Source organism: Panthera tigris, chromosome A1, assembly GCF_018350195.1.
Source record: "Panthera tigris isolate Pti1 chromosome A1, P.tigris_Pti1_mat1.1, whole genome shotgun sequence".
In the NCBI taxonomy this organism is placed as follows: domain Eukaryota; kingdom Metazoa; phylum Chordata; class Mammalia; order Carnivora; family Felidae; genus Panthera; species Panthera tigris.
Genome location: NC_056660.1, coordinates 87,527,077 through 87,597,155, shown reverse-complemented (window position 1 = coordinate 87,597,155; position 70,079 = coordinate 87,527,077). Strand labels below are relative to the sequence as shown.

General features: G+C 58.2%; 1 protein-coding gene and 1 long non-coding RNA gene across 3 annotated transcripts; one reads left to right on the top strand and one right to left on the bottom strand.

Annotated features, from left to right (window-relative positions):
* Nucleotides 1–42,245: 42,245 nt before the first annotated feature.
* Nucleotides 42,246–50,375, top strand: LOC122237310. The gene is made up of 2 exons (XR_006215707.1): nt 42,246–42,428; nt 49,506–50,375. It is a non-coding gene; the product is annotated as an uncharacterized LOC122237310 (long non-coding RNA).
* WNT9A (Wnt family member 9A) lies at nt 46,548–69,875 on the bottom strand. Of its 2 annotated transcripts, none has more exons than XM_042981332.1 (4): nt 69,754–69,875; nt 52,561–52,817; nt 51,502–51,764; nt 46,548–49,616 (listed from the first exon to the last, which is right to left on the bottom strand). In XM_042981332.1, exons 1-4 carry the CDS (start codon nt 69,846–69,848, stop codon nt 49,134–49,136), a joined length of 1,098 nt encoding a protein of 365 aa, XP_042837266.1. In that variant the 5' UTR covers nt 69,849–69,875; the 3' UTR covers nt 46,548–49,133. The 2 variants fall into 2 exon arrangements, with proteins under 2 accessions (XP_042837266.1, XP_042837270.1); XM_042981336.1 differs by having other exon boundaries at nt 51,510–51,764.
* Nucleotides 69,876–70,079: the final 204 nt, after the last annotated feature.

Sequence of the window (70,079 nt, the reverse complement as noted above, 5' to 3'; positions counted from 1 at the left end):
TTTTGATCAGTTCATTAGCTGTTGTTATTTGCTGGAGATTCTGTTGAGGGGAATTCTTCCGTTTGGCCATTTTGGATAGTCCCTGGAGTGGTGTGGACCTGCAGGGCACTTCCCCTGTGCTGTGGTGTATAACTGGAGTTGGTGGGTGGGGCCGCAGTCAGACCCAATGTCTGCCCCCAGCCCACCGCTGGGGCCACAGTCAGACTGGTGTGTGCCTTCTCTTCCCCTCTCCTAGGGGCGGGATTCACTGTGGGGTGGCGTGGCCCATCTGGGCTACTTGCACACTGCCAGGCTTGTGGTGCTGGGGATCTGGTGTATTAGCTGGGGTGGGTAGGCAAGGTGCACGGGGGCAGGAGGGGCAGGCTTAGCTCGCTTCTCCTTAGGTGATCCACTTCAGGAGGGGCCCTGTGGCAGCTGGAGGGAGTCAGATCCGCTGCCAGAGGTTTGGCTCCGCAGAAGCACAGAGTTGGGTGTTTGTGCGGAGCAAGCAAGTTCCCTGGCGGGAACTGGTTCCCTTTGGGATTTTGGCTGGGGGATGGGCGGGGGAGATGGCGCTGGCGAGCGCCTTTGTTCCCCACCAAACTGAGCTCTGTCGTCTGGGGGCTCAGCAGCTCTCCCTCCCTTTGTCTTCCAGCCTTCCCGCTTTCCGAGCAGAGCTGTTAACTTATGACCTCCCAGACACTAAGTCGAGCTTGCTGTCCGAACACACTCCGTCTGGCCCCTCCGCTTTTGCAAGCCAGACTTGGGGCCTCTGCTTGGCCGGCGAGCCGCCCCTCCACCCCAGCTCCCTCCCGCCAGTCCGTGGAGTGCACACCGCCTCGCCGCCCTTCCTACCCTCTTCCGTGGGCCTCACGTCTGCGCTTGGCTCTGGAGACTCCTTCTGCTAATCCTCTGGCGGTTTTCTGGGTTATTTAGGCAGGTGTAGGTGGAATCTAAGTGATCAGCAGGACGCGCTGTGAGCCCAGCGTCCTCCTACGCCGCCATCTTCTTCAATCCCTGTTGTCTTTTTCTTATTGATTTGTAATTATTTGTATATTCTGGATAAAGATATATAAAGTTAAAAAAAGCATTTCAGAATATTGAATATCTATCATCTATCTATGTATCTATGTATCTATCTATCCATCTATCTATCTAACAATGTTCAATAAACTAAGAACAGAAGGGGCATTCTGAACATGATAAAGGGCCCATGTGAAAATCCACAGCCAACAGCCCACTCAGCAATTAAAGATTGATAAGTTTCCCCAAAGTTCAGGACAAGACAAGGATGCTTCCTTTCCCACTGTTATTCAATATTATATTGGAAGCCCTTGCCAGAGCAATTAGATAAGAAAAAGAAATAAAAGGCATCCAAATTGGAAAAAAAGAGTTAAAACTATCTCTGTTCTCAGATGACATGGTTTTATATATAGAAAGAAACCAAGATGACTCAAGTCGGTTAAGTATCCAACTCTTAATTTTGGCTCAGGTTTCTTACAGTTTGTGAGAGCCCCACATGAGCTCTGTGCTGACATCAAGGAGCCTGACTGGGATTCTCTCTCTGCTTCTCTCCCTCTCTCTCAAAATAAATAAATAAACTTAAAAACAGAAAATTTAAATAACCAACCAAAAATATTAGAGCTAATTTAAAAATTCATAAGACTTATAGGATGCAAAATCAATTCACAAAAATCAGTTGTACTTGTACACACTAGCAATGGACAATCTGAAAAGGAAATAAAAAAAAACAATTCAATTTACAATAGCATCAAAAAGAATAACACACTTACCAAGGAGGTACAAGACTTGTACACTGGAAACTCAAAACATTGCTAAGAAAAATTAGAGACCTAAATAAATGGAAAGACATCCAGTGTTCATGGATTGTAAAACTTAATTTGTTAGATTGGCAATATTCTCCAAAGATTTAATGCAATCCCTGTCAAAATCCCAGTGGCCTTTTTGCAGAAGTGGGCATGCCAGAATATGTGAGTTATGTGAGATCACAGACTAGTAACTGCCACATTCCACAGGAGGAACTCAGAAACACTGCACGTGTCAGGGGCATATGTTGTGCCCCAGAGAGCTGAGATGCCCTCTGTAGGTAGAGCTAAATGTGGGAGACACAGCTCCCAAACTGGGCTCCCTGGTCACCATGGAGAAGATGGAACGTGGAACAGTGGGGTCAGGGAAACTCACAATTATCAGCAGCAGGGTGGACATAATTACCATAAAGGGAAGCAGAGCCAGAATGACAGCCAAGGGATCTAACCCTCAGGGGTCTGTGGGGATGAACCCAGTGAAAACATGGTGTTTCTGGAGCAGGATAGAGAAACAGTTAATATACAAAATTGGAATGAGCAAAAGGCAGAGAGGCAGCCATCCCCATGCAAAGTGTAATCTCTCCCCTTGCTTTTGTGTGTGAGCCAGTTTTCAAACCCAGAACCTAAGAATCTCCTGGCAAGAGTGTATGGTGGGGACGATCTATGCCATTTACACAGTAATCATATCTGGGGAGAGGTGGTCCCCAGATCTTTCAAAGGCTGTAGAACACAGGGTCCAAGTCCACTCTGACAGCTGTGGACTCAAAGTGCCACATGGTTCTCCTAGTAGACAAAGCACATATGGGGTCTGAGAACAGGCAAGGTATTGGTCCAGGCCTGTTCCAGTGTCTCCACGTATAGTCAGTCTCCAAGTCCCCCAAAGCCAGACAAACTGGGTCCCTTGAAAAGATACTTGTACTCTGAGTGGTGTGTAGTAAGAGATTCAGAGACCTGCCCCATCGGTGTGAGATTTAGGATCCAGGGGCACCAGATACCTGTGGAGAGCAGACAATGTGTGGAGCATCTGACCACCTCCAGTGGAGGAGGTTTGCAGGCAGAGCGTCTTATTCACCATGTGTGCAGACCCTGGAATGCACCCGACCCTGGCAGGAAGCAAGCATCTGGGCATGGAATTTGAGCAACCCTGTGACCAGAGCTGCCTGCAGTGGGCTGAACCCAGGAGTAATAAGGTTATGTGGCCTTGCCACTCACCACCATGGTTCATTGGGATTGGGTCCACAGAAGTCCAAAGGGAACAATAGGCTGAAAAACAGGTGCGACCCCATATTGTTGTTTTGTGAACATCTTTCCTCATTCCCCCCCCCCCACCAGCTGGGGGCCCCATGACCAGCTGACAGAACAAGACAAAGCCAGATGTTTGGTTCAGAGAGCCAACTTCTACTGCATCCAGGGGTGGCCTTGAAAATAGTGGTGAGGGGCCTCCCAATGGGCAGAGCTCCTGGCAGGGCACCTGTGGCCCAGGATAAGGGTATGAAAGGTGCATGAGGGACCATCCAGCTAAAGATGAGCACCAAATGGTAAGGCTAGTTGGGCAGGGGCCTGGAGGGAGCAAACTGGGAGAGCAGGGAGGAGGTTAGGGGAAGAGGCATGTGAAGCCCACCTGAGAGCATCTACCAAGTGCTGTGCAGGGAGCTCTGGAGAGCTGTGATGGCAGACAGAGAGGCTGGACCTGCCTCTCACCCACAAGCATCCACTGTCAGCCAAAGAGGCCAAGGCTGGGGTCCTGTACAGCATGATCCCCTGAAGTTACCCAACAACTCAGGGCCATGCTGCCTGCCCTGGACAAAGTTCCATCTGGGTCAAGGCTGACCTATGTCCCAAGGACAGGCCTGCCTTTGCCACCCACAGTAATTCAGCCAGCACCCATCTCAGCACACCCAGGTTTCGTTGACTTACATGGGGTCCCACAGAACTCTACTATGGCCCCCTTTACAACATGACAATGGGATCCAGCCATCCCACCACCTGGAAGCTGCCTCTGATTGGCCTCTGGAAGGTTTAGTGAGGCACCGTCTTGGAGAAAGAGCCCTGCCATGATGGGGCATTACAATGGCCACTATGGTGCAGGGTCTCAGTCTCCAAAAAGGAGATACTTCCACCAGGGTGCATTGTAAGAGTCCTGTTGGACTCCAGGCTCTGACTGCCTGCTTGAGTCCGTGGGCTGGCAAGGTTGGTGAGCCTTGACCAAAAGAAGGACTCGGGCTAGGGCCCCACAGTGGATGCAGGGACAGAAAGGATATGGCCAGGACCCAGGCAACTGGGGCATCTTTGGCTCTTCCATGCCCAGTTGTGACCAGAAGGGGCAAGTATCAGACTCCTCAGGGATGAAGAGGCCAGGCTGGCGAAGGCAAGCAGGATGTGGAATGGGGGCTAGAAGAGGGGGTGGCGAGCGTCATGGGGCTCAGGGCCAACAGCAGCAGCAGCAGCAGCAGCAGCAGCAGCAGCAGCAGGGTTGTGGCTTATCCCACAGACTGTCCTCTTCAACACTCTCTCAGAATTGTGACCGTACAATCCCAAGGAAGTGGGCAGATAGAGTGGCTTTACTAAGAGAAGCCAGGATGTGGTGGATGCCCTTGGTTTCCCTGCCAGACCTTCCATAGCAGCCAAGGTGCCAACAGTCAGCGTCTGGGGTGCTGACCATAGAAGCTCACCACTGTTCCTTCTCAGTCGGAGTGCCTGAGAAGACAGCACCTGGAGGACAGCCCTCAGCCAAGGACCATGTACAGACTGAAGGGACAGCCAGCTCCTTGCCTCAATCAAGGTGGCAACAACTCTGCCACCAGCTCTTGGGCATCACCTTCCCCTGACTTCAGTGTGGACCACATCATAGCTTGGCTTCCTCTTCTGCCTGTGCTGCCAACCCACGCCCCATCTACTGAGAAAGTCAGCTGCAATAAATTCAATCAGTTCAACCTAGGACCAATTACCATGTGCCACAGAATAAAAAAAAAAAATATCTCCTGAAGGGGAAAAATCTAGCAAAATATGTGCAGGATCTCTACCCCTGAAATTATGGACAGTATTAAGAGAAATTAAAGAATCCCTAAATAAACAGAGAGCCATGTCATGGGCATGAGCGGGAACACCCAATATGTAAGGTGTCAATTCTTCCCCAACTGGACTATAAAGTCAATGCTATTGCAATAAAAATCCCATCATGTTGTGTAAATTGACAAGCTGATTCTAAAATTTATACAGAAGTGTAAAGGTACAAATAGCCAAGACACACTTGCTGCCACACAGTGGCAAGATTTGCTCCCTTGGATACAGTAAACCACAGTGATTAAGACAGAGAGGTGTTGGTGTTCAGATAAACTCATGAGCCAGGAATGGAATAGATAGTGGAGGAGCAGACACATGTCCACATGGACACCTGATGCAGGCGGTGGAGAAAGAGTGGTGGTGCTTTCCATAACCACCTGGACAGTGAGGAAACTCAACTCTCCCTCCCACCCTGCCAACTCCAGGTGCACTGACATCCAACTGCGAAAGACAAAACAAAGCCTCTAGCAGATAATGTAAAATATTTTCATAACCTGGTTATAGGCAAATAATTATTTTTAAATGTGTACGCACACATAAACAGCATTAGCTATGAGGGGAGAGTATGAAAATTTTGACATAATTAAATCTTTCTACTCATCAGAATACACTAAGATAGGGGGTGCCTGGGTGGCTCAATCAGTTGAGCATTGGTTGGTGGGTTCAAGCCCCATGTCGGGCTCTGTGCTGACAGCTCAGAGCCTGGAACCTGCTTTGGATTCTGTGTCTCCCTCTCTCGCTCTGCCCTTCCCCTGCTCACTCTCTGCTCTCTCTGTGTCTCTGTGAAAAGTAAATAAACATTATTTAAAAAAAAATAAGACATTAAATAGGAAAAAGCCATACAGTTTAAGAAATTTAAAACTGATAAATCTAAAGAATTCCAAAAAATTGAGGGGGGTGGAATTGATAACCCAACCAAAACATAAGAGACTTCAATGGACACTTTATAAAAAAGATTATCCCAATGGCCAACATCATTATACATCAGAGAAATGCAAATTAAAACTATACCCATTACAATACTAATATTTAAAAATAAAATAAAACCTGACCCTGTAGAACACCTAAAATTCTCACACACTGCTAGGGAAAGTTTAAATTGATTCAACTGGTTCGGCATTACCTACTAAAGTTAAATATGTTTCCATCCTTTGACCTAGCAATCCATGTTTAGGTGTACATGAAAAGGAGATACATGCACATGTGCACCAAGCAATATTAAGAAGGTATCCCATACCCTTATTATTCACAATTGTTCCAAACATAGGGAAAACCAAATATGCAGCAACAGAAGAAGGCCTTTAAAAAATAGTGGTATATTCATGCAATGGAATAATATACAGCAACAAAAAAGGCTACAGCAAGCAACAGTATGCAGCAACCTTGCAGTTCTACTGAGTAAAAAAAAACTGCTGAACACAATGGAACATATACTGTATAGCTCCGTGCAATACTAAACAGGAACACAGATTTAATGAAAGACAAGGAAATTGCTTTTATAAAGTCAGGATAGTGGTTGCCCTTAGGAGGTTTCAAGGAGGAGGGAAGAGGGAATTATTAGGAGGAGCACAGGTTGCTTCAGGTGTACCAGACACCTTTTATTGTTTTTTTTTTTAATTTTTTATTAACGTTTATTCATTTTTGAGAGACAGAGACAGAGTATGAGTGGGGGAGGGGCAGAGAGAGAGGGAGACACAGGATCCAAGGCAGGCTCCAGGCTCCGAGCTGTCAGCACAGAGCCCGATATGGGGCTCAAACTCACAAACCGTGAGATCGCGACCTAAGCCAAAGTTGGACACCCAACCGACTGAGCCACCCAGGCGCCCCACCTTATATTCTTAATCTGGGTGGAGTTCCCACCGTAAAAGAAATTCCTTCATGACAACTTTCAGCTGCACAATCTCCTTTTGTTAAAAATTCTGTATTGATGTTACTTTTCAAATGAAATATTGTTTGAAATTAGGAATGAAGGGTGCAATTACACAGCTAGCATATAAAAGCAAACCTTTAGGAATTAACGGACTTTTTTTTACATTGTTTTTATTTTAGAGAGAGAGAAAGCATATGAATGGGGAGAGGGACAGAGGAAGAGAGAGAGAGAAGGAGAGAGTGGGGGGAGAGAGATAATCTTAAGCAGATTCCACACTCATCATGGAGCCCAACATGGAGCTTGATCCACAACCCTGGGATCACAACCTGAGCCAAAATCAAGAATTAGACACTTAACCAACTGGGCCACCCAGGCACCCCAGGAATTAGCAGACTTTTTAAACATAATTTCTAAAATTGTGAAATATAATCACTGAGGGTCACCTGGGTGGCTCAGTTGGTTAAGCATCCAACTTCAGCTCATGTCATGATCTCACAGTTCGTGGATCCGAGCCCCATGTTGGGCTCTGTGCTGACATCTGAGAGCCTGGATCCTGCTTCTGATTCTGTGTCTCCCCTTCTCACTTCCCCTCCCATGCTCATGCTCTGTCTCTCCCTGTCTCTCAACAATAAATGTTTTTAAGTTAAAATGTTTTTATTTTATTAAAAAATGTTTTTAAGTTTTATATATATATATATATATATAACTATATATATATTTATATATATCTATATATATAACTATATATAGTTATATATATATATATAACTATATATATAGTTATATATATATATATATAGATATAGATATATACCTATAGATATATAGGTATATATCTATAGGTATATATCTATATCTATATATATAGATATAGATATAGATATAGATATAACTATATAGAGAGATATATATATAACTATATATATAAGTTATATATATAACTATATAACATATATATCTATATATATATAACTTAAAAACATATATATAGATAGATATAGATATAGATATAGATATAGATATAGATAGATATCACTGAAAAATTTTTGAAAGCACATAGTGGATGGGCTCAGCAGCAGATTAAATATAGTTGAAGAGAGAGGTAGTGAAGTGGAAAGCATGTCCAGTGAACTTATCCAAAGTGCAGCAGAGGTGAGAAGATGAAGAATATGAAAGAGACTGACAGATACAAGGGTTACAATAAGAGGACTGAGTCTGTGTCAGTCCAGAAACTCTGAAGAAGAAAATGGTGAGCAGTTATTTAGGAATGGGCATATATTTTAAGAGATTATGTATTAAGGGAATTTTCCAGAACTGATGAAAAATATAAATCCACAGAAATAAACCCACAACTATATGGTCAATTAATCTTTAACAAAACAAGAAACATGATCCAATGAAAAAAAGACAGTCTCCTCAACAAATGTTGGGAAAACTGAACAGCAACATGCAGAAGAATTGAAACTGGACTACTTTTTTACACCCATGTAAAAATAAATTCAAAATATATCAAGGAACTAAATGTGAGATGTGAAACCATAAAAATCCTAGAGGAGAACACAGGAAGTAACTTCTTTGATATTGACCATGGCAATTTCTTTCTAAATATGCTTCCTGAGGTAAAGGAAACAAAAGCAAAAATAAACTATTGGGACTACATCAAAACAAAAAGCTTAGGCACATGGAAGGAAACAATCAACAAAACTAAAAGGCAGCCTACGGAATGAGAGAAAATATTTTCAAATGACATATCCAATAAAGAGTTATTATCCAAAAAATACAAAGAATTTCTACAACTCAACACCCAAAAACACCAAATAATGCAACTGAAAAATGGGCAGAAGACATGAATAGACAGTTTTCCAAAGAAGACATCCAGATGGCTATAGGCACATGAAAAGATGCTCAACATCACGCATCATCAGGAAAATACAAATCAAAACCATAATGAGATATCACCTCACACCTATCAGAATGGCTAAAATTGAAAACACAAGAAACAACAGGTGTTGGCGAGGATGCAGAGAAAGGGGAACCACCTTACACTGTTGATGGGAATGCAAACTGGTGTAGCATCTGGGAAATAGTATGGAGGTTACTCAAAAACTTAAAATTAGAATTACCTTACTATCTAGTAATTGCACTACTAGGTATTTACCAAAAGGTTACAAAAATACAAATTCAAAGGGGTACATTCAACCTGGTGTTTATAGCAGCATTATCAACAATAGCCAAATTATAGAAACAGTGCATGTTCATTGATGAATGTATAATGCAGATGTGGTTTAAATACACAGTGGAATATTGCTCAGCCATCACAAAGAGTGAAATCTTGCCATTTACAATGATGTAGATGGAGCTACAAAGTATTGTGTTAAGAGAAATAAGTCAATCAGAGAAAGATGAATACCATATGTTTCACTTCCATGTGGAATTTAAGAAACAAAACAAATGAGCATGAGAAAAAAAAAAGAGAAGGAGGCAAACCAAGAAAGAGACTCTTAATTATAAAGAACAAACTGATCGGGACTGGAGGGAAGGTTGGCGGGGTGGGGGGGGGGGGGGCGCAGCAGTGGATTAAATAGGTGATGGGGATCACTTGTTGTGATGAGCACCGGGTGTTGTATGGAATTGTTGTACACCTGAAACTAACATAACACTGTATGTTAAGTATACTGGAAAACAACAGGAGAGAAAAATATAAATCCACAGATGCAGGCAGCACACCTATCCTACACCTAGAAGCACTACAGGGAAATTGAAGAATTTCACCAACAAAGAGAATATCTTTCAGGAACCCAGAGAGGGAAAGGAGAAATCTCCAGGAAAGGAAAGCAGTGCAGACCTCTAATCAACAGTGATGGGACTGTTGGGGTCACCTCCCAGATGCACCTCTCTTGTGCCTTTTTGTAGCGCCTACACTGAACAGGTGGGCCCTGTGTGACCAAGGGGCATTGGGGAAGTGGTGACATATGATTCTAAGGCTGGAAGCTGGGCAGCATTGACACTGCCACCTTGGTCTCCTGGGTGGCAGGTTCTGGAGAAACCACCATCATGGAGGGAAAGCATTCTGTCTCCTTGTGGAGAGACACTGAGGCCTCCAGCCAACAGCCACATGGTTAGGTCACCCTGGAGGCAGGTCTGCAGGCTGCTAAAGTCTTCAGACACTGAAGCCAGCCCACATCCAACTGCAACCTCATGATAGACCCCAAGGCGGAACAGACCAGGGCACCACTTCCATTTCCGACCCACAGAAACGGCAGGAAATAATTGTGTTAAGCCACTAAGTGTTCGTGTACTTTGTTGCACAGCAATAAATCATCAATGCATTGGAGTAGCTGCAAAGTTTTGAGGGAAAACAGATACCAGCCTACAACTGTGCATTTAACATACATGTTCCTCTAGGACAAAGTTAGAATAAAATAATTTCAAGAGGAACAGAGATGGAGGGAATGTAATGCTAGAGCCCACTCCCAAGTAAGTGCTTCGAGAAAAAAAATAATTCTGGAGGGACAGACCAGCATGTACGAAGGAACATGAACAACAAAACAACAATGTGTGCATGACTCCAAACATTGTCCACAGACAATAAACAGTGTCTGCCTCATAAGTTCAAGGCAGAACTAAAACCCACAACAACAGCAGGCTGGAATGGGATAATGGAAGCTAAAACTTTCTCATGTGCTTTTATTGCCTTGGAACTGGCCAGATGTTATCTAAGTCTTTATGAAACCAACAAGTAATAGCTCAAGGGGCAGCACTGAACAAATAGATTCCGCATGTATAAATTTCAAGCCTTTGGGGTATGGAATCAGTAGGGCAGGGAAGAATTTTAAAACAAAAATCTCCATTTAAAAAGCAAGGCCAGAAAGTGGGAAAGCAAAATTGATAAAAGTGGAATAAAAGTGTAAAATTATAGGAACAAATCCAAATATATCAATAATCACTGTAAACACATGGGCTGTTGTTACCACGTAAAAGACAGCATCAGAGTGGTTTTTTTAAAAAGCTACAACCCCAGCTGGATGCTGTTTTCAGGAAAGGCACTGAAATGATGGAATTCAGGAAAGCCCAGAGCAGGAACATGGGGAAAGATACATCAGGCAAGTACCAGCCAAAAGAAAGCCAGTGTGGTTACAGGAACATCTGACTGGGCGAACACATGGCAGAGAAGACTGATCCTGACCCAGGGAGAAAGGCCTCACCGGCTCACTCAGCCTGCACACTCCCCCAGGTGCCTGTAACCTCCAGAAAAATCCACCATCTCTGAAGCTATAAAACAATTTCCACACATTCCCAACATCAGGTACCATATAGAACAAGGTCTCTGACTGTAAAACAATGCATTAGAGGGTAATATCACTGGAAAATTTGTGAAAATCCCCATGTCTTTGGAAAGAGAGTTTCTAAAGGCTAGCAAGGTGGCTGAATATAAGACCAATATAAAAATGTCATTTGGATTTCATACTGCAGCAAACCATGAGAAAATACTTTTAAAAATAAAACATTTACAGGGGTGCCTAGGTGGTTCAGTTGGTTAAGCATCCAACTCTGGCCCAGGTCATGACCTCACAGTTTGTGGGTTTGATCCAGAGCCTGGAGCCTGCTTCATATTCTGTGCCTCCCTCTCTCTCTGCCTCTCCCCTGCTCATGATCTCTCTCTCTTGAAAATGAATAAACATTATTTTAAAAAATTTAGAAAATACAAAAATAAAAACATTTGCAATAGGAACAACCATCAGAGAAAAGGGTACATGGGAATCAATATAGAAAACGTGCAAAAAACCTACCCCAATGTTTATAGCAGCACTTTCAACAATAGCCAAATTATGGAAACAGCCTAAATGTCCATCAACTGACAAATGGATAAAGAAGATGTGGTTTATATATACAATGGAATACTACTTGGCAATGGGAAAGAATGAAATATGGCCATTTCTAGCAACATGGATGGAACTGGAGGGTATTATGCTAAGTGAAATAAGTCAGGCAGAGAAAGACAGATACCATATGTTTTTCCTCATATGTGGATCCTGAGAAACAACAGAAAACCAGGGGGGACGGGAAGGGGGTAGAGTTAAAGAGAGGGAAGGAGGCAAACCATAAGAGACTCATAAATACTGAGGACAATCTGAGGGTTGATGGGAGGTGGGAGGGAGGGGAAAGTGGGTGATGGGCACTGAGGAGGGCACCTGTTAGGATGAGCACTGGGTGTTGTATGGAAACCAGTTTGACAATAAATATATTTTTAAAAAGTGTGCAAAACCTGCATATCATGAAGATGTCAATAAAACTAAGCATGAGGCCAAGAGGATCTGGGTGGAGGGGCTGCCATGGTCTGCACACAAGGGGCGCTAACCATGATGCATTCAGGGTGCCCTCTCCGAGTGAGGCCACCCCCACCCAGGCCAGCAGCCCCTGAGGACCCCTCCCACGTGGCGGCCAGTGGCAGGATGGCTGTCCTGGGTATGAGCCCCTTGAGTCCGTGTTCCTGCGGCTGCTGCAGGGGAACCCAGTGTTTGGGGGGCCTTTGCCTGTCCATCCTCCCCTCATACACACAGCCTAGGACCTCCAGGGCAGGGGACGTCCTCCTGCCGGCTTCCCTGGCTCCACAAGGAAGCGTGGGAGAAGCAGGTGCAGCCTGTCCACCATAGCGGCCAGAACAGGAGCTCACAGCTTTCTGAAGACCTGCCAGGTGGCTGAGGTATTTTTATAAAGTGGACATTCATGAACGCTGCATGCTGGTGAGGACGCCTCCCCACCACCCCTCAGCATCAGACATGCGCCACAGAAGCAAGGCAAGGTCACCCAGGGCCAGGACGCACCTCTGGGCAGGTAGCCCTGGCAGGTCAGCCTGCAGTACCTGGGCCACCACACCTGCCACCTGCAGCATCATCCACACCCACGGCTGGAGCTCTCGCTACCCACTGCTGCTACAGAGCTAGGTTTGCTACAGAGCCACAGAGCTAGGAAATTCTCCGGGAGTGGGGGCGGGTCCAGGCCCTAGTCCAGCTAAACTTGTGTGGGGGTGTGGCCAGGCTGGGGCGGGGCTCACCTCCGGTGGTGGCGGAGTCTCACTCTGGGGGCGGGCCAAGCCGGGGAAGGGGTTCTCCCACAGTGAGGGCGGGGTTCACCCTGAGTGGGGGCGGGGTCTCATCTGGGAGAGGGCCGGCCAAGGATGGGGTTCTCCCACAGTGGGGGGACGGGGCTCACCCTGAGTGGGGGCGGGGTCTCACTCTGGGGACAGGCCAGGAGGCCCGCAGGAATCCGCAGGACGAGGCGAGCTGGCGGGCCGGTGTCCAGGGGTGAGGGCACAGGGCACCGCACGGGATTCAGATCCCGGGGCGGGTCCAGGATGGAGAGAAATAGAGGGTCGTGAAGCACAGCAATGTCACGTGGCATTTAAACCTTTTCCCGGACGTTTTCAATTAGCCAATGATTCTGAGAAGCGCCCAAGGCAGGGCCTTCGCCTTGATTTGTCCCCGGCTCTGAGGGACATGAGTGCCGGGAGGTGGGCCACCCTCCCGTGCCTGGGGGTTCTGGGATGTCTCCCAGTCTTGCAACAGCCATCTGGATTCCTCTTGTGTAATTTGTGCAGTGAGGACTAAGGTAGGTGGGGGCATTCCAGAGTGAGAGTGAGAGGCTAGGTCCCAGGCCATGCAAGTTCCCAAGAATACCCTGGGCTGGGGCTGGAGAGAGAAGGGTATGGGGGAAAGGGAGAGAAGGAGAAGGCGGGGGGGGGGGGGGGGGGGGGGGGGGGGGGGTAGGTGCAGGAGGAAAGAGGAGGGGGAGGAAGGGAAGGGGGGATGGGGCAGCTGGGAGGAGGGAGGGAGCAGAGGGAGGGCAGGGAGAGAAGGAGGAGTGGGGGAGAGGAGGAAGGGGAGATCGGACCCAGGTGTGGCCTGTCTTGAGGGGCCACAAGGGTGGGAAAGCCAGAGGCAGGGGACATCTCAGGGCTGGGAGCCCCAGGGCAGTGTGGGTGGGGGCTGGGCGGGGGGTGGGGGGGGTGGTGGAATGGCCCTGGCTCCTCCAGGCCTCTCTGGCCCTGACTGAGAAGCCACAGCACCCCTTCCCCTCAGACCCATCAAATCTAGGGTCTGAGTCCTCATGGGATGCAGCACCCTCAAAAGGCGAAGCTGGGCAAGCCAGAGGACCATATAAAGCCATTCGTCTGGCCAGGACTTACCCAGCAAGCCAAGGGTCCTGGTCACATCTCAGAGGAGCGCTTGTGCCCCCACCCCGCCCCACCTTCCAGACATGCTACTGGGGGAGTGCTGGCTGCCAGGCCAGGGGCACCACCAAGGGCAGGCAGGTGGGCTGCCTGGCTGTGGCAGCAGTGTGTCCAGTTCCAACTGGACACGTACTGAATGTTCTGTGAGCAAGCAGGAGGCAGGGACAGGGGGCTTCCCCCTGCGCAGATAGGGCTCTGCAAAGCTGCACTGGGCCGGCAGGGGTCACAGGGGGTGCTAGAGGCCCAAGTGCATGCCCAGCGCCCCACTGAGCAGAGGGTCACAAACTCTGGGAGGCCAGTGGCCCCACACCTCTGGCAGGAGTTTGCACTCCACAGGCTCTGTACCCAGGTGTGATACCCCACCCCAGACTTGCCACCTGGGGTCCCCGACAGGGTGGAGGCCTCAGCCCCAGGAGGGTCTCCGGGAGCAGGAACGGTGTCCACTATGCTAGGTCCTACCCCAGGCTTGCCACAGGCCATGGCTCTTCAGGAAAAAGCCGCCCCAGGCAGAGGAGGGTGGATGGCTGGATGCAGAAGGTGGGCTGACCATCTGGACAGAGCTGTGGTCCAGTGCTCTGCCTCTCCATCCATCCAGCTCTCCGATTCTCCATCCTCTGATGGATCAGGTCCCCTCCAGCCCTGCCTCCGCTGTGGCCTGGGCTGACTGTCCCACCTCTCCCAGCCTCAGCTGACCATGTGTTTGGTGGTGACACGTGGAGGGCACCTGGTTGTCCAGAGCACCTGCCAACCCCTTGGCTCCCCACAGGTTCTGCACCTCGCACGGTGGTGTCCACGGGGTGGGGATCAGGAAGACAGACTCCCACTCCTGAGAAGGTCTCGGAGCTCAAAGAAGGGATGCTCTCTGGCCCCCAAACGCCAAAGTCAGACAGCCCCCACCCCCCCGACCAAGACCCCGCTTGGCCCCTAGGCGTCCAAATTAAGTGAAGACAGGACCCTGCGTTCCAGCCGCACCCACACCTAGAGGGCTGTGTGCAGGACCAGGCAGTGGCCTCGTGGGGAGCAACCACCCCCTCCCTGCCTGCCCAGCGCCATCCAGGCCAGGTGCTGCTGCTGCCCCTGGAAGGGGGGTGGGGGCACAAGGGAACAGGAGCGCCACACAGCCCGCACCAGCCACCCCCAGACTCCAGCGTGTCCTTGGGTAGTGTCCCTTGGGTAGTCACCCGCCTGGGACCCCACCGTGGCCGTCTCTCCTGGAATCAGCCCTGAGACACATGTCCTTCGGGTCTTCTGCATGGTTTCTAAGTGGACCATCGTTTCTTGTGTTGGAACGAGAATGGAGTTCTCACTCCCCCACCCAGCCGGGACCAGGCAGGTGGGGATGACCTCCCTACTAGAAGGGCTCCGGGGCGCAGGAGCCCATTCTCCCTCCGCACAAGCAGGACAGTTGGGCGCTGGGGACCGGAGACCCAGCCCCTCCCCTCCCAGAGTCCCCAGGGCCCCTGGTCTGCCAGGCAAAAAGCTCAGGGCTGAACTGGCGGGTCGTGCTGGGCGTGCCCCCCCTTCACATCCCGTTCTTCACACACATTTCTCGAGGGGTCGCGGAGAACCTACCACCCCCGCGGCCGCCTAGGACCCCCGCCCCTGGCCCTGCTGCAGTGGCCACTGGGCGACTCTGAGGGGGAGCCTCCGCCCCTTCCCAGGCCCCCCCCCAGCCCCTCCCCCTCGCTCTACCCCTCCCGAGACCCCTCCCCCTTTAAAGCCCCTCCCCTCGTTCTACCCCTTCCGGGAGCCTCCCTCTCTGAAAGCCCCTGGCCTCTTCCTTCCAGGACCCCTCGCCTTGCCTAGCCTTTCCCGAGACCCCTCGCCTCTGAAAACCCCCCTCGCCCTGTCCCACCCCTTCGGAGACCCTTCCCCTCTGGAAGCCCCTCGCCCCGCCCCTCTCAGGCCCTTCCACCGGCTAGCGTCTGGCTCCCTGCTCCAGGGACGGTGGACGGGGAGAGAGCACGATTCTCTGAGCGGGGTGGGCCTGGAGTTCGTGTCACAGCGAGTAGCATGTTTAAATGTAATGTATGTTCTGTGTGCAAACCGCGGGCCGGGTGTCCTGCCAGCCCTCGGTCTGAGGGAGTGTGTGCCGGAAAGGCACCTGCGCACCTAAGGTAAATCCCCTCTCCCCGCTTGCAGGTGAGTAACCTGTGGGAATGCACACTGTCAGTGCTTAATAAGCGCTGGGACTGCCTGCTCCGCCTTCGGAAGGGCTGGAGCAAGGTTGTAAAGCCACCCCAGGGAAATAGGTAGGGGGCGGCAGGGTCCCCTCACCCATGCACTGGGGCCTGAATGCCCCTGCCACCTTGTGTGTGTGTCGGGGGCTCCTCAACCCCTGACTGCCCCGGAATCCCTCCAAGACAGAGGCTCCCCCCCTCTGTTAAATGCTGCACCCCCAGCTTGCATCCACCCAGGGGCCGCTCCCTAATCCTCAGCCCTAGGCCTCAGGACCTAAAGCGGGAGGGAGAGGGGATCAAAGGCCCCCTTCCTTGAAACCCCCCGCAGACCCCAGCCCCAGCCTCTGATGTCCTCTGGCTCCAGGCCAGGCCCACCAGCCAAAGGGGAGATGAGTGGGCGGGCACTGCTAGGGCCATGGGGAGATGGGCTGTTCCAGGCTCCCACCTGCCCACCCAAGACCCTCTCAGGTCCTTTTCCCCGGTGACCCAGGCCCCGCTGATCACAAAAACAGCTCTTCCTTCACCCACCCCACGCTCCAGCCCGCTGGGACTCTCCAGGTAACCTAATACCCAAAACAGACCCAGGCTGCCAGGACAGAACTTAAGAGCGGATCACACAGTGCTCCCTCCCTCCAGGTCCATCTCAGAGAGACATTGAGTGAGCTGCGGTGGCCCCTACAGGGGTGGGGGGCTGTTCTCATGCTCCCCCATCTCCCCAGCCCTGGTCAGAGCTAGCAAAAACACAGATTTCCGTGCATGCGATTTTTACTAAAGCATTTTTACTGGCCTCCCCCTCACCTCCAAGATCTCTGGGATGCTCTCCCAGGACAACCCGTCTCCCTCCAGAACAAGAGGGAACTGAGAACGGCCCACCTCTGTGGCAGGCCTGGGGGCCGGTAAAGGGGACTGGGAGGGGTTTGCAGCAAGGAGCATGGCAGGGTTACAGGTGGGCCAGTGGGGCTGTTGGTCTGAGGGTCCTGCCAGCAATGGCTTAGCCCTGAAGAAGAGTGGCTGCTCAGGTGGTTTCTGGAGCCCTTTCAGAATGCCCCTAGGACCTGTTCCCCCAGGACTCCCCTCTATAACAACCCTGTCTCCCAGCATCCCCCCAGGCTCCCTCTCCCAGGACCCCCTTCCAAGGGGACTCCCCTCCAAGGACTCCCCTTCCCCTCAGATCCCTTCCCAGGACTTCCCTCCTCCAAGACTCCCCTTTCTAGAACCATCTCCCAGGACCCCTGGGATTCCCCTTCCCCAGGACCCACCTCCCAGGACCCCCAGGACTCCCTTTCTCCGGGACCCCCTCTCCCAGGATCCCCCTTCCCAGGACCCCTCCCCAGGACCTCTCCCCAGGAGTCCTGCCCTAGCCTCTCTCTCTCCCTGGCCTGAGAGCCAGCCCAGCTCTCAGCTCCTAAGTGGGGCTTTCAGTTCTTTATGAGTCTCCCACCCCATAAAAGGATCACCGCTGTATGCTGTCCAGAACCTCTGGAAAGAGCTGGCCTCAGTCCTGCCGGCCCCCGACCCCAGCAGCCTGGAAGAGAGGGGCTGCTCTGAGTGTGGGAATCCAGGGTGGTTACTGGGTCTCGGTCACTCAGCAAGCTGGTCGCTGTGGCCTGGTCACCGCAGCAGGCCTGGCCCTGGACAGTGTGGGAGGGATGGCTGCAGCCCAGCCCTGCCACACGCCCTCCCGCTGACCCTGAAGCAGGGCCGACAGCCCCCTAGGCCCAGGCCCCTCCCAGGAAGGTCCAGAGCAGTCAGGCAGGGGGGAGGTTGACAACAAATGTCTCTGATTAATAAAAGTTTGATGGGAATTTCATATGTTGACACGGATCCTAAACATTTTCCAGGAACATCTGGCGGAGGTGGAGCCCTGTTTACACTCACAATGAGAGCGTTTTTTCCAGGTCCTCAGCCTGTCTCCTTCCCTGGGCCCCCGTGAGGGCTCTGAGCTGCCACGACCTCCCCCCTGCCTGGGCCCATCCCTCACCCAGGAGCAGACACGCCCTGGAACAGGGGCCAGAGGCCAGGCCCTCCAGCTTGTCCCACCCACCTCTGCCTGCCCCTCCCTCCCACCTGCCCCCCCCCCACCCCCAGGATCCCAAATCACCCGTCTTCTGGTGGTGGAAAGTCCTTCCTTCCTGGTGGCTGTCAGGCCCACAGGTGCACAGCCTGTTGGGCTGTGCCCTCCTTTGGCCCTCATTTCCTGTGGCTGCCTCCACCTGACCCAACCACCCTAGGCCTGGGGCTTCAGGGGTCCCTGCAGGGGGCTGGGGGCTTCAGCCCAGAAATGACAGAGTAAACCAAACCAGGGTCTGTATGAGGTGATGGCAAGACAGAGCTGAACTCTAGGAGCAGAGTGGGTCCAGGGCTGACCTGGAGATGGGACGTCCAGGATAGGTCCCTGCAGGGTCAGCGCCACCTGACATCGCTATTGTGACAGCCCCTGGGGCTGCAGACATCCTCAGCAAAGGTCTCATTTGGGGGCTCAGAGCAGACAAGAGGATACGGGCCAGGTGAAGCTCACTGCAAAGGGCCCCAGAACCCAGTTCCTAATCTGGGGAGCAGGTTGGCAGTGACAGTGGAGTCCTGGCCTCAACCCAGGGAGACCCATGAATTAGAATCCCACCCCTTGGCCACCCTGTGGGGGTCAGGAGCACACATCATTGGGAGACGCGTGCCAGCTGGGCGCAGCCTGCCCCCCGCCCCAACTGGTCCGTGCCACGTGTGTGGTCCTTGTGGGAACCGCTGTTTATTTGACTTTCTTTCCCCTACCTTTTAAATAAAATGCAGTGGAGCAGAGAGCAGAAGCCACCTCCTATGTCCTTATAAAACACATGTGTGTGCTGTGGGCGGGCGGCTCCCCAGCCAGGCCACCGGCCCAGCATACTGCACCCACCTTCTGTCCCGATAGACCTCAGGGCCGGCTTTGGAAACCCCCAGACACATGCACAAGCAGGGGCTGAGCCTGCCAGACAGCAGCCACCCAACCAGGAAGGGACGGGGGTGCCCCTCCTGCATCATCGCATTGTGCAGAGCTGAAGGACAGACAGCCTGGGACCCAGAGCAGATGGGGCCCACTGTCCCAGGATCCTGGGTGGGGCTTCTCCAGGGGCTGGGAGCACAGAGCCCCACCCTGGAAATGGCTTCAAGGAACAATCCAGCGTCCCTTTGGAGAGACTTGGTAAGGAGAAGGTCTGCACTCCAGGCCCTATCTCTGGGCCTGCAGTGTGGGTGATAGAGGTGTGTGAGGGCCTGTGTGAGGGTCCCCGGCTGCTGCAGGGCTGGTATGAGGCCCCCCTCAGAGTGGGGCTGCCCCCATCTGAATCTCAGCACCTGGACATTGCCTCTGAATTACAGCCAATGTGTTTCATAATGTCCCATGCTTTTCCTGTGGAGCTAATTTCCACTGCCTCTCCACACCCTCCACACAGACACCTTCCACCGCTCCTGTGTGAGAAGGCCATGCCCAGGCCCAGGAGAAATGCCACCACCAGCAAGCCAGGGTGGCACCTGAACTAGCGAGATGCCCATGAGACTGCCCCAGGCTGAGATATTCCAGGCCAAATGTGTCCATGACCCAGATGTCGACAATGCCCATTTCGTGGACAATGTCCACAGTCTGGTGTCCATAGCCCAGGTGTCTTCATGCCAGGTACCCACAGTCCAGACACTGGCTTCCAAGATGCCCACTTTCCAGGTGCCCACAGCCTAGATGCCCACTTTCCTGGGTATCCATGGCCCAGGTACCCTCATCCCAGGTACCCACAGTCCAGATGCTGGATTCTCAGATGCCCATTTCCCAGGTGCCCACAGTCCAGATGCCCACCTCCCAGGTGTCCATGGCCCAGATGCCCACCTCCCAGGTGTCCACAGTCTGGTGTCCATAGCCAAGGTGCCTTCATCCCAGGTACTGTGGTCCAGACACTGGCTTCCAAGATGTCCACTTCCCAGGTGCCCACAGACTAGATGCCCACTTTCCTAGGTGTCCACAGCCCAGGTACCCTCATCCCAGGTACCCACAGTCCAGATGCCTGATTGTCAGATGCCCACTTCCCAGGTGCCTACGGTCCAGATGCCCACCTCCCAGGTGTCCACAGCCCAGATGCCCACGTCCCAGGTGTCCACAGTCCAGATGCCTATTTTCCAGGTGCCCACAGCCTAGATGCCGACTTTCCCAGGTGTCCATGGCCCAGGTACCCTCATCCCAGGTACCCAAAGTACAGATGCTGGATTACTCACATGCCCACTTCCCAGGTGCCCACAGACCAGATGCCCACCTCCCAGGTTCCTATGTCCCAGATACTCATGGTCCAGATGCCCTCCTCCCAGTTGTCCACGGTCCAGATGCCCACCTCCCAGGTGTCCATGGCCCAGATGCCCACCTCTCACGTGCCCACAGTCCAGATGCTCACCTCCCACGTGCCTACAGCCCAGGCGTCCATGGTCCAGATGCCCATCTCCCAGTTGTCCATGGTCCAGATGCCCACCTCCCAGGTACCCACGGCACAGATGCCCACCTCCCAGGTACCTACTGCCCAGATGCCCACCTCCCAGGTGTCCACAGTCCAGATGCCCACCTCCCAGGTGCCCACGGTCCAGATGCCCACCTCCCAGGTGTCCACAGTCCAGATGCCCACCTCCCATGTGTCCATGGCCCAGATTCTCACCTCCCAGGTGTCCATGGCCCAGATGCCCACCTCCCACGTGCCCACAGTCCAGATGCCTGCCTCCCAGGTGCTCACGGTCCAGATGCCCACTTCCCAGGTGCCCACAGTCCAAATGTCCACCTCCCAGGTGTCCATGGCCCACATGTCCACCTCCCAGGTGCTCACAGTCCAGATGCCCACGTCCCATGTGCCCACGGTCCAGATGCCCACCTCCCATGTGCCTATGGCCTAGGTGTCCATGGCCCAGATGCCCACATCCCAGGTGCCTACAGTCCAGATGCCCACATCCCAGAGAACAGGAGGGCCCAGCAGGTGGAAGGTCAGGCCAGCTCTCCATCCCCAACCCCAGCCAGGCATGAGGACTTTTATCAGGTGTCACCTTCAGCTGCCTGCGTCTATCTCCTGAGGAGCCTGTCCTTCCGCCAGTACTGATAAGGCCTCCTCTCCAGCACTCGGCACAGATAGCTTATCTGTCAGTCCAGTGCCCTCCACTGCCTGGCTGCCTGGAATGGTGGGGGCCACGTCAGCACCTTACATGCCCACCCTTCCTCCCTGTGGCTCAGCAAGCTGCCCCTGAGGCCGGCTGTGTGTGTATATGTGTACGTCTGAGTATGTGTGTGTATGTGTGTGTGTGTATGTCCTGTGTGTGTATGTGTGCATGTGTGTGTCTATGTGTCTGTGTGTCTGTTGGTGTATGTATGTGTGTGTGTGTATCTATGTGTGTCTGTGTGTGTGAGTATGTATATGTGTATGCATGTGTCCTGTGTGTGTATGTGTGTCTATGTATGTGTGTCTGTGTGTGTCTGTGTGTATGTGTATGTGTGTGTATGTATGTATATGTGCGTGTGTGTGTGTGTGTGTGTAACTGCTTCTCTGCCCACTTCCCCCACAGCCACAGACCCTTAGGGCCAGCCTCTGCCAGATAGGCCCCTCCCAGGACCCCCACTCAGGGATGACTCCCACTCAGGAAGGACCCCTCCTGGCCACCTACCCCGTAGGTCTGAGTCTCCACCTCCACGCCCGCCTGCTCCAGCCTGCCTTTGCAAAGGCACTGGAGAGCCACACTTGCCACTGGCAAGCTCAGCCCCAGTGGGCTCCTGCCCCGCCCCAAGCTCCCCTCAACCACCCATCCTGACCCCTCTGCTGCCCCCAGATGGGGTCGAGGGGGTCAGCTGTTCCTGCTGTCCAGAGCAGGGAGGACCTGGGACCCTGCCTGACTCTGCAGGGGCAGGTAGTCAGGGGACAGAGCTATTTCCACCATCCTGCCTGGGGTCAGGGGCAGAACTGGGAAGAAATGACACCTTTGTCAGGAGCCTTCGTGCCTGGCAGTCACTCCAGAGCCTCCTCAGAGGACAGATAAGACAGATGCAGCCCAGGTCCCCATGGGAGGCCCAGAGCCAGAACTGCCAGTCAGACCCCAAAACAGGCCTTTCACCAATGTTGGCTATTATGTTGGACAGTTTGGGATTGTACCTTGTACAACCAGGACATCCTCTCCTAAAGCCTGCTCCTGGGCTCCATAGATGTGACCTGCCACCGGGAACCCGGCCTGCCAAGGCACACAGTACACGTGCGCACACAGACATTCTGGGGGCTGTGGGGATGTGTGTCCACATGTCTCCCAGCCAGGGTGTAAGGCAGGGGGCCCCCTCTCCCTGGAAGAGAGGATGGAGGGTGAAGATACACCCACCAGGGCAGGAGGCTCAGAACCACACAGGACCCTGTGGTCCCTCAGAGCCAGTTCCTGCCCCCAAGGAGCCCAGAGAAAGGGCTGGAAGCAGGCAGTGCTGTAGCACTCAGCAGCCCTGCCCTGGGGCCTCAGCCCAGAGCTGAAGGGCAGTGAGGAAGGAGCCCTGACCCAGCCATGCACACACCCATGAAGAAGGCTGGCTCATCCTCAGGGGCCATCCCCCGGTGAAGCTGCACATCCAGGATGTGCACCTCGCCAGGATGGCCCTCCAGATTCCTGGTCCAGAAAGAACGCATCATTTTCCTTGCAGCCCCTCACCTCGCCCACCCTACGCTGGAGCCAGCCCTGTATGCAGAGGAAGAGGCGGATGCCCAGAGGTCCAGTGAGGAGAGAGAGCCTGACTCCGTTTGGTCTCCTGGGACCAGAAGATGCCCCGGGGCTGCCATCGTCTGCCCAGGGGAACGCCTGTGGCCGTAACCAGGCACGGCCGGTTCATCCAGTCAGGAGGCTTTGGAGGCTGGCCTGGAGTGGACAGAGGAGCTGGGCCTCTGCGCAGCCACATCTGCACGCAGACACACAAATGCACGCGCATCCAGAGAATGCACACTGACACATGCGTGTGGACATTCCCTCAACTTCCGGCCTGGACCTGCTGAGAGCTGTCACTGTCCCCTGCACTCAAGGAAACTTTGTGGGAGGCCAGGGAGGCCAGCCAGCGGCTGGACCCCAGACCCAGGCTGCAGGATCTCAAGCTCCGGCCCCAAGGCCAGGCTCCCCAGAGCATACATGTGAGGCACGGGCAGCCTCCTGCGTGTGCGCCTGGTGAACCCAGGACCTGATTTATGACAAGGCTCCCGCACATGTGTCAAAGGCGCCGTGTTAAGCCCCGGCATAAAAATAATATATAGGTTACCGCAACGTTTTTACGACCTTCCCCAGCCCTGCTCTGGAACGCTGGGACCCAGCAGGTGAAATAACACACATGTCAGTGGCTGCTGGGCGAGTACACCAGGATTCGCATGTCTGTGCCCAAGTCCTCATGTGGCCTGTAGTTCGGGAAGCACAGTGCAGAGCACACTCTGGAGGGGCCACCTGATGGGCTGCCCTTCACCCCTGTGAAGAGGGCCACGCCTGGAGAACCTGTAGGGCTGCAGACAAGGCTGAGCTTCTGTCATGGGCAGCATGGCCCTTGCAGTGGTGACAACCTCAGGCTGCAGCAAGGAGGGGTGACACAGAGGTGGGGCAGCTGCAGACCTCCTGCCTGTGGGGACAGTGAAGATGTGTCCTCAGCTAACTTGACGACACACACATCTCTGTCACACAAGGGCTCCTCCCACACAGGCCAACCCCACAGGAGGATGTCCCCAGGGGGAGGGGACTGTCCCCACAGGGAGAGTGTCTCTGGGGGATACTGTCCCCACCGGGACGGTATTCCCACAGGAGGACTTTCTCACAGGGAGGAGCATCCCCACAGGAGGACTGTCCCTATAGGAAGGAATATCTCTACAGGGAGAAGCATCCCCACAGGAAGGACTGTGCCCAGGGAGGAGCGTCCCCACAGGAAGACTGTCCCCCAGGGAGGAGCGTCCCCACAGGAAGACTGTCCCCCAGGGAGGGGCATCCCGACAGGGAGGACTGTCCCCCATGGAGGAGGATCCCCACAGGGAGGACTGTACCCCAGGGAGGAACATCCCCACAGGGAGGACTATACCCCAGGGAGGAGAGTGTCCCCACAGGAGGACTGTCCGCCAGGGAGGAGCATCCCCATAGGAGGACTGTGCCCCAGGGAGGAGCATCCCACAGGAGGACTGTGTCCCAGGGAGGAGTGTCCCCATAGGAGGACTATCCCCCAGGGAGGAGCATCCCCACAGGAAAGACTGTCCCTCAGGGAAGAGCATCCCTACAGGAGAACTGTCCCCACAGGAGGACTGTACCCCAGGGAGGAGCGTCCCCACAGGAGGACTGTGCCCCAGGGAGGAGCATCCCCACAGGAGGACTGTCCCCCAGGGAAGAGCGTCCCCACAGGAGGATTGTCCCCCAGGGAGGAGCATCCCTACAGGGAAGACTGTCCCCCAGGGAGGAGCGTCCCCACAGGAGGACTGTGCCCAGGGAGGAGCGTTTCCACAGGAGGATTGTCCCCCAGGGAGGAATGTCCCCCAGGGAGGAGCATCCCCATAAGAGGATTGTACCCCAGGGAGGAGTGTTCTCACAGGGAGGATTGTCCCCCAGGGAGGAGTGCCCCACAGGAGGACTGTCCCCCAGGGAGGAGCGTCCCCACAGGAGGACTGTGCCCAGGGAGGAGCAGTTCCACAGTAGGACTGTCCCCCAAGGAGGAATGTCCCCCAGGGAGGAGCATCTTCACAGGAGGACTGTCCCCCAGGGAGGACTGACCCTCAGGGAGTAGCGTCCCTGTAGGGAAGGGAAGGGCATGGCCACAGGATGGTTTTCCCAGCTGAGCACAGCCTTGCCCTGAACCTGGCCTATGTTACAGCACTGTGTATCTTGGGGTCCTGACAGCCCAGGTCTGGGTTCAACAGCCCACAGGAGATGCCTTCCCTCCGGGGAGGGACAGCCTGCAGGCCTAGACTGGCTCCAGTGGTCCAGTGGTCCACTGGTCCACCCTCCACTTCCTCACTCTTCCAGGCTGGCCAGAGACAAGCCACGCTTCATCCTTGGCAGCCACCAGCAGAATCTCTGGTCAGCTCCTCTGGTCAGCCACCTGACCCCTGCTGGCCAGTATAACCTACACTTGGGGAGCTCTGAGAGCTCCTGCAAGTCAGGGACTTGGCCTTAATGGCACAGCTGCAGTGGTGGATCTGGTATTGTGGCTACACCTGCAGCCATGACCCTCTGGACCAGGTAGGGGCCAGCTCTAGAAAGAGAGCATGCCATGTGCCCCAGGGACACATCCAGGCAGAGGCACCTGTTCCCCAGGGGTGGGAAGTGGGCTGTGAGGTGTTGCCTGCCTCTGTGGCCGCTGCTGCAGGCCTCCCCAGGCGCTCACCCACCCTCCACCCACACCAGGCCTTTGGGGTCCTGGAATGCAGCTGACCAGAACTCCCAGCTGAGGTGGCGTGTCTAGCCCCCCACAAACACAAGGCAGCACAGGCGAGAATGCTTTTTCCAGCAGTGCTGAGGTAGTTCAGAACCTTGCACCCCCCTGCCAGAAACAGGGGCTCCCGTGGAAGTGGCTGGGAGTGACCTTCAAGGCCAGGTACTAAGAGGACAGGGCCAGGTCTTGGCCTGACTCCTGACTCCCCAGTGCCTGTGGCTGCACGGAGTGGGAACCAGCCGTCCACAACCCCTCTGCCAGCCAAGAATTGCCCCCCCCCAACACTGAGCGGGCTTTTGTAGCCCCCACCCTGGACCCTGGATCACAGGGACAGGCGCTCGCTTCCAAGCCTGGAGGCCACAGGGTAAGGACTCAAGAGAAGTGCCAGGCGCTGGATCACACCCAGGCGATTGAGAAGGAATTCCGGGAATTCACCGGCAGAAGGAAGGAGGAACACTGGGAGGGGGAGGAGGGGCAGGGTGGAGGGGCAGGGCGGGACTTTTCTTCCTTCTGCCTCTGGACCAGAAGAAACAACTGTTAACCCCTCACTTGGCACTCCAGGGCCCTGCCTCCCTCCTGCAGGAGCCCAAGTGGCCAGCAGGCTTTCCCTGCCATGGCCCTCCTCCCCCAGGTCCTTGGGGAGCATAGAGGCAGAACGGGCCTTCAAGTCCCAGGACAGGCCTGCAGGGCCAGAAGGGGCTCAGCAAGCGACCCCATGCAGGCCCAGGATGCTCAGTGAGGGTCTCAGGGCTATGTGCCTTGGCACCCACCAAGAAGGGTCTCTGCGATGCTAACTCCTGAGAGTTGGAGTGCATCCCAGCACCCTTGGGGCCCAGGAACCAGGGGCTGATGTCCAGCAGACAGAGCAGGGAGTGGCCGGGGCATTCTTGCAGGGCCCACGTGATTGCAGGGCTGTGACCTGGCTTGGCACACACTGCCTTCACAGAGGGCCTCGGCGTCTCTGGGGTTCCAGGCCAGGAGACGGACGTGGGGTGCAGGGCTTGCCAGGCCAAGAGGAAAGAAAAGGTGGCATCTCCCCCACTGCTCAGGCCTTGGGCTGCCTCCCAGGGGTCCCAGCCTCCCAGGCTGGTGTCCAGTGGTTTGGCTGCAGCCCTGAGGCTGCAGAAGGGAAGAGGCCCTTATACTGACCCCACTGCCTCCCACTAGGCACGTCCCCCAGAGTAAGTACGGGCTCAGTTTGCAAGCCCAATTCAGGGGCAGAGGTGAGCCCTGCCACAGGGTGCATGCTGGCCTCAGCACAGGACGGTCCACAGAGAGTAGGCTGTGCCACGGGCAAGGAGAGCTCATGGAGATAACGCAGAGGCTGGTGCTGAGTTCCTGGGTCTCCTTCCCCTTGGCCATGCTGACCTCCACAGACTCGCTGGGCATCATCCTGGCCCATGCACACCTCCTCCTGCAGGAACCTGTGGCTCACTTGCCCTCCTGAGTAGCCAACCAGCTGCCAGGAGACCAGTGGCAGTGTAGGGGAGCCTGCAATTTGGCGTCCCAGGGTGTAGGGCCATCAGCACTGGCCCCTCCAGCCTCTCCATCCACCCATCCCAGTTCTCAAACATTCAGCCTCTGGAAAGAGCAAGGATAAAGCACAAAAACAAATGGAAAGGATCAGCTTCCCTCCTGGAGCTCCTTGGACATGTTTCTCCTGAACCTTAGAAATATAAACCTAGCCCTTTGAAAGGCAGCTTGGTTGGTGGAAATCTGCCATGTATGAAATGCAGGGCAGCTACAGTCTGGGGTGCAGGACAAAGCTCAAAACCAGAGGTCCTGGGAGCACAAATGCCTGTCCCAGCACCCCGGACGCATCCAGGACCTACCCAGAGCGCTCACAATGCACCCAAGGATGTACGCAGAGCACACAGTGCCCACGATCCATTCAGGACACACAGAACCCATGATCCACCCAGAATGCACCCAGGGCACTCAGCACCCATCATGCACTCAGGATGTACCCAGAGCACTCAGTGCCCACGATCCACCTAGAACACACCCAGATGCTCAGTGCCCACGATCCACCTAGGATGCACCCAGGACACTCAGCACCCATCATGCACCCAGGACGCACCCAGGGCACTCAGCACCCATCATGTACCCAGGATGTACCCAGGATATACCCAGAGCACTCAGTGCCCGTGATCCACTCAGGACACACAGCACCCATGATCCACCCAGGACACACGAGGGCACTCAGCACCCATCATGCACCCAGGACACACCCAGGGCACTTAGCACCCATCATGCACCCAGGACATACCCAGGACACTCAGTTCCCACAATCCACCCAGGACGTACCCAGGGCACTCAGCACCCATCATGCACTCAGGATGCACCCAGGATGCATGGTGCCCACAATCCACCCAGGATACACCCAGGACACTCAGCTCCCACAATCCACTCAGGACACACCCAGAGCACTGAGCACTCAGGATGCTCAGTGCCCGGGATCCACCCAAGACGCACCCAGCGCACTCAGCACCCATCATGCACCCAGGATGCACCCAGGATGCACAGTGCCCACAACCCACCCAGGATGCACCCAGGCCACTTAGCACCCATCATTCACCCAGAATGCTCAGCTCCCACAATCCATCCAGGACACACAGCACCCACAAAGCACAGACTCACTACCATGGTTGCAGAGCCCACTTTTGTGTGAGCACACATGGGGGCCTCCTCTCTGCTCATGGACTGGGAAGGAGACACATTCCTGTGCTCACTGACACACAAGGGCACAGAGGTCCAGGTGCATGTGTACACCCACCCAGGAGCCCACAGCAGTGTCCTTGGTGAGGTGGAGGGTGTTCCATGGACCAGAGACCCAGAGACCGAGTGCTGACATGTGCTCAGGCATTTGCACGGCAACCCCGGTCAAACAACTCTCCCACACAGGGCCTCTGGGGCCCGGGCAGTCTCAGCTCCGGAGCACAGCCAGCCATGAAGGCATGGTCCAGCTGTGTCCCCAGGGCCTCATTTCTTACATTCTGTGCGAGGGCCAGATCCGATAGGCAGGACTCTCACTGAGTGTGCAGGGCCAGCAACCCACACCAGGCCCCACTCAGAGTCTCACCGGGCAAAGGCACCCGGCATCCAGCAGCCCCGGCAGCCCTGACCCCAGGAGCAGGGCCTGGGCTGCTGGCTAGCACAGGGAGGGGACAAGGGATGTCTGTCTGCGTGCTGAGAGGAGGGAGGGCCTGGGAGAGCTCCCTTCCTCTCCAGGCCTCAGTTTCCCCATCTGGCTGTCCTTCTGCCATTTATCTGCTGAGTCATTGGTTCATTTGCTAAATGGCTCATTCACCTGACCCCATGCCAGGCCCCAGGGGCTCGGAACCAAGCCCACCCTGGAGGGCCCACAGTCAGGCACACAAGCAAGTTGGGCCAGAGCAGTGTCAGCACCCAGGGGCAGTGTCCAGCTTCCCCTCTGGGGAGTGTAGTCAAAGCAGGTGGCCCAGGCAAGGAGGCATTTGAGATGGGCTTTGATGTGCAGATGGAAGTTCAAGAAGCAGGAAGGATGCTCTGGTCGGGGGAGGGAGAGGTGGGCACGAAGGAGGGTGTGCCAAGGGGCTGGGGATTCTGGGGTCCTGCAGCTGAAGCCGGAGCCCAGGATAGACCAGTGGGCAGTGAGACTCAGAGGAGCCCGGGCAGCTCCTGAAGGTGGCGAGAAGGGCAGGGCAGGCCCACGGAGGCTCGCTTGGAAAAACCACTTCCTCCCCCTGTCCCCTCCTCCTCTCCCTCCAAAGCCACAGCCCCCACCTGCCCACCCATACCCACCACAGATACCAGGTCTTACTACAGCCCCTGGGGGACAGAGAGACAAGGCCTAGTGTCTTGGCCCCAGGGTCCCAGCCCACTGTCCCCTCAAGAGGAGAGGACCCCTGCCTCAGGAGCAGGTCTTCTGAGGACCTTCCGGGTCCCAGCCGCTCGCAGAGACCCCACCACCTATCAGGGAAGCTGAGCAGAGTTCTGAGCTCACCTGCCCAGGCTCCCCAGGGGCCCTCTCAGCCTCTAGAGCTTCCGTGTCCTCGCAGTGTCCACACACCCCACTGCCCTCCCCTTTCCCCAGAGCTCACTGGGTCCAGGCCAGAGGAAACAGTCCTGAGCTCACATCTCCTCTCCACCTACCTCCTCTGGGTTCAGTTTCCCTCTTGGAACACAACTGCCTGTTCCCAAGCATTCAGGATTGCATTCATACCTTGTCCTTAGCAAATGGAAGATTTGGAAATCTTCATGCCATGAGGCTTGGAGGAAACAGAAAGGCTTGACTCCTGGGGACGGGGGATGCTTCCTGTGGATGTGGAACGAGCTGCTGGGGGGTTTCCAGCAGAGCACCCACCTCCTGGGCTGTGAACACTCCAACACAGAGCTCTCTACGACTCCCATGCTTGGCACCAGTGGCCACGGCAACACAGCCCAGGGAGGGACCAAGGGGCCAGCAAGGAGATGGTGGCCTTCTCCTCGCAGGACAGAAGGGCTGTGGCTGTCGCCCACGGAGTCTCACGTCTGTATCCCAGGCCAGAGGAAGAGAGGGAGGACACAGTCCCCACAGGCCACAGAGCCTTCTTTCTCTGGTGAAGGCTGACCCCAGGAAGGAGGGCCGGCCTCCTCCCAGCACCTGCCAGCATCTTTTGGCCAAGAAGACTATTGAGTCCCTCAGGGCCGGAGGAGAGGTGAATGGAACAGGGCCCAGGGCAGACTGGGGGCAGGACTCAGAATGAAGCCAGGGTTTGGGGAAACGACCTTGAAAAGGTACCGCCTGCGTGAGGGAACAGAGTCAGCACTGAGGGGTATCATCGGATAAACCCCATCCTGGCGGGGGGGTGGGGTGGTGCTTTGGGGCCACAGACCTGACAGAGCCCCCACAGAGCCCCAGGTGGGAGCTGTGGGAAGTACAGGGATTGGTGGGGGCTTCATTAAGTGGTTGAGAGAATGGGGCATCCAGGATGGGGGGGGGCAGGGCGGGGCGGGGGGGAAGGGTAGGCACCTGAACAGAGTTTGGCAGAGCCTCCCAGAAGGCACCCTCCACAGTGGCAGACACCACTAACAGAGGAAGCTGGCCCTGGCTCCACACCAAGGGGCACACGGCAGGAAGCAGGGCCCTATCCCAGTTCTGGGGACTCCTATGAGGTCCTGAGTGGCTGGAGCCAGAATCTGGGAGGAGCAAGGGGAGCCGGCCAGCCAGGCGGGGTCTGGGTTGCTGCCACAGGTGGGTGTGCATGATGCCAGTAGGGCCCTGGTCTACAGTCCGGGACCCCGCTCTGAGCACAGAGTCCTGGGGTTCTGGGAGGGAGCCCTGGCCACGAAGACACCCCACAGGCATCCCCCTGCCAGGCTCAGAGGCCACAGACAGTGCAGGACTGCCCTGACATGGTCCTGTGCTGGCACCCAGGGCTTGCCCATTGATGACAGGCTCCACACCGTGTGCTGTGCAGTGGGGAATCCCTTACTGCCCAGGCTGGGGTGTGAGGGGTCCTTAGGTGGGGAGCATGGATGGACTGGGCTGTGGAGCTCGGCCTGGGGCTCTATGTCTGCAGGATCCCCGGCCCAAGAGCAGACAGGGAACTGTCCCCCTCCCCTCATCTGCTCTGCCAAGAACAGGGACCACCAGGGTGGGTCTCAGGTGGGAACAGGGCCATGATCTCCCTCCAGGCTGGACAGCACCTGGCATGGCTGCTGTGAAGGGCACCTGGGTTCCGGCGGCTAACAGGAGGGCCCAGCAAGGAGCACCCTGGAACAGGTCTAGCCACCCAGCCCTCAAGACTCCCTATCCTGACCCCCGAATGCCCACAAGTCTCCTCCCATACCTGTCAATTCTGATCAGCTGGCAGGACATAATGGAGCCAAAGTGACCACCCCTGGGACCTCCCAGTGCCTCAGTTTTCCTGCCTGTGAAGTGGGTCTGAGGAACTGTGCTCCTCTGGGTGGCCGCGGGGCCTAAATGGGGTGGTGCATACCCACAGTGCACACGCATGCGCACACGGGCTCATGCGTCAGGTGCAGAGCTCATACACACACAGGTGTTCCAAGAGCCATCTCACACTAACCTCCCTGGCAGCTCTGCATGGCGACACCAGGGTCCCGTGGATGGGGGAGCCGGGAAGGGGGTACAAAGCCCCCCAGCCCACCTGAGCCGCTGATGTGGGGATGCGTGGGGCTGGTCCTAGGTGGGAGGCTCCCCTGGGCGGCGCTCGTGTGATGGGCAGACACTTGCCCCCTCTGCTCCAGCACACAGATGCCACCCTGCCCTGGGCTCCCCGCTGTGGTCTCTCCAGGCTCCTGCTCAGTGTTGAGGCCCCTCACCAATCCCCTGCCTTCTGGGAGGCCTGGGTCTCCACCCACTTGTGCAGTTATGGAGCGCCCATGGTGTATAGGCCCATGCCTCCAAGCTCAGGGAACAGCCCAGGTCACACAGGAGCCTGACTGGGCAAGCGGCAGGGCCCCAGCGCCCCGCAAGTGGCTGCTGGCTGTCAGGCCTTGGGGGAGGGGCAGGCAGAGACCCCTACCACCCGGATGCGCCTCCACAGCCTCCAGCTGGAGGGGGATGACTTCACCCCGGCAGAATCCAGAATCCAGCGGCACACGGTATTTACACAAATACTCCCGCGGTCCTGGAAGCGGAGCGGGGAAAGGCAGAAGGGCGGGCAGTCTTGTGGGGCTGCTCGGGGGGCCCCCCAGCCCCCCAGGCTCCAGGCAGCTGGCCCAGACCGCTGTCTGTCTCTGGGGCTGCTTTTCAGGCTGCAGACGCAGCCAATTAGGCCTCCCCGCCGTGTGCAAGCCCAGCTGCAGAGGTGCCCCAATAGGCAGAGTGCCAGGAGCCCATTCCCTGCTCCCCAGCCTTCCATGGCCAGCCCCCCTGACCCCAGCAAGACTCCCCCTCCCTCTGGGCTACCCCCCGGAGCAAGACAGACCCACCCCACCCAGAACAGAGATGGTCACACTCAGAGGTGCTGCTCCATTGGAAGCAGGCAATCTGGGATGGCTGCCTGCAGGAGGCAGCTGGGTTTTGCAGGCAGAGAGATTCAGAACAGGTCTGGCAGAATTCAGAGCCCTGGGAGGGGATGTGGGCCACAGGAGCGGAGAGGACATGTCCACTGGGGCCCGAGCATCAGGGCAGGGATGAAGTTCCAGCCGGCAGTGGGAGAAGGCTGGGTGGGCAGGAACTGTGAAGCCCAGCGAGGTTGGTGGTGTGGAAGGGGTGCCCAGGAGAGAGGCCCAATGGGGGCTGCCCCTGGGCCAGGCTGGCTGAGCCCTAGCTCCAGCACCCACAAGGAATGGAAGGAGTCAGGTGGGAGGAAGTTCCCACGGACGCCTCACCTCCAGCTTGGTCTTGGGGCCTGTCCCCATCTGTCTGAGGCTCCACTGCTCCCTCGTTGTCCGACATGTGGTGTGCATGCAGAGTAGTCAGCTGACACCCCACGCCATGGGGGCCGGGCGCCAGTCTGGGCCTCCTCTGTCTGAAGCCTGACCCCTGCACAAGGGTACAGGTCTCGTGTCTGCCCTAGGACCTCGGGCCTCAGTCTCCCCACCCAGGCATTGAGGAGGTTGAGTGGGACCCTCCTGCAAGTAGATGGACAGAAGGGTCTGTCCACTCTGGAGCCAACAGGACAGTCCCGAGACAGGGGTCTGGGCCCAACACAAAGGGTGGCCAACATCGCAGTCCCCACCACACCTACCCTAAGGGTCCAGGAGTCCCCGGGACCCACAAGGGCCAGGACAGCTGTGGCCACAGGATGCAGATGAGATGGAAGGGAGCACGAAGAGGAGCAAGGGGGCCCGGCTGGTGCTTGCTGCCAAGCTGGGTCCTGTGGGGAGAGGCTGTGGGCACAATGGGCCATCTGGAGCCCAGCCAGACCTCTCCGCTGCCTGGGCCAAGACAGGGTGTGGGCACACAGAGCGGCCCAGGGCTGCCCCAGGTGAGCCAGGAGGGGCCCACCACACCCCACAGCTGTAGGAGGCCGAGGCTGGGGGCCAGGAGACCAGAGACGCATTGTGGGCTGAGGGCACACCTCCCACTCTGTCCATCTTCCACCTCCTCAAAGCCTCACAGTCTTCAGGCTCTCCATGAGAGAGGTGCAAATTCACAAAAATCTACCCTCAGAGAAATCTGCAGCCTGCACTTAGGTTAGCTGGGGGGAGGTGGGGGGGGGGCTCTGGTCTGAGGTCATGGCCCTGCTCCGGGGTCTGGTCTTGGGATCACGGCCTTGACCAGGGTTTGGTCTGAGGGTCACAGACTCTTGGCTGGGGGTTCTGGTCTGAGGTCATGGCCCTGCCCTAGGGTCTGGTGTGGGGATCACAGCCTTGCCAGGGTTTGGTCGGAGGGTCACAGACCCTTGGCTGGGGGTTCTGGTCTGGGGTCATGGCCCTGCCCCGGGGTCTGGTGAGAGGTCACGGCCCTGCCCCAGGTTCTGGTGTGGGGATCACGGCCTTGCCAGGGTTTGGTCTGAGGGTCACAGATCTTTGGCTGGGAGTTCTGGTCTGAAGATCATGACTCTGCTCTGGGTCTCATCTGGGGGTCATGGCCCCGCCCTGGGTTTCTGGTCTGGGGACCACAGCCCTGCCTTGGGGCCTGGTCTGGGGGTCATGGCTCTGCCCTGGATCTGGTCTGGGGGTCATGACCCTGTCCTGGCCTCTGGTCGAAGGTCATGGCCCTGCTCTGGGATCTGGCCCCGAGTTCTGGCTGTGATCAGAGGGACTGGCTGGTAGAGATACTTCTCTGAGCCAGAAACCAAGCCCTTTCCAGGCTGTGACCTTGGTGTGGCCACCGGGCGGCTCCCACCCTCAGGGCCTGGAGAGGAGCAGGACTCAGCCAGCACACCAACAGGCAGGCTCTGCATTCCCAGCGCCCACTAGAGCATGTCCCCAATCCAGGCCAAGCCCCAGCTGTTCAAGAACCTTCCGCCCAAGGCTGGGAATGGCCCTCCTGAGGCCGTGGACCACAGCGGCTGCAAGGCTGGGCCCACAGCAGGAGATAGGGGGCTGCAGGGACAGTCCTGGCCAGTGCCCCCCCACACACAGAGCCAGCCCAGGAAGCATCATTGCCAATAGATGTAGGCTCTCCCCACCATGCCTCATGTCCAGAGTGGGCTGGGCCCTCAGGACCCCGTGGCGAGGCACCCCTCCTGAGGGCCCAGGGGACCCCACCTCCAGAAGGGCTGGCTTCCTCGGGGCCTGCCTGTCCCATCCAAGTCTACAACACACAGGAACATGCATTGAGCACCACTGTGTACCCCAGCAAATCAGCCACCTCTCCACCCCTGCAGAGCAGGGACCCGGGAATCCAGCCCAGCCCCAGCAGTGGAGACATTCCCCAGCATGACGAGTCACATACTTGGCAGAAATCAGACGTGGGCGGCAGCAGGGGGGAGGACCGCATGGGCCCAGACACCCCGTAATAAAACCTTTACAGCCCCCATGCCGTCCTCAAGTTCATATGTTCGTCATATGTGGCCCTGCTGAGCTATTCAGTGAGGAACCTGCCCCCGCCCCCCCCACAACACACACACCCGGGACAACGCAAACATCCCCGGCTGTCACCACTGACAGTGACACCACTGACAGTGACAGTGCCACCCAGGGCAGGATCTCGTCCCCTCCTGCCCACCTGCTGTGTGAGCTCTGGGGGGTTCTAGCCCTCTCCAAGTGGCCCCTAGACGAGCTCCACCAGCTCTCCAGGGGTTGGGGGAGCCAGTGCTGTAGGCTGAGTGCCTCAGAGCCCAAGGGTCCAAATGCAGCATCACAGCCACACAGAAAAACAGTCCTGGTGACACTGAGGCCCCCACCCCTGCTCCCCAGGACTGTCCCTCTCTTGCAAAAAGGCTTCAGGACCCTGTGTGGGGGTCCCTGAGTTCATGGGGCTGGGTGGGTCTCTCTGTCCCCCTCCCATGGTGGCCTGCACCATCCAGCCCTGGGTACCCCAAAGTGTATGGCCCTAAGTCCACCTTCCAGACCCTGCCCCAGCTGCCCAGAACACGCAGGTTTCCAGAACCACAATGATCCACTGGCCTAACCGCACCTCCAGCCCCGTCCTGTGTCCCTGTGTCCTTGTGTCCCCTTGTCCCATATGCTGGGTTCTTCCCAGCCCTGTGTCCATATGCCGCCATGTACTGTGTCCCTGTGTCCTATATCCCCATGTCCCATGTCCAGTGTCCCTGTGTCATGTCCCATGTCCCATTCCCAGCCCTGTATCCCTGTGACTTGTATACCCAAGTCTTGTGTCCTATGTCCCATGTCCTGTGTCCTGGTTCCTCCCAGCCCCATGTCCCTCTGTCTTCATGTCCCATTCCCAGACCTATGCCCCTGTGTCCCTATGTCCCTATATCCCCATGTCCTATGTCCCCGTGTCCTGTGCCTCCATGATCTGTGTCCCCATGTCCTGTGTCCCTGTATCTTGTGTTCCATGTCCCCATGTCCCATTCCCAGCCCTGTGTCCCATGTCTTGTGTCCCCATGTCCTATATCCCTATGTCCTGTGTCCCCATGTCCCTATGTCCCCATATCCTGTGTCCATGTCCTGTGTCACTGTTTTCTCATGTCCTGTGTCCCTGTGTCCTGTGTCCCCATGTCCTGTGTTCATGTTCTGTGTCCCCATGCCCCACATCTTGTGTCCCATGTCCTGTGTCCCTGTGTCCTATGTCCCTGTGTCCCCGTGTCCTGTGTCCCCATGTCCTGTGTCCCGTGTCCCTCTCCACAATCTTAGCTCCCTCAAACATACTCACATGTACACACTATCACACAGGCTTGCACACACTTAGACACACATGCCCCCCCCACCAGCTTCCCCCTGTGTGCCCCAGATGTCCCAATGCCCAGTTTGCCCTTCCATCCACCTCCCTACAGACAGCCTTTGACCCACCTAGACCAGCTCCCATATCACCAGGCAGGCCCATCCCGTGGCCAGTCACCAATGCCTCAGGCTGGCTGGGAGAATGCCTACTCCCCTTATTCCTAACATGGAGGGCAGAGGGTGGCCCCCATGGCATGGCTGTGGGTCCCCCTAGCCTCATGTCCAGGCTCAGAGGAGACCTTCCTGGTCACCTCGAGCCATCCAACGCAGGGTGACAGGGACACTGTGAGCTGTCTTCTCAAAGTGGGGGCCTCCAGCAGCACCCTCATTGACCATCCCCCTATCTGCCCCAGCTCTGGGGTGGGGGGCTGGGAGAAACAAGCAGTGTGACTGTCCCCCCTGCCTCGTCTGGCTCTCCCCTGGGTGTGGTGTGCAAGGGATGCCTCGAGGGAGACTTGCCTCAGAGAAGCACCATACTAGTGGGTGGGAAAGTGCTCCCCAAGGCCCACCTGTGGCTCCAGTGCTAGAAAAAATCCCCTCCCCAAACACTGGTCCCTGCCAGCCACCTCCACTTGGCCACTGAAGCTGCCCCTGTTCAGACCCCACACCCACTGCCTGGAGCCCTTTTCTCCATGCCCACCAGCCCCCACCCCCCGCCCCATCCCTTGCGGCTTCATGTCTGCCTGACGACCTCTCTGTGGACACCTTGCTGCCCTGCCCCCCTGTCAGGGCCTCTCTCCTGCTGTCTTGTCCCCAGCACTGTGCTGGTGGTGGGGGCGCCCTCTCCCCACGTTCCTCCTGCCTCCCCGGGACCCTTCTGTACTGATCACAGACTGCATGGTTCTCCTTGCCCGTTTGTGTGTATTTAAGTCACCTGAGCAGTGCTGCATTCACATATCATTCTGTACCTGGACAAGCCTGGGTTGCTGTCGTCCCCTCATCGGGGTCTCTCAGAGCATCAGAGTGCATAAGGCGGGCCCCCTGAGGACCTCTGCGGGAGGTGGGGGGGGGGATGCACAGAGCAGGGAGGGGGCTGCAGGCCACAGGCAAGTCTGCGCCCCCGTTGGGAATGCCCAGTACTCAGGTGTGCATCCCGTCCACTCTCTGCACCCAGGCTGCAAGCCCGGGTTCCTGTCCACAGGGCTGATTCTGGGCAGACGCTGCAGGCGGTCTGTCCACCCACTGTGACCGTGGTGGCCAGCAGAAACCCTTCCCTGATATAACTGGGTTGGCGGTCTGTTTCCTCCACATGGCTTCCGCTCTCATGGAGGGGTCATGGTGGTGCACAAATATATCTTCCTTCCTTATGTGGACAGTTTTCATTCTACGTGAGTGAATGGAGAACTCCTGAGGAAAAGGTCCTAGACTACACACCCTGTCCCCTCCTGCTCTCCCTCCGGGACATGCTATGTCCAGGCTGCTGACTTGCCTGGTCTCAGCCACCCACACCAACTTCACATTCAGAAAGACTTTTTAAACAGATGAAATGTATTTAAAATCAGTTGGGATCTATATGTTCAATAGAGCAAAACATTACCCCATATTCCTTCACTCAGAAGCAAGCCTGTGATTGGGAAGGGAGTTGAGCCCAGGCATGTTCGAGGCATCACACATCTAGGGATTAACATGTAGGCAGAACTATCTATCATCTAATTATAGAGCTGCTTTAAATCAATAGAAGGGATTTATGGCAGGGAGGGAGGAAGGGAAAGAGGAAGGGGAAAAAGGGGAAAGGGACAGAGGAGGGGAGCGGGGAGGGGAGGAGGAGGGGGACATGGGAGGGAGGAGGAGAGGAGGAAAGGGAAGGGAGAGAAGGGAAGAGAGGGGGATGGGAGAAGGGGGAAGAGGGAAGGAGAGGGAGAGGAGGAAAGAGAGGGGGAAAGAAGGGAGGAGGGAGGGGGAGCAGAGAAGGGGAGGGGGAGGAGGGGGATGGGAGAAGGGGGAAGAGGGAAGGAGAGGGAGAGGAGGAAAGAGAGGGGGAAAGAAGGGAGGAGGGAGGGGGAGCAGAGAAGGGGAGGGGGAGGAGGGGGAGGAGGGAAGGGAGAGGAGGGGAGGAAAGGGGAGGGGGAGAAGGAAAGGGGAGGGGGAGAAGGGAAGGGGAGGGGGAGAAGGGAAGGGGAGGGGGAGAAGGGAAGGGGAGGGGGAGAAGGGAAGAGAGGGAGAGGGGAGGAGGGGGAGGAGGGAAGGGGAAGGGGAGGAGAGAAGGGGAGGAGGAAGAAGGGAGGGGAGGAGGGGGAGGGGGAAGGGAGGGGGTTGGAGGGGAGGGAAGGGTGAGGAGGGAAGAAAGGAAGGAGAAGGGAAGGAGGGGGATGGGGGGAAGGGGAGGGGGAGAGGGGGAGGAGGAGGGCCAGGAGAAAGGGGAGGAGGAGAGGTGAAGCATAAGAGGGAGGGGAGTGGGAGGAGGAGGCTGGCAGGGAAGCCAAGGAAGGATTTACTTCCTGAACTTGGAACGGGGCTTCTAAGCAAACTTAGGTAAAAGCAAGCCTGAGACGTGGGGCGGTGGGGGTGGATCAGCCAGCAGGGATGTCAGGAGGAATCCCAGCTCCAGGCGTGGCCTCACTGGCTCTGGGTCTGACTCTGCACACCACACCTCCAGGGTTCAGCCTCAGTATGTTGGTAAATGGGCTCCAAGCTCTGGCCAGGCGGCCAGGCCAGCTGCCCCGTATGTCTCCACTCCAATCTTGTATTTGGATTCACCTTTCCAGGGGCTGGATCTACTCACCAGGAGGCATGTGTGGTTTTGCAGGAGGACCCACCCATGCTGAATATCATCAGTCCTGGGGTCCTCCACTTTGCCTTGGTCCTGTTACCTCCCCCCTCCCCATGCCTGGGGGGCCCCTGCCCCTGCCCCCAAATTGCTCTGTGCAGCACTTCAAATAATGTACCCCAAAAGGCATGCAATGGAGGTGAACTGGGAATCTGCCTGCCCCAAACGCTTCTCTTCTGGTGTGTTATGTAAGCCTGGCTAAGCGTGGACTCCCGGGTCAGATAGGACTGTCCTTGAAGCCTGGGACCCCCTCGCTGCTGACAGTGTGCAATGTCTGTCCAATCCTTGGGGCTCTACACGCCCACTGGTCAGGAATGATCTGGGTGACAGATAACAGAACTCGACCACCAGGAATTGAAACAGACACATGTTCATTTGCTTTAAATCACACGCACACGGAAGGAACGGAAGACGCAGTGTGGGGGTAGTTCCAGAGCCCTACAGGGTCCCTGGGGACCCCAGCCTTTTCCACTTCGGCTCTGTCACCCCTCACGTGTGGCTTCTGCCCTCTTGCTCCCTGATGGCTATTGCCGCAAGTTGTTCATCAACACTTCTGTTCCAGGCAGGAGCAGATGGAGGGCAGAGGTGCCGAGCACATGGCCTCCTCCTGGCAAGCTCTGGCTCTTTATCAGAGAAGGGTATTTATCGCCATACCCCTGGGGCCAGGTGACCACCAGGGCAGGGATGTGGCCGCGCTGAAGCTGGCCCAAATCTCCTACCCTACATTTCTGGGCTGCAGCTTTCCAATTTTTGTCAAAAAGGAGTTCTTACTTCACTAGCCATGGTTTCATCTCTGATAGCTCACTGTTGTTTTTAATCAATTCCTTTCCATAGATCCTATGCTTGCTTTGTGTAATTCCTTTACACACCTTTCTAATGACACTAGTGAGTTCATTTAAAACTCCCTCTGGAGCACTGCATTCTTTCTACTTCTTCCAGTGTCACCTTTCGCACACCTTCTGAGACGGATTCTGCGGGCACAGTCACTGCCGTCTAAACCCCCTGAGATCCAGAAAGCAGGGAACCCTGTTCAGACTGATCACAGGACAGCAGAACAAGCTTGGAGGGATCCTCCCAGACAGATTCAGAGAAGCCAGTGGAAGCCTCAAGGAATAGCAGCAGCACTGCCTTGTATTACTGCAGATTTACAAAGAACCCACACGGCCTTGCCAGTAGCGAAAAGGACACAAGAAGTTGGGGAGGGAATTGTCTTCACAGGACATGGCAGGTAATAAATGCGGCGGGTTACAGAATCAGGAGATCTACCTCACGCATCCATGGGTGCTGGGACCACGGGCTGAGGGGCGGATCACCAGTCACCAGGAGATGACGTGCCTACATAGCACGGAGTAAAGGCATTTAGTGTCTGCACCTGGGGCCAACAGGTGCATCCTTGACCCTGTCCCAGGTCAAAAAATGAAACCCAAAAATAGCTCCTTGGCAATGTTGAATCGTCACGTGGGTGAGCGCCTGTGCTATGGGAAGACCTGCTAGGTCCTGTGCAGGTGACTCATGGGATGTCCCTACCATAGTCTCAAGGGCAAAGATACATGCCTGTGTTCTCAGAGAGAGAAGATAAAACAAATATGACCAAGTTCCCACCAGGCGGAGCTGGTTGACCATGCAGGGCATGGGGGTGGGGTGCCCCTCTCCTCCTCCTCCTCCCCTCCCTCCCCCTCTTCCCTGCCCCCTCCTCCTTCCTCTGCCCAACCCTCCCTCTTCTCTTTCCCTCCTCCTCCTTCCCTCTCCTCTCCCCTCCCCTTCTTTCCCTCCCCTTCCTTCCCCCTTCTCTACACTCCCCTCCCCTCCCCTTCTTTCCCTCCCCCTCTTTCTCCCTCCTCTGCTCTCTCCTCCCCCCCTCTTCCCCTCCCCTCTTCCCCTCCACATCCTTCTCCTTCCTCTGCCCAACCTCCCTCTTCTCTTTCCCTCCCCCTCCTTCCCCCTCCTCTACCCTCTCCTCCCCTCCCCTCCCCTCCTTCTCCCTCCTCTGCCCTCCCCTCCCCCTCTCTTCCCCTCCCCCCTCTTCCACTCCCCCCCTTTCCCTCCGTCTCCTTCTCTGTACCCTGCCCACCCATTCCCCTTCTCCTCCTCCCCTTCTCCTCTTCTCCCTCTCCCTCTCCTCCCCATCTTCTGCCCGCCCCTTCCTCCTGCCTCCTTTTCCCTGCCCCCTCTTTTCCACTCCCCCCTCTTCCCCTCCCCCACCTTCTCCCTCCTCTGCCCTCCCCTCTTCCCTCTTTCCCTCCCCTTCCTTCTCCTTCCTCTGCCGTCCCCTCCCCTCTTTTGTTCCCCCTCCCTCTCCCTCCTCTACCTTCCCCTCCCCACACTCTTCCTTCTCCTCCCCCTCCTTCTCCCTCCTCTGCCTTCCCCTCCTCCCCTCTTTCCCTCCCCCTCCTTTTCTCCTCCCCACTCTCTTCCTTCCCCTCCTCCTCTTTCTCCCTTCTCTGCCTTCCCCTCCCCCTCTCTTTCCCTCCCCCTCCTTTTCCCCTCCCCACTCTCTTCCTTCCCCTCCTCCTCTTTCTCCCTTCTCTGCCTTCCCCTCCCCCTCTCTTTCCCTCCCCCTCCTTTTCCCCTCCCCACTCTCTTCCTTCCCCTCCTCCTCTTTCTCCCTTCTCTGCCTTCCCCTCCCCCTCTTTAATTCCCCTCTTCCCCTCCCTCTCCCTCCCTCTTTCACTCCCCACTCTTCCTTCCCCTCTTCCCCTCCCTCTCCCTCCTCTACCCTCCCCTGCCCCTCTCTTTCCCTTCCCCTCCTCCCTCCTCTTCCCTTCCCTGACCCCTCTCTTTCATTCCCCCCCTCCATTTCGCCCTCTCTTCCCCTCTCCTTCCTCTTCCCCTCCCCTCCTTCCTTTCCCTCCCTCTCCTCCTATCCCCTCCTGCCCTCCTCCTCCCCCTCCCCTCTCTGCCCAGCTAATAACCACAGCAGGAGCCTCTGGGCTCTGCACACCACCACCCCCCCCAAGTTCCAGCCGTTTCCATGGACAAGGGCCCAACACAAACATGGGATGCTGCAGCTCCCCTGCCAGCCCAGGACCCCCCACAGCACAGAGTTGGTGGGCAGATGAGGTCATTGCCACGGGGGCCCTGCAGGCCTGTTGTGGGGGGGGGGGGGTGGGGGGGAACTATTTGTTTGGTCTTGTTTCCATGGCAACTTGCTAGACCCCTCCTCCACTCTGTCCAAGGGGCAATGCTGGTCCAGGACATGAAGGTGACCCTGAGCCCACAGCTCCACCTCACACTTGGCCTCTGGACCTGGCCCAATGCAGAATCCCAGGCTGTCATGAAGCAGCCATGACCATCCGCCTCACCAGCCTCACCTCCAAGGTATGCGTAGGGAAACCAAGGCCCAGGTGCCAGGCAGAGCCAAGATCGTGCAGAACCAGAACACCTGTGCCCAGGCTGAGGTCTCCTTCTGCCTAGGAGCTCAGGCAGCAGAGGTCCCCAGGCACACTGTCCCATCCCTGCTCTGCCCAGTGTCTGTCCTGCCTGGGTGTCACCCCATGACCTGTGTGCTGTACAGTGGGCTGATGGGGTCCTATCCCAGGAGAGAAACCCCTGGGCAGTGAGTGGGGAGGGTCTCAGAGGACAGGGCTGCTTCCAGATGGAGCACAGCAGCCAGGCAGGGGGAGGGGCAGGGGCAGCCCAGGTGGGGTGGAGGCAGCAGATGGAGGAGGCCGAGCCGCAGGACGTCCAGGGCACTAGCACACCAGCCCATCATGCTGCAGGCCGTCTCAGGAGGGTGGAGTTCACTCAGGCCATGGACTCAGGGATCCCCCCCAGAACAGGGCCCTGCTGGGGCTGTGTGCCCCCTGGGATAGGGCCAGGGTGACCACTGCCTGCTCACCACCTCCAAGCTTCCAGTCCCTCTGTGCACTGGGCTCTCAGTCCTCCTGGTGCCTTCCTTCTCCCATTCCTCAGTGACTGCTCCCTGAGCACCTGCTTTGTGCAGCCTGGCCCGGCCCCACTGGCAGCACGCATTGCCTCCCATGGTCCCAGTGGTCCTGGGGCCCCCTCCCCAGGTCCCACAGTGAGGTGACCTGCGGCCCTGCTGTGGCCTGTCCAGGTACTAGCTTGCCTTTCCACCCTTCCTCTCCTCCCCTCTCCCTCCTCCCTCTCCTCCTCCTTCCTCTCTCCCCTTCCTCCTCTTCCTCCTCCTCCCCCTCCTGCTCCTCCCTCCTCCTCTGCCTCCTCCCTCCTTCCCCTCCCTCTGCTTCTTGTCTTCCTCACTCTTCCTTCTCCTCCATCCACTTTTCCACCTCATCCTGTCTCTGAAGTCAGCATGGAAAGCAGGCAGGATCCAGCTGGATACCTTTCCCGTCTGAGACATTACCTAACCGTGCCTTCTTACCTAATCCCGCAGCCATCTCCTGCCTCCCGCGCCTACCCCCGCCCCATAGGGCCAGGCTGGGCTGCCGCCCGACTTGCCTGTGGCCACCTGTATGTCCTGAGCTGTCTCCCCACCTGTGAATGGCACCAGGGCCAGTGGGCTGGGAGTGGCTTTGAGCAGCCTCCCAGCCGGAGCCCTGAGTCCTATGGGGTTCCTCTGCTTTGCCCTCCTCACCCCAGGTGGCCCTGCCAGCAAGCCACAGGGATGCCCTGAACTCTGGAAGTTCCCAGGCTTCCTGCCTGCCCCAGGAGGGCAGGAAGTACCTTGCAGCCCCTGCGGTGTCTCTACCCACCTGGCTGCCGCAGTCACACTGGGCAGGCCCTCTATCTCAGGCTCTAGGCAGGACCAGCAGGAGGTCATCAGCTGGAGGAGGCTAGAGATGGGGCGGGAAAGGCCCCAGTGGCCACTCAGCAGGCAAGGCGGGTGGCTGAAAAGGAGGAGAGTGACAGCCCAGCACTTCGTCTTCACGGTGCTCACACATGCCCACACACACACAACCCAGATACACACATACACACGTGTGGACACACACATGTGAACAGACACACAGGCACACATACACACCCATGCACAGACAGATGCATGGACACAGCCCATCCACACACACACACGTACACATGCAGACACAGGCCAGATGCACAGAGCATATCCACCGTACACAGAGCCCAGGACAGAGGGGAGACCCAGGTGTCCAGAGAGGGCTCCTGGCAGGTGGCTGTGCACCCCAGGCGAGAGGAGGGTAAGTCCTGGTGCAAGGCAGTGCACAGTGGCCTGTGAAGCCCATCCTGCCCCACGAGCCCTGTCCTCCCTCCTGCTCCCTGGCCTGGGCCACTTGCAGCCCCTGCCCGCCCAGGCCTGAGCCCCTGCCCGTACCTCAGTATCAGTGTTTGGGCAGGAGGCCCTAGTTTCCACCCTGTGCAGTGAGGAGGAACAGCTCCCATGGGCCCCCCAGGTTCCCTCCACCCTGTACCCTCCCCATCCCTCACCACAGAACCCAGTGGCCAGCTGAGGGGCCCCATCTTCAGCCTGGAGGAAGGTCTGGCACCAGGAGCTGCCCCTTACCTTCTTAGTGGCAGTGTCCATGGGACAGAGAGGAGGTGCCACAACCCTCTGCTCCAGCACCAGGCTTAGGCAGATAATCCCACATTGCTCTGTGCCAACCCCTCTCCTGGGGGGTCTGGGGTCACAGATAAAAACTGAGGCTGCAGGGAGGCAACCTTCCAGGAAAGGGGCCACAGGGTCCTACAAGGCATGTCACAGCTACGGGGTCACACAGGTTGGCCCCAGGGGTCCTGCAAGGCATGTCACAGCTACGGAGTCACACAGGTAGGCTCAAGAGAAGACAGGCCAGCAGAGGGGCAGGGGCCTGGGGACCACTTTGAGGGAGGATGTGCTATGCCTGGAAGTCCCCAGACCCAGCAGGTGGACATGCAGATAGAGGGGCCCATGTGAGAGACCCAGCAGCTGGGGCTCTCAGACACACTGGGTCACTACCCCACAGAGCAGGGAAAGGATGGCAGGGGCAGGGGCATGGAGGGGTGGGCCTGTCCCCCGGCAGCTCAAGGGCTCTCCTCACTGCCCCCCAAAGGTCGTGGGTCTTGGGTGAGGAGGGAAGAGTCACCCCAGAAGGAGAAGGGGTGTGCTCTGCCCTGCCCAGCCCAGCCCCACATGACGGACAGCTCACTCCTTCCCCCATCAGGGTCCCCGGTTTCTCAGGTGCCCCCCACCCACCCAACCCAGTTCACACCCACCTTAACCTCAGGCTATGACCTTATTTGGAGGTGGGGTCTTTGCAGCCTTGATTAGCAATCCCAAGACGAGAGCATCCTGCGTAGTCTGGTGGGTCTCACGTCCCACGTCCCATGACAGGTGTCCGAAAGGGAAAGAAGGGAAAGAGACAGAAGTGGAGATTGGGGTGCAGTGCCCAGAAGCCCAGGACTGCCTGGGGCACCAGCACCTGGGAGAGGCAAGAAGGACCCTCCCCAGAGTCTCTGAGGCCCACAGCTTGATCTTCTGGCTTCTAGATCTGGGAGACCCCCGTGTGGTCGTTTTTTGCTCCAGTGGGAAGTGGGATGGGACCTTGACCAGCCCACTGCTGCAGACTAGGGTCTCCAGGCTCACACGGCCCCCCACCACCACTGAGAGCCAGGCTAGAGGGCATGCTGGGAGCGGAGGCTGAGCTGGAAGGAGCAGGACACAAGCCCGTCAGCAGATCCCTGGGACCTCAGATGGGGCCCCTGCACAGTGTGGCTGGAGCCTCGCCACCATGAACAGGGAGACAGCGCCCTCCCCTCTGGAGCCAGCTGGGCCGTGCTGAGCCTTCCAGGCCTTCCTGCTCCCTAAAGCCTGTACCTCCTTGGGCCCCCCTCAGGTCCTCCTCCCCAAGGCCCCCCTCCATGCCACAGGCCCTCCTCCCCCTGGGGCCGACGCCCATGCCTTCCTCCTCCAGGCCCTCCTCCCCCAGGCCCCCCTGTTCCCCCAGGCCCTCCTCCCTCAAGTTTTCCTCCTCCTCCAGGCCCTCCACCTCCCCCAAGCCCTCCTCCCCCTCAGGCTCACCCCCAGGCCCCCATCCTCTCCCAAACCCTCCTCCCCCAGGCCCTCCTCCCCTCACCCTCCTCCCTCAGGCCCTCCTCCTCCCTCAGGCCCTCCTCCTGCCTCAGGTCCTCCTTCTCCCTCAGGCCCTCCTCCTCCCTCAGACTCTCCTCCTCCCTCAGGCCCTCCTCTTCCCTAAGGCCCTCCTCCCCCTCAGGCCCTTCTCCTCCCTCAGGTCCTCCTCCCCCCTCAGGCCCCCCTCCTCCCCCAGGCCCTCCTCCTCCCTCCTCCTCCTCCCCCCCCAGGCCCTCTTCCTCACTCAGGCCCTCCTCCTCCCTCAGGTCTTTCTCCTCACTCAGGCCCTCCTCCTCCCTCAGATCCTCCTCCCCCCTCAGACCCCCCTCCTCCCTCAGGTCTTCCTCCTCCTTCAGGCCCTCCTCCTCCCTCAGGTCCTCCTGCCTCAGGCCCTCCTCCTCCCTCCGGCCCTCCAGAACCCCTCTGAAGGCAGCAGACTCAGATGGGGCTATAATTTAAAATACATTTATTTAGTGTCCATTTCGTTTCTGTTCTGTTACACAAAGCCGTTAAATAAATACATTCTCCAAGTCACTCGAGTACACACCTACTCGCTATACAGATGAGGTAGAGAAATCGATAGGCTCGCACGAGGGTTCTCGTGTGTGAATGCCCCTCTCCCCCTAGCCTACCCGGACCTCCCAAACCGAGCCAGGAGTCCACATGTGTGTGGCTGGCAGGGAGCAGGTGGCCGGGACCCGCCTGGCCCTCAGCATGGCTGAGCCCTGTGGCCCGCCCCCTGCCCCGTCCCAGAGAGGCTGACCCCTGGGCACAGTTTCTTCTAGAGGCTCTCCTGCACGAAGAGCAGCACGCTGACCAGAGGATCAGTCAGGAGGAGTTTGCTTAGCAAGATATTCTGATATATGTTTATATATAAACAGACCAGCCAGCAGACGTTTTCAGTCTGCCTTGTTTAAAAAAATACTTCCCTTTATATTATGACATAGAGCTAAATGTGGTATCTGGTTAACAAAATATCCTTCCTCCGACTTGCTGCCTTTCCAGACCCAGAAGTGACTGAGCTCCAGTCTTGTCACGGGGGTGTGGCTGCACCCACTCTGGGCCCCTGGCCCCCACCCTCTCAGCATGCAGGCATTCACGGGATGTTCTCTGAACCACAGAATAGACTTCACTATTTACACTATAGAACAGGGACCAAGAGACCCACATCAACATAAATAGGTTTTCTTTTAAAAACACAGTCCCCAGGGTTCCTGGAGCCCACGGAACTCCAAGGAACCCCCTCACTCAGTAGTTCCTGTGTCTGCACCGCCACCCAGCTCTGTACCCACCCAGAGCACAGCCACAGAGCCTGAGCAGGGCAGGCCCAGAGCCAAAGGATCTAGGAGCCAAGGCTGCCATTCACACCAAAGTGGGAAGGACAGCCTCATGCTGAGGGAGGGCACTGAGCGGAGGCCACGCCCCAGCTGACCACTGACCATCAACACAGCCAGAACAGGCACACACACCACAGATACATGTGGCTACACATTCACCCACATGCATGCATGCATGCATGCACATCACACATGCACATGCACATCACATATATAGCATGCATGCGTAGCTACATGCACATGCTCACACACACACACACAGCACAGATGCATGTGTCATACAAGCCCCCTGTGCTCACATGCACACTTCTGCAGACACATACATATGCTGACACAGTCTCATGCATGCACACACTTCAGACTTGCTCACGCACGTGCTCACGCATAAACCTGCAAGCGTGTTCATGCATGCATGCACATAAATGCACACATACTTCACACACACGTGTGCTCGTGCACACGTATACACACAAAACCAAACACACTTATGCAAGCACACTACACATACGTACAGTCTTGCACATATGCACGCATGTGCACACACACTCAAACCAAGCCAGGTCAGTGTAGCCCATCCATTTTCCTTCCCTGCAAAGACAACAGAGTGGCCAGAGAGAACAGCCCGCCTTTTGCCAAATCCTAGTCCCAGATTCTCTCCATCCACATGCGTCCTCACGTCTGCCTCCTCCCGCAGTAACACAAAGCAAGCTAGGAAATGAACCCTTCAAGGGGCTGGCCCCTCCCCTCTGCTGTGCCCACCCCTGGGGGGAGGGCAGGCCACTGGCTGCCACCCCAGGCCTTAAAACCTACACCAAAGTGGCTGGGGTGCGTGCCAAAGTCTCCCAGAGTGGGGTCCACCCACTTCCCAGGACAGTCTCACTGGGGGCAGCTGGGTATAGGGGCCTGGCTTCCAGAAGCCCTGAGGGCAGTGTCCACACACAACCTGCTTTATTACTTTAAAAACAACAACAGCAACATCCCTCTTGATTTAGTGGTTTCAAACGACAAAGCAGATCAGGCAAAGAGGTTAGGAGGGGGCGTAGAGGGGAGGGACAAAGGGGACCCTCCAGACTGGGCACCACCAAGAGGAGGGGGAGCCACAAGCCTGAGGCAAGGCAGGGATGGAAATAATAATTATTATATATTAGTTAAATAAAAATAATTTAACAGTCACCAACATCACTCCCAAGAGAAGTGCTCCATGTCAGAGGGGACAGCAGTGACCCCCGCGGCTGGGTGGCCCGGCTATCTCTCTCCTAGTGGTTTGACTCTCTAAGCCAGTGCTGGAGCAGGACAGCCCACAGGCGGCCACACAGAGACCCTGTATGGCCGCGAAGGTGCACCCGGTGCTCCTCAGAGGGAGCCCAGAGCAGGGAAGGGTGCCGCTCGCAGGAACTGGCCTCTCAGGGACGGACACAGCTTGGAAAGCATGGTGCCACGCTCTCAGGTCATGGGGGTGGGGGTGGGGCGCGGACAGAGGGGATGCAGGGGCCAGACCAGGGCCACCTCCCGCCTCTGGGTCTTTGAGAGTACGGACAAAGAGGCAGGGACAGCAAACTCAGCCAATCCCCGGGCTCTCATCACCATGTGCCAAGTGTGCTGGGGGCCCCATCCCAGGGACTCAACCCTTGCAGTGTAGACCCCTCACACTGGGTGCACGGCCTCTTCCCCCTGCAGCAGCCTGGCCGGCCCCGGGGCTCAGCCTTTGCAGGTGTAGACCTCCTCACGCTGGGTGCACTGCCTGCACTCCACGTAGCAGCACCAGCGCACCTGGCACTGGCAGGGCCGTGTCACCACCCGGCTCTGGGTGTTGTGGCCACGCCCACAGCAGATGCTCTCGCAGTTCTTCTCCCGGTGGCACCTTCGGCCGGCGGTGCCTGGGGAGAAGCGGCTGGCCAAGCAGAAACTGGGCGAGTCGTCCAGGTGCACAAGCTCTGGCGTGCGGGGCAGCGGGTCGCTGCCTCCTGTCCCTGCAGCCCGGCCCCGAGGCGGCGAGATGGCACCGGCCTCCCCGGTGGCCTCGTTGGTGGTGCTGCCCACCTTGAGTGCTGTCTCGTACTTGTGTTTCAGGCGCTTGCCCACCTCGTGGAAGGGTGCCAGCTGCCGCCAGCACGTCCGCACAGTACAGGAGCCTGACACGCCGTGGCACTTGCATGTGGTCTCCACCCCGGCCTTGATTACCTGGTAGGGGAGGGGGCTGAGCATGAGGGCCACACTGAGAGGCTGGGCACAGCCCCTGCAGATGACCCCCAGAGGGGCTCGACCACACAGCTCCCCCGGATCCAAGCCCAGCCTGGGGGACCACCACTACCCATCACCCAGGCTTCCTGGCTCTTGCACCTGTCCCTCCACCTCCAAGCCACAGATGTCCCCAGACAGAAGCCCTACATCCAGTACCATGGCCTCCAGAGTGGCCATTGCAGCACTTGTGGCCCCGTGGAGACATTCCCTCCTTGCATCCAGGGCTCCCCTCTGAAGGGACTGAGCAAGCCTCCCCTCTAGCCCTGCTGTCAATGCCCCAACAGGACCCCCCAGTCTGGGCTCAGCAGCCTACTAGCCTACTTCCTGGAGAAGTGAGGAGAAACGAGTTAGCTGGTCCAGTTGGCAGAACTGGCCCCCGGATCTTCCAGGTCAGCCCCAGAGGGGAGGGACGGTACCCCCACTTCCACACACACGCACAGAGCTGCCCTAAGGGGCCTCCTGCCTGACCACCCACACTGGGGTCCCTGGCAGCAGAGAGCGGAGGAGGCCCTCTCTAGTGGGCCCCATCCCAGGATAGGCCTGAACTCCCATGCTGCCCTCAGGGAGGGCTGGCTGGCTTGAGGGGGATTAGGAAATGTGGCTGCCCTCTGGCCCGGCAATAGAAGAGTCACATTTAATGACACTCTGCTGAGAAACCTGGACAAATTTAATTAAAACGCTGCTTACCCAGGCCCGGCAGAGCTAATGGAGCACTTTCCATATTCTGACTTTTCATTAATAGCTTACAAAGGAGAGAATGCAAAAGAAAAGAAATAGCCTCGCCTTGGGGATTTAATCTGCCCGCACCCCTCTGCAGAGGGCAGAAGGAGGGACAAGGGCTCCGAATAAAAAGGGGGAAATTGATTCTTTAATAAGTGCAAGACTCAGAAGTCTGGTTTCTCAATAAAGAGGGGCTCAGATCAGGGCTGGCTCTAATTACCTGGCCCCCTCCCAGGCTGGAGCTCCACATCCTGGGGGCTGCCTGGCGAGCACGCAGAGCCCCTGACCATCCCCAGGCCGGGCAGAGCCTCGGGGGGCCCTTGGTGGTCCGCATTGTGTGAGGACTAAGGGGACGGGGTGCTCTGTCTGCAGTGAAGCTGACAGCACTCATGCCTCCTCCACTGGTGTGGGCCCAGGAGCTAAGGGGCTACAGGGAGGGTGAAGGATGGCCGGGAGCCAGGTACCCCCAGGTCCAGCCAGCCTGCAGCCAGCAGCCCCCAGAAGGGCCTAGCTAAAGACCTTACAAGTCTGTCCCCCGCCCCCTCCACAACAACCAGTATCTCCGTAAGAAAACAACACTCAAAGGTAAGGAGACTCCAGGGCCCCGGCTGGCACCACATGCCGGGAACACAGACCCGGAGGCGGCAATACTGCACCTCCTCCTAGCCCCCAGCCCTGTCCCCCAGTTTTGCGGGTCCTGAGCACTAGCGGCTGCTCCCATGCCCCGCCCCCATGCTCCACCCCACCCATATGCTCCACCCCTTGCCCCCACCAAGTCTGTGCCTGGTCCCATGCCCTGCCCATACCTATGCTCCACCCCATACCCCCTCGTCCCGCCCTGTACCCCGCCCATGCCCACACCCTACCCCGAGTCCAGGCCCCTGGCCCCGCCCAGGCCTGTGCCTGGCCCCATGCCCCACCCTCACCCCGCCCCATGTCCATGCCCCCCTCGCCCCGCCCATGCTTATGTCTGATTCCCATGCCCCGCCCACACCTATGCCACTCCCCACATCCATGCCACGCCCTGCACCCCGCCCATGCCCACTCCCCACCCCGAGTCCTCGCCCCTGGCCCCATGCCCTGCCCCGCGCCCCGCCCCGCTTGCCTTCACACCCACGAGGTTGTTGTGGAAGTCCACGCGGGCTCGCAGGTCCTTGCTTGAGCGGCGGCCCAGGAACTCCTTGACAAACTTGCTGCTGTACTTGAGGTTGTCCCCACAGCCGCCCCACTGCCAGGCCTCCCGGTTCTCCAGGTCGGGGGCCTCATCACACGTGCAGCGCTCCATGCGGCCTGCGCTGCACGCCTTGGCCAGCGCATGCGTCAGGCCGGCCGAGGAGATGGCGTAGAGGAAGGCGGTCTCCTTGAAGCCTGTGGGGGTGCAGGGAGGGCGGATGGGTGAGCAGGCAGGAGCAACCCCCACCTCACTCAGGTGCTGCTGGAGCCCCGAATGCTGACAGCATGCGGGGTCTGCAGTCAGGATCCTTGCGGGTGCGCACCGCGGGTGGGGGGCATCCCTGCCTGGACCGCCATGTGCCCCCGGGGGTACGAGGCGCTCCTATGTGCTCCAGGCACATGATGTGTCGGGGTAGAGAGAATTCCAAGTGCATGGAGATTTAGGCTCTGCCCAGGGATCAGAGACTGCGTCTCCGACCCACCAGATTCTCTCCGGGACTTGGCGAGCCCTGCCCTGCCCCTCAGGTCCTCAGTTTTTAAACAAGGCTGTTGAAAGTCTCAGATCAGAGCGCAAGGAGAGAGGAGAAGGCAGGCTCCCTGTTCGGAGCACCAGCTGGACCTCTGCCCCTCATGCCCAGCCGCTGGGCCTTGGTCACCACCATGTGGCAACAGCCATCAGAGCTGCCTTGCACCCTGTCAAAGCTGCCCAAATGCGCCCCGTGCTGCCAGCTACTGTTCCCCAGGAGGGGCGGGCAGGAGGGAGGGGCCTGGCTGTTAGGGCAGTGTGGGGAGGAAGGTGGAGCTACAGGCGGGTGCGGTAGTGGCGGACAAGGGACCAGTCAGCATGTAGGGGTGGATGGAGCGGAGGACGAGCCACACAGAGCAACCCCCCATCTCCGCACCCTACCCCCAGGTGCCCTGGGACCCAGCAAAGGGACGATGTCCTAGGGGTGCAGACCTGCTCAGAAGGTCCTACCTCTAGTGCACTCACCTCGCTTGAGCAGGCTGGCCCGGTAGCGGCCCTCCAAGGTACAGTTCCAGCGCTCGAAACGGAACTGGTACTGGCATTCAAGTGCGCTCATGCTCACCGCCTCCACCAGTGTCTCGGCCACCCCCGGGTCTCTGCGGCACATGCGCCTTTGCTTGCGTTCCAGCTTCAGCCGGTCGCAGGCCTTGTAGTGTGCCTGGGCGGCGGCCTCCGGCTCCAGGGTCAGCGGGAGAATGGTCAGGGGCTCACTGCCCGTTAGCCTGGTTACAGAGATGCCAGGGTGAGGGCCACGCCCGAGGTGAGAGACAGACAGACAGACACACACACACACACACACACACGCACCTTCAGGCCAGCCCAGCACAGGGGTGGGCCAAGGGCACAGATGGACAGGGCAGGGAGGGGTACAGGAGCCCAGGCCACAAGGGGACCACATCCAACACTCTGCCCCACCCACTCCTGTGTCTGCTTACCCAGCTGGAGCATGTACTGCTGCTCCAGGACCCCCACCCACTGCCGCCCAAAGCTGCAGTGACTCAACCCCACAATGGCCCTGTGGCCTCTGGGAGAGGGTCCTGGCTCATTCCCTGCTCTCCTGCAGCATGTACAGATGGCCCTGCAGGTCCCAGTAGGGTCTCCAGGAACTCCTGGGCCACTGAGGAGCTCCCGGTCGAACCCAGGGGAGGCCCAGAGCCGGCTCCTGGTTCCCCTGCAGCTCTGACCCTCTGATCTGAGCCAAGGCCCTGACCTTCAGAGTCAGTCACCTGTTCTCAGGTCCCCCCAACCCCCATTTCAGCTGTTCCACCCAGGGTCTGACTGGTCCTGACCTCCTGCCTGTTCTGTGCTCAGACACATCTCAATGTCCCCACACAGGTGATGCCACATCCGGGCTCTAGGCACACCCAGACCCTCAGCCCTCAGGAAGGAGAGGTGCCCAACTAGACACGGGTGGGGCTCCGGTCCTCTGACATGAGCATCACTAGAAACAAGCCTCTGCACCCCAGTGACCCACAGGAGCCAGGGGCTCCAGTATTCTCAGACACTTACACCCCACATCATGTCCCATCCCTCTTACTGCTGCCCTTCAAAAGCCCCCTCAAGGGCATGGTGGCCACTGGGCTGGCTCCTGGCAGCTTTCTGCAGGGTAAGGTGCTCAGGCAGGTGCTCCTAGAAGCTGGATGGACCCAGCAATGACACAGCAGGTCAGGCTCCTCTGGGGACAACCTAGGGTAATGACTTCCAAGGCCCCTCCCTTCCCCTGCCCTGCACACACCGCAGCATGGCCTCTCCTTGGCCCTGCCTGGGCTTGGGGGGCCAGAGTGTGCTGGGGGGATAGGCATGTACCCTGCCAAGGGCAGAGCCTGTACAGGGCAGAGTTGATCCTTGCCCTAAGGACCCCAGACCCACGTTCCTGACGGAGCAGCACCAGCCTTGCCCTTCCTGGTCAGCTCCCCAAGGGCAGGAGGCCAAGGTGCTGAGACTTGGGAACCAGGCCCAAAGGAGGCCCAGGCAGGAGCCCAGCAAGCCTGCAGGGATGCCAAAGCAGAGGGCATGGGGCACAGAGGGGAGTAGGCAGGCAGGTGGGAGAAACGTATCCCTGCAAAAGACCCTGGAGGGTAAAGCCATGAAGGACACAGAGCGGGAAGAACCATCCTCTTCACACTCAGGTGCAGTGGGCGCAAGGGGCTGGCCAGCACCCTGGGAGGACACCCCAGGGTGTTCTGGGCTAGCATGGCACCAATGGGCTGCTGGGGCTGAGCCCTGAGCTGCAGGAGAGCCAGGCTACAAGTGTCCCAGAAGCCCAGGGTGTCAGTGAGCAGAGCCCAAGGCGTGTTCCCACCAGATTGAGTCCATACACATGTTGCACAGCACATGCCTGGGGACACTGAGCCAGGAGGACCAACTGGTGTGCTGTGACCAGTGAGAGTATGGGCTGGAGGAACCACAAAGGTCCGCAAGGCACAGACAGGCTCCATGCGGGCAGCAAAGCCTCTGGGGAGAAGGCACCTGTGAGCTTCAGCGACCTGCACCCCCAGTTCCCATCCCGGGGTCAGGGCATCCTGCCTCAGAGCATGGGGACATGGCAGGGGTCACTTCGTGCACTTCTAGGTCTCATGCCTGAGCTCAAGCGGCCCTGAGCACAAGGACAGCTGAGCTGGGCCAGGGCAGGCAGGGGCCTGGGGACCCCACACTGCAGAGTGGAAGAGCCACACTCCCCACACAAAGGCAGCTCACACGACGGAGACGTGTCCCCAGACAGGAATGTCAACAGCTGTGCCCACAACGGCGTGCCGCCACACACCGGAAGGGCTGCAGCCTACAACCTGCACAGCCCCCAGACTGGATTCTCCGAGATTAACCCAGCTCTAGGCTGGTGCCAAAATATGCCTGTGTCCAACAGGACCAACCACAGCAAGGCTGGCCCAGGGGTACCTGGGGCTGTGCTGGTGACAGCAGCTGTGGGTGTGGGGAGGGGGAGGGATGGCAGGCGAGCCCACCTCCCAGCCTGCCTTGGGGCATCAGGGCCAGCCTACATCCTCACCGCACGTGGGGGCTGAGGATGGGGTCCCCACACACACCCAGGGCAAGCCTGCGTCCTCACTGCATGTGTGGGGCTGAGGGCAGGGGTCCCCACACACACCTGGGGCAAGCCTACATGCATCCTCAATGCATGTGGGGACTGAGTGTGGGGGTCCCCACAAACACCTGGGGCCCGCCTAAGTCCTCACTGCATGTGGGGGCTGAGGACAGGGTCCCCACACACACCCGGGGCCAGCCTGCGTCTTCACTGCACACGGGGCTGAGGGCGGGGGTACACACACACACCCAGGGCCAGTCTGTGTCCTCACTGCACGTGGGAGCTGAGGGCAGGGGTCCCCACATACACATCCGGGGCCAGGCTGCGTCCTCACTGCACATGGGGGGGTTGAGGGAGGGGGTCCCCACACGTACCCAGGGCCAGTCTGTGTCCTCACTGAGGCTGGCCTCTGCCTCAGGCCTCCTTAACTATTGGGGTGCACTCTGCTTGAGACCAGCCTGGGGCTGCAGTGGCAGGGGACAGACCCTCACAGAGGTGCCAGCAGGCAGACGGTACATGGGGTGCAGAGAACGGGGTGGGCATCAGTGAGCATGGACACCCAGGACAGAAACCCAAACACGGAGAGGAACCCTCAGAAGTGCCAGACAAAAGGCAAGAGGGTCATAAAACACTCCTGGAACACGGAAGGCTCTTTTCCATGTGACCCAGAATCCAGAGGCCCAGAAAAACGGTTAAGTGTGAGAGGGTCTACCGTGCACAGCAGCAGAGTCCCGCATCAGGGGAGATCCTGCGAGCTGGATCCCAGACCAAGAGCCAACTGCCTTTCTGTATGGAGGTGTGGGTGTGGACAGACCCCTTTCCTGCAGATCAGCAACCAAAGGAACCAGCTGCACATGGCCATGGGATGTGGCCACACAGTTCCAGGGTGGAGCGCATCTGTGAGAACTTGTACGTGGCTCCGCCCCACTCAGAAACACAGAGTAAAACCGCCCTGGTGTTATTTTCCAGTCATCAAAGGAGCACAGGTTGAGGGCTGTTGTGGACACGGGGAAGAGGTCTTCCCCCCGTGGCTGGATTTCTGAACTCATATGTCTATGAAATTCACCCCATTCTCTTTCCAAAGGTGTCTCGCTCACACGCTGCCCCGACACCCACTGTTGCATGAAAAGACCAGGGCCGGCTGAACAATGGGCCACCCATGCCATGGAGTCTGCAGGCATCAGCAAGCCACAGCCCACAGCCCGTGCCCCCAGAGGGCCTGCACCCATGGGGAGCCCAGAGCAGAGGAGCCCGGGGACATATGCAGCTCACTCCTCTCTCCGCAGCCCAAGAGCTTGGCACACACGCAAGGGACAACGTGTGGGCTATTCAAGACCACACGACTCCACACACAACCGTCAGCCCTATGTGCTGGCCTCTTCCCACACACCCGTCTCTGGAGTCTGTACCTTCCAGGCCACAGAGCATTCCAGGTCCCGGCCCCACTGCCCACCCCACAACAGTGTACCTGCCTCCAGGCTCAATGCAGCTGCCCCCTGCCAGTAGGCATCCAGCCTGGCAGAGGCTGCCGTGGAGGGGGTGAGGCTGGGCAGGCTGTCTGCAGGCAAGCGGCCTCCTGGGCAGGCAAGGAGCACCCCATCCCCGTCCCATCGGGCAAGCTCCTCCCAGTGCTGGGCTATCTCCCACCAGGAAATAAATCCTAAGGAGGTCTAAATGTCAGCACGGCACTTGGTGACATTCAGGCATTTTCAAAGACATGATAACGCATGGAAATGTTTCGCAGCCTCACACTGGGATCCCCCAAGTCCCTCCTGCCGAGTCAGAGGGGACCACGCTCTGATCCCCACGGTGACCTCGTCAGGCACTTTTTAGTGTCCTCCCAGACACTAACCCTCTTTACTGCACAACTTTCTTCTGTGTGTGCCATTTCTCCTATCTCATTTTGCAGGCCTGCCCCTCCTGTAATGTCCTGAACACCGTCTCCTAAACGCAGGCACACCAGTGCTCTGTCCAAGCCAGGCGGGGCCAGCGGCCTTCTGCAGGCTCCTTGTTCTGGGCTCTGCCCTGGCCGGTGGTCATTGGGCTGGTGTTTTACTGGGACTGTGTCGGGAGCTCCTTCCAGCAGGTCCAGCAGGCATGTGCTGGCTCTGTGTTTGCACGGGACACTTGAGAACCCACTCGGCAAGGCTGACACGTGAGATGGGCTTGCTGGGGCACCCACAGCCTCTCCCTGCTGCTGCAGTCTGGGGGCCTACAGGTACTCCCACCGAGGTCAGCCCTGTGCTGGCCAGTCCTGGATTCCAGCAGAGGCACAACTGATCTGACGTCCAACTGGCCTTCAGCACACAAGCCACGTGCGCTGATTCATCTCTGATGGTTTTCACCTCTGTGTATGGTCGTGCGGTCTGCAGAGAGACGAGGCTGCTGGCTTTCTTTTTCTATCCTCAGCCATCCTTCCTGCCTTCCGGCCACGGTGCAGAATCTGCCAACTGCCATGCAGGGCCCAGAGCCCCCCCAGCTCCGTGGCCACCCACCAGCATAGAGTCATTCAGGGCACCTGTGTGCAGGTGTGGCCCCAAGGTGAGAGAGACCCACGGGCACCAGTGCCAGGAAGCGGGAACCCTCCCCACTGCTCACCCCATCTACATGCCCAAATTCACATCTCTGCCACCTCAGTGCCAGGAAGTGGGGACCCTCCCCCCACTCACCCTGTCCACACACCCAAACTTGCATCTCTACCACCCAGACCTGGCTCTCCGGAGACGCGGACACCCTACAGGTGGTTAGAGCATCAGAGGCCAAAGCCGGGGAACCTACCTGTCTGCAGAGCCAGCACTCTATTGCGGCAGCACAGAAACGCTCCCTTCCCACCCAAGGGTCTGTGAGGACAGCGGGCCTCCCTGTCTGTGTCCTGGTTCTCAGAAGGAAGCCCTGGCCATTTCCGTGACCAGCATGGCAAGTTCGTCGGGTATCCCCTGGGCGCCCAGCTCAGGTTAAAGAAGACCCCTCGGCCGTTCATTTGCTACAAGCTGCTCAAAACTCATAAACGGATGTCAAGTGTCCTCAAATGTGGTCCCTGCATCTGTTGGCATGTGATTTTTCTGCTAAAACAGGAATGCCACTAACTGGATTTTCCAATGCTGGCTGTGCAGCACGCCTCGGATGAAAGGGGTTTTGTCCTTCCTCTGTGTTGTGAGCTGTACCTTGAGGATGTCGGGTCTAGGCCGTTTGCATCTGTGTTTGTAATTTTCTCTTCCATGCTCTTCCCATTGGGTCTCAGTGCCTTAGCAAAGCGCTCACTGTCTCAGTTTCCCAGAAGATGAGTCAGATCAAAATCACATCTTCTTAACTGTTTGGTAGGACTGGCCTTTTCTGGATGAAAAGATCTCCCTGCTGATCCAATTACTTTTCTTTTTTTTTCCTCTCCTCTTTTCCAGTTTTATTGAGATACAACTCGCATACCACAAAATTCACCCATTTAAGTCCACAATTCAGTGTTTTGCTGCATTTTCACAGATGCGCGCAAACACGGCCAATTTCAGGGCATTTCATTGGCTCAGAGACAAACCTATTCTTTTGCACCTGGCCACCACTAATGTACTTTGTGTCTATGGATCAGCCTGTCCTGGATGTTTCAGACAAATACGGTAGGTGGCCTTTGGTGACAGGGCTCCTGTGCTGACAGCATGTCCATGTTGCTGTGTGTCACCATATGGACAGACCGCATTGTGCTCACCTGTCCTTGGGCAGTGGACTTGAGTCATCCACCCTTTCGCCATCATGCGCAAGCCACCGCTGCCCCTCCCGTGCACATCTGTGTGTGGACGCTGGTGTCCACCAAGGAGCAGAAGTGCTAGTCACCATTGTTGAGGGAGCTGTCAGATCGTGACCGCTAACCCGCTTCCCTACTCACAACAGACTCAGTATTTCTCTGTCTCGAGTTTCTGTTACTCCTCTGGTTTTCTGCATTGCCTCAGATTTTGCAGCCTGGTTGGCAGGAAAGCGCTCAGCATCCCCTACTCTTGTCTGCAGAATCTGTAGCGATTTCCCAGCAGCAGGATGCAACCGCACTGAGCCCTCCCACCACACCAGACTCCTCAGCAATTCCCAGAGAGGGACCCTTCATCTCTAATGCACAGTTGGTACTTTGTTGGTTTTCGCATGGCTTCTGTTTTCTTCCTTCTGCCATGTTTGGCTTTAGCTTACTGTTCTTTTCCTCAAATCTGTGACCAACCGCTGCTGACTGCATCCAGGCTTCTCTCCACTTCTGCACCTCCTGCTTCAGAATCAGGTCACCATGCAGAGCCTGGTTCATAGCCCAAAGACCGTGTACAGCCCTAATCACAGCCCCAGATAGCCCAGGTCACCATGCAGAGCCTGGGTCATAGACCAGGTCACTGTGCAGAGCCTGGGTCACAGCCTGGAGACTATGCAGAGGCTGGGTCACAGCCAGGTCACTGTGCAGAGCCTGGATCACAGCCCAAAACACCATGCAGACCCTGGGTCACAGCCTGGAGACTATGCAGAGCCTGGGTCACAGCCCAGATCACTGTGCAGAGCCTGGAACACAGCCCAGATCACCATGCACACCCTGGTCACATCCTGGGAACTATGCAGAGCCTGGATCACAGTCAGGTCACTGTGCAGAACCTGGATCACAGCCCAGATCACTATGCAGACCCTGGGTCACAGCCTGAGACTATGCAGAGCCTGGGTCACAGCCCAGGTCACAGTGCATCAGCCTGGATCACAGCCTGGAGACTATGTGGAGCCTGGGTCACAGCCAAGGTCACTAGGCAGATCCTGAGCCACAGCCTAGAGACTATGCAGAGCCTGGATCACAGCCCTGGTCACTGTGCAGACCCTGGGTCACAGCCTGGAGACTATGCAGAGCCTGGATCACAACCCAGGTCACCATGCAGAGCCTGGGTCACAGTGAAACTCCCTCAAGGTCCACTGAGGTGGTGTGTTCTCTCCCTGACCTCCTACGTTGTCTATGCTTACATCCTGTCCTGTCGCAGAGCCAGTGATCCGACCAAGGCCCTGGCTAGGACCCCGGTCTCCTCAGCCACACGGCTGGTATTTCCTCCACAGGTCCGCCCCGTTTCACTTTGTCTCCTCTCCTGCCTCCTTTCCAGTTACTCCTTGATAACCCATCTCCCCCTGGTGATTTGAACCTTCATGTTGCATTGCCGCTATTTCACAGCCACCCTCACAACTGCACACGTCTGTGGCTTAGCCACGTCCAGTGGTGGGCAATACCAGGCCTGAGGATACAAGCCTGTGAACCCCACTCCCAAATTACAGGCCGTCGTGTATTTTAGTTCCACTGTGAGGACCCAACAGGATGCTGGACACTCCTCGGCTCCTGGACAGTGGCCTTCTGAGCATCTTGCAGCTTGTCTGTAAAGGTCTGTATTTCACTTCCCTGGGCAAGTCCCCAGCCTGCCATGCACTGTGTGCATTTCTGCTCTGAGGTTCACCACCAGGCTGACCAGCCTCCCACAGTATCTGCATCTGCTGGCCCAGGCTGCTTTTATGGTTCCTTGTCTTGGGTGTTTTATGCTTCTAGTTCATGTTCTGGAAGTATTTTTGTTTTCTCTGTTTAGGACGACTCGGCGCCTCCTGAATCCTGCACGTGACCCTGACAAATTCTGAGACTTTTGGAAAATGCTCTGCCATTCTCTGCAAACAGGACCCCTGGCCACCCAGTCCCTGAATCTGGCCTCTGGCCTCTGGTTCTCCGCATTTCTGCCAACACAGGCCACACTCCACATGAGTCTCCTGCCCCATCATCTGCCTTACTGGCTCTCTTCAGCTATTTCAAATCCGCTTTCAACGACGTACACCTTCCCCCCAGTCCCATTTGGTTTCTCCAAACCTGCTGGGTCAGTTTTTGCGGTTTCTTACTCCTTGTGGATACTCCAAGGTTATCTCCTCCCTGGAAGCATGCTGAGAGCTCCCATTCGGCCTGTGACACTCCACTCTGGGTCCTCTGACAGAGCTGGGGAGGCCCACAGAGAAAGGCACCTCCACACATGCCTGCCCCGCTACCCCTGGCCTGTGCTGCTCACCATACGTGACAGACAGAGGGCACATGTCCCCAAGTTCACATCCGCTGGGACCTTGACATGTGCTTTTTTTGGAATAAGCGCCTTAGTAGATGTAATGAAGGTTAGGGTCTCGAGACAAGGCCTCCCTACACTGGGTTTTGTGCTGTTGAGGGCCCCTCCTCCTGATCAGCCTGCAGTGACACCAAGGAGACCCCACCCTAGTCCCAGCAGGCCTGGAAAGAACCCAGGACAGACACAGCCAAGTCTAGGAGCCTGTCCCCTTCCGAGGAGGGGCCTGAGACTGGCATGCTGGCGGCCTGGGGATGGGGCCACCCCTCTGAGCACCTAGTTGGTCACACACTCCCAAACCTGCCCCCTCGGACAGCCAGGGGGCAGGGCGGCACTGCCAGCAAGGAATGGGGGATGTCCCTGTCCTCAGCAGGAGCCGGCAGCTGGCCGGTCCCCAGAGTGCTTGCTTCCTCCAGCTCTGAGGCCAGGCGGATTCCAATGTCCCTTCCTCCTGCCAGCAGGCCCGGCCACCCCAAGGGCCACCCTGCCCACAAACCCAGCTCCCAGGGCTGGGCGGAGGGAGAAGAGGCCGGAGTTCCAGAAGCCACAGCGCGCTGCCAAGGAACCTCAGCCCCACCAGACAGCGTTTAATTTCTGTGCGAATCGAATTCAAAACAAATTCCAATGCGGAGAAACTGGTTCTGAGATTAACCCTCCATCCTCCCGGGGCCTGCAGCCTGACTCAGCCTTGCTCGGGGGATGTGGGGGTGCGTTGGGGTGGGTGCAGACACCAACAGAGCCGGGGGCTCCCTGCAGCCTGACTCGGCCCTGCGCAGGGGACATGGGGATATGGTGGGGTGGGTGCAGACACCACCAGAGCCAGGGGGCTCCCTGCAGCTTGATTCGCCCATCTGATGCCCAGGCCCACCAAGAAGGAGGCAGGGGCCACAGGCCATGGTAACCAGAGCAGGAGCGTGGCGAGCACCCTTGTGTTTATGACAGCTGTCACTTCTATAAGAGCTGCCGACACTCTACTTCCCCACATTCCAGGGCACCCCCTCTCCACTCCCTTGTCAACAGGCTGTGTCCACACAGGGGTGGTGAGAATGCATAGTGGATGCTCCCAGGCCAGGGGGACACAGGACTCAGCAAACTCCACTGCACAAGGCCTGGGGTCCCCGAGCCCAACAGAAATGTCCCTGTCCACCCTTAGCAACCGCCAGGACAAGCAGAGCCCCTGGGACCCCAGGCCCTGAAGGCCACCAGTCAGCTGGCCTCTTTGGCCACCGGCCAGCAGGGCAGGCTATGGGCACCCAGGAGAGCGACTGAGGCCGTCCAGGACCCGAGTCACAGGCAGGCGAGGGGAGACGAGGGAGCAGCCAGGCTGTGCCATGGCCCTGAGCCTCCCAGATAGCTAGAGTCCGAAGGAGCTCACAAGCAGGGCCAGGCAGGACGTGGGGCAGGCCCCTGGCGCCCACCTTCCTGCCCGGAGCTGGCCTCCTACATGCCCAGCACAGCCGGGGACACGGGGAGGGCCCCGGGGCGGCTGCGGCGGCTCTGTCTGTCCACGAGGGAGCCGGCTCTGACGTGCTCTGGTCTGGGAGCCCCTGGCAGCCTCTCTCCCGGGCCAGACCACTTCCCTGGCCGCATCTACCTCAGGTATCGCTAAGAAAAACAAACGCAGCTTGAGGCTTGCCGTTTTCCATTCCCTCGTCCGGCCGCCAGTCTCGAGGTGCACGGCCTGCCAGCTGGGCGGCTGGGTTTCCTCCTGCGGCCAGAGGCGCCAGGCCAGCCAGGAACCGCGCTGGGAGGGGCAGGGGAGGACGGCAGGCCGGGCCCGAGGGTCACGGAGCCGGGCGGCCAGCACGCCACCCAGGTCGGCGCTGCCCTCCTGTGGAGGCCCCTGCACGGCCACCTGCCGCCTGCTAGCCCACAGAGGCCCCTTAACGATGAGCCACCCCGCAATCCGCCCCGGCCTCAGGCCCCCAGCTTCCCCACCCATACCAGGGGGTGCTCCCAGCCCTCCAGCCACACCCCTGCCCTGGGAGCTCCAGAGGCACGCCCTGCCCCTCAGCACACAGCCCACTGAACGGCCATCAGACAGGTCTCAGGCTGAGCCCACCGTTCGTGTAGCTGGGGACGTCAGGGCCAGCGGGGGCGGAGAGGGGGACTGGGAAGCCTGATGCAGCAGCCCCTCAGACCCCAGGCCAGGCTTCTGAGTGCAGAGCGAGGGAGCAGAGCCTCGGACACACCTGCCCAGTGCACTTTGGAGCACTCGGGGCTCCCTAGAGGCACTGCAGGTACGGAGGGGCCCGCTAGGCCATGCTGGTTTCCTGACACAGACCCCAAGCAGGGCAGAGGCCCACAGCCCTGCTCACCACCCTCCAGAGGCATACTTGCCAGCAGGGGCCTGGCCTCGCCCACCTCCCAGACAACTGTGCTTCCACTGATACCCCTCTGGGCCTGCCGAGCTGGGACAGGCACTGCCCACCAGGACAATACACAAAGGGGCCAGTGCCCCTCCAGGCCCGGATTAAGAGGGCCGGGTGCTGGCCCTGCTGACTGGTGTCATTTTTCTGCAACCAGGAAAACCAAGCCAGGCCCCTTATCAGCTCATCGCTCGTCCTGCGTCCAGGTCCCATAGCCCCCCGGGAGAAATTGTGTGTGTGCATTCTTTTCCAGGAGAAAAGCTACCCACACACTTTTGCTATTGTCCTGGACATGGTGGGGCCCCCAGGGACGGGCCGCGGGTGGCGCCCTGGGCCAGGGCCACCCTGGAAGCCCCAGCAGGGTCCCACCAGTGCCCTCATCTGCAGAGTTGGGTCCCAGCCACAGTGGAGAGGATGGGGGCGAGATTAGGCCAGCTGTCCCCCCGTCCAGACGGCCGCCGGCTGTGGCAGGACATCTGCTCCCACAGCTGAGGGGGGCCAGGTGGCAGTGGCTTCCTCCTCACCTCAGGCTTCACCACGAGGCCTCAGGAGGCCCCCAGCCCAGAGGCCTGGGCTGGGCTGGCACTTAGCACCTGCTTCTACTGGTCTCTGTGCTGGGGGGCCACAGGCCCCACAGAGGAGACTGGTCAGGATGGCAGGGAGGAGGGACAGAGTCTGGAGAGCAGAGATGCAGGGGCGTATCCCTACCCTTGTCCACCTGCCTCCCCACACCTGCCCCAACCCCTCCACACAGTGCCCTCCAGTCTGTCCAGCCCACCCCACGTGCCCCCTTGCCCACAGGGCCACTTCCAAGGGGCCGCACAGTCTCCCTGCTGGCCACTCGGCTGCCTGGACACTGCAGAGAAGGCCTGGGCCTGCCCTCCTGCTCAGCTCTGACTGCAGAGCTGAGCCCACTCCATGGCCTCCCTTCCAAAGGCTGGAGCTGGGGCCTTGCAGGGCTACTGTGGGCACGTCCGTCCTGAGGTGGGTCTGTGGACACCATGGGCCCAGCCTGCTTCTCACTCAGCTCTAGCTCCACACCCCTGGCCCCCAGCCGGGGAAACACAGGGGACACCTCCCTCTCTGCCAGCCCCACCCCGGCCCCCCTGGGCTCTGGGTCACCCTGGCCTCACCATGAGAGGCTGACTTCCCCCACAGGCGAGCCTGAGCCCCCACCCCCAGTACACAGCCCTCTGGGAGCCCTTCCTCTGAGCAGCCAATAGGCACATAGCCACACAGAACCCCCAGCTGGGCTCCAGGCTCATACAGAGGGGCACCGCCACCTCCTGACACTGACCTTGCACACACAGTCAGCCACTCCCACCATGACAACAGCCCCGAAGGCAGGGCAGGCTCCCATACAAGTCCCCAGAACCCCTGACCAGGCCCGTAGACAAGCCTCTAGTAAACAGAGGACCACCTTCACCACACAGTCATGCTGGGGGTGGGGGGGGGAGACCCATTGTGAAGGCCCAGGCACAGCTGAGAGACAGCGTGCCGGCTCACACTCCACGTTCTCCTCCATCTAGGAATAAACCTCTGCATATATAAAAAGCTCTGACAAATCAACAACAAAGACCCACAACCCAGCCAAGAGCTGGGCGAAGAAACTGAGTAGACATTTCTCCAAAGAAAACATATGGATGACTAACATGCCCATGAAGGATGCTCAACGTCGCCCATCATCAGGGAAATGCAAGTCAGAGCACAGTGAAATACCACTCCACACCCACTGGGATGGCTAGAAGAAAAGGCAGAGCTGATCAACAAGAACCAGCAAGGATGTGGAGACACTGGACATTTCTGTATTGCTGGTGGGAGGGTAGCATGGTGATTACCATACGATCTAGCAATTCCACCTCTCAGTATACATACCCGGGGAACTGAAAACCTACATCCACAGAAGAACTTGTACACTGATGCCCACGGCGGCATCACAAGAGCCAAATGGTGGAAGCCAGCCAGGTGTCGGTCAGCAGGGGAGTGCACGTAACAGACTGCTGTGCATCCACACAATCGAACACAACATGGTCACTGAGGGAATGAAGCACGGATGCATGCCACAACGTGGATGAGTCTTGAAAACGCTATGCTCAGTGAAATAAGCCAGACACCAAGGCCACGTGCTGTATGATTCCACTTATGTAAAACATCCAGAGCAGGCAAATCCACAGAGACAGAAAGTGGGTTAGCAGTTGCCAAGGGCTGGGGTTGGAGGGGGGGAGGCAGGATATGAGGTTTCTGGGGTGATGGAACGCTCTGGAATTAGATAGTGGTGCTGGCTGCACAGCCTTGTAGATGTACCAGAAACCACTGCACCGCAGGCTCCAACAGGGTGACTCTATGGGATAGGAGTTCCATTTCAATCACGGAAAGGCAGTGGGCCCTAAACGCCCTCAGGCCCCATTCACTGCAGCCCAGAGCACCTTAGCTGCCTTTGACATTGCCTCGAGCACCCCACGCACCAATGCCTGGCCTGGCTGGGGGAGCCTCCTCCATACAGGCCTCCAGGCTGCCTGGACCAGACAGACCTCCCAGCAGGGCCCTGCTCCCCCAAGCCAGCCTGCAAGTGTCACCCACAGAATGCAGATTGCTGGGGCCAACCCCAAGAAAGGGCCTCAGGGCTCATGACAGCCCTTCCTAGCTCTCTGAAGATGACCCACATGGGAAGCCTGAGGCCTCCACTCCCCCAGCAGCCCCCGGATGTAAGTCTACGGTCAGCCACAGGGGCTTCTGCTGGGGCTGGCTTGGCACATGCAGGATCTCTAAGAAAAGGGCAGCAAGGTACCAGGGAGCCCAGGCCCCGCTCTGCTGGACCCAGCCCTTGGCTCCATGCTTGGGGGAGCACCAGGGCTCCTCGCCCTGGGTTTGGGGGCATCCCTTCCTGAACAGATTTTCAGCACACACAGATCACTCCTCAACTCCATGTTCTCACCTATAACACCAGAAGCAGGGGCAGGCAAAGCTTTCAGCCCACCCAGGTCCACAGGGCATGGGGGGGTAAGGGTCTGAGTCTGTTTCCCAAACTCGCCAGGAGACCTCAGGCCAGCCCCATTCTGCTGGGAGCCAGGCCACCCCTCCTTCCAGGAGGGCATCAGGCCAAGCCGTCTAGGCCCCTGGAGAACCAGATGGAAACGCCACCTGCTAATCACACCGCCAAGAAGCAGGGCCAGGCCACTGAGGAAGAGGGAAGAGCCCCTTCCCCGAGGCCAGGCAGCAGCCCGGAGGGTCCTGCCTAGTGGCCAGAGGCTGGGAGGGCAATGGGAACAGGCCGGGTTAGGTTGCAGCCTCGGGGAGGGGGCAGGGAGGGCTCCCACCGCCCACGTGACACCCCACCACCCCCCCCCCAACCCCAGGCCAGCCTCTCTCGGTTTCTGGCCTGTAACAGGAGCTGCCCTGCCTGCCTGTGAGCCTCTGTGCCAGGCAGAGTTCTCCGAGAGGGGGAAGGGAGAAAGAGGACCTGAATCCCAGCTCCTTCCTCCTGCTCACTCTGCACACCAGGCTGGGAGGGAAGCCCCCAGCCCCAGCCCCAGGTCTGCCCCGGCCCCAACCCCAGTCCAGCCTCAGCCACAGTCCAGCCTCAGCCCCTGTCCCAGTCCCAGCCCCAGCCCTGACCCAGCCACTGTCCCAGCCTCAGCCCCAGCCTCAGCCCCAGCCTAACCCCAGTCCAGCCCCAGTCCCTGTCCCAGTCCAGCCTCAGACCCAGTCCAGCCCCAGCCTCAGATCAAGCACTGACACTGACCCCAACCCAGCCCCAGCCCAGCCCCTGTCCTAAGCCAGCCACAGCCCAGTCTATCCCCAGCCCCAGGCCTGCCCCAGCCCCTGCCCCAGTCAAGCCTCAGCCCCAGTCCAGCCCCAGCCCCTGTCCCAGTCCAGCCTCAGATCCAGTCCAGTCCCAGCCCCAGCCCTGACCCATCCCCAGCCCCTGTCCCAGCCCCTGTCCCAACCTCAGCCCCAGTCCCAGCCTCAGTCCCAGTCCAGCCCCAGCCTCAGACCCAGCACTGACCCTGCCCCAGCCCCAGCCCCAGCCCTGCCCCAGCTCCAGCTCCAACCCTAGCCGCAGCCCCAGGCCCTGCCTCAGCCTTGCCCTGACCACCTCAGGCTATCTCCTTCCCCTGGCACTTCAGCCCCTGCCACTTTGCTGGGCCGGGAGAAAGGGCCCCAGACCCAGGCCCAGCCAGTCACTGCTGACCAGAAAGGCTGGGCCTCCATGCACAGACTGGTCCAGAGTGTGTCTTTCCCCCTCCTCTCTTCCCAGGTCTGGCCCCACCTTGGGAATCAACCCCTGAGGTGCTTGCTGGGCAAAGACCCATAAAGTCTACTCTCTCTGCCCATCCTGCTGGCACCCAGCAGACCCCACCCCAGGACCTCTGTCCATCAAACAGAACCCAGCTCTCCTGCCTGGTACGGTGGTGGCAGGGCCCCCAGCAGAGCCAGCTGTCCCCTGGCCATACATCTGCCTGGTACACTCTGCACAGGACAGCATTTGGGGCCAACGTGCTGGACAAGAGGGCTGGTCAGGGGAGTTCACAGGGGCACCAGGCCTTCTCCATGTCCCACCCGCAGGCCCGTGAACTAAACAGCAGAGCTCAACAACTTCCCCAGAGGTAAAAAGTCTGGAGGCTGCCCGTGGTAAGGGTGGAGGGCTTCCAGCCAGGACCCGAGACCCCCACCTCCCCTCTGTGGCTCTGACCTCCCCAGGAGGAGCAGGGCTGCCAGCAGGGAGCCGCTGGGAGCAGACAAGCCCAGGGTGTGTCTGAAGCCTGGTGCGCAGACCCGAGGCTGGGCCGGGAGAGTGGGGAGGCACAGCTGGCTAACAGGCCGCCGTGACTCACCGTGGACCTGCGGCCAGACGGCCATCCTCTGACCCTCCCTCTGCCCGCGAGGGCGAGGCAAAGGCTGCACAGATGGCGTGCAGGGGCGTGCCAGCCTCTGCACAGCGGAGGCCCCAGCCAGGAGAGGGCTGCCGGGTGGGGTCTCCAGGGGAAGTAGACACGGAGCTGACCCTGGAAGACGACCCAGGAGAAAGGAACAGAAGGAGAAGGGGGGGAAAGAAAAACACAAAGGGAAAGTTTCCCATGAAAATATTTTATTTTCTTTGAGAACAGGATACACCTGCAGGGCTCCTAGCCCAGTGGCCTCTCCCCGCCCTGACGGTGCCACATTTCTGGACCAACGGGGCCCTCTGCCGGCCAGCCGCCGCGCGACGGCGTCCGGGCCCTGGGCGAGGGAACAGGTGACGGGCGGAGGGCGGCGACCAGAAGCAGCCACGGGGCGCCCAGGGCAGGGGCCAGAGCTAGAGGGTGGGCCGCGCGGCTCCAGGGGCGGTGCCTGGGCAGCAGGAGAGGAGTCCAGAGACCCCGCGGGGGTGCTGGCGCCGTGCCACCCCCGGACCTCCGGGTGCCCATCTGCGTGGCGCAGCGAGGGAGGGTCCCCAAAGGTCTCTGGGCTGGACATCCCAGATCTGGGGGACAGGGGCGAGGAAGTACAGGGCAGGAGCGAACGGCCGGGAGCGACGCGCAGGAAACACGCACACTGCTACTACGGAGACGCGCTCCCGGAGGCGACCCCTGAGACGGCGGGGGTGGGGGGGGGCGGCGTTCACGGCCCCGGCCGGGCCCTGTGCACCGGTCGGGTCCCACAGACGCGCTCCCGCGGGGCCGGGGCCTGAGCGGCCGTAAGAAGCAAAGCGCAAGAAAAATAAATGCCTCCAGCTTAGAGTTATTTTTTTTTTCCTCCTTTGGGGCTCGGTGCAAGGAACATCTGGATTTTGTACGTATTTTTTTTTGTTGTTGTTAAATTAACTTCTCGAGGAGAGAAAGGAGGGGGGAAGCTGCAAGGCGGGTGGGTGGGTAGGGGCCGGGGGAGGCTCCAGCCGTTCCGCCAGAACTCGGCGGCCTAACAGGGAGCCAGGACCAGCTTGGGTCCCCGAACTCTGGGGAGCCCCGCACACGGGCGCGTCGCGGCCACGACGGCTCCGGGGTCACGGGGGACCGCGGCCCCGCCGCCAGCCCGTCGTCGGGTGCGCCGGCCCCTCTCCCCACGCCGCGCCGCCAGGACGCAAACAAACAGCGCCCGGCAACCCGCCGGCCCCCCGCCAGCCGGCTGGGGCCCGCGCACCTGGGCCGCCCGCCCCGCGCCCGGTCCCCGCGCCGCCCGCACCTACCCGAAGTAGGCGGCCGAGGGGCGCAGCGCGGCGAGCAGCAGCGTCAGCGCGAAGGCCGCGGCCAGCCAGCGCGCCAGCAGGGGCCCATCCAGCATCTTGCCGCGCCTCGGCGGCTGACCATCGCGCTCCCGGCCCCGCGCAGGGCGCCCCGCGGCCGCCGCCCTCTTATAGCGCCCGGAGCGCCGGGCCGGGGGCGGGGCGCCGGCCAGCTGGGCCTGGCCCGCCCGCACCCAAGGAGGGGTCACGCCGGCGCCGGGGGCGGGCCGAAACCCGAGCCGAGCGCGCCGCCCCGCCGCGCCGCCGCCCGGCCCCTCGGGTGTCGGGGC

Bases quoted from the DNA above. Each gene is read 5' to 3' on its own strand.
- WNT9A (XM_042981332.1), bottom strand. From the start codon at position 69,848: ATGCTGGATGGGCCCCTGCTGGCGCGCTGGCTGGCCGCGGCCTTCGCG. The intron at 52,818-69,753 runs GTAGGTGCGGGC...CTCTGTAACCAG, and splicing joins CCCTCGGCCGCCTACTTCGG to GCTAACGGGCAGTGAGCCCC. The intron at 49,617-51,501 runs GCAAGCGGGGCG...CTCCCCTACCAG, and splicing joins ACAACCTCGTGGGTGTGAAG to GTAATCAAGGCCGGGGTGGA.